General features: G+C 40.9%; 2 protein-coding genes across 2 annotated transcripts; both read left to right on the forward strand.

Annotated features, from left to right (window-relative positions):
• The first annotated feature begins 7998 nt into the window (after positions 1–7998).
• LOC134399732 (gap junction beta-6 protein-like) lies at positions 7999–22980 on the forward strand. The gene is made up of 2 exons (XM_063127821.1): positions 7999–8059; positions 21311–22980. Exon 2 carries the CDS (start codon positions 21330–21332, stop codon positions 22122–22124), a length of 795 nt encoding a protein of 264 aa, XP_062983891.1. The 5' UTR covers positions 7999–8059; positions 21311–21329; the 3' UTR covers positions 22125–22980.
• A 35286-nt stretch (positions 22981–58266) lies between these two features.
• LOC134399733 (gap junction beta-2 protein-like) lies at positions 58267–59026 on the forward strand. Its single transcript, XM_063127822.1, has one exon. The coding sequence runs from the start codon at positions 58267–58269 to the stop codon at positions 58948–58950; it is 684 nt and encodes a 227-aa protein (XP_062983892.1). The 3' UTR covers positions 58951–59026.
• The last annotated feature ends 13063 nt before the right edge of the window (positions 59027–72089 follow it).

A 72089-nucleotide genomic window follows, 5' to 3' on the forward strand; every position in this document is an offset into this window, starting at 1 on the left:
CCCACTTTGAGTCTTAAGAAAGCACTTACATATACTTTCTCTAGCCTCATGTTTTTTTGTTTTTGTTTCTACTCTCATTGATACAAAATTACCTCTGAACCTCTATCGCATAATATGTTTCTTGGAACACACAGAACTCTCAATTATTTGCATGCAGTTGGTGCTGCCAGATTTGCGGGGGGCATGGCCAAGTTAAACTCCAGCTCCTTTCTTGCCCTTCCTTCTGCCCCAAACATAGGTGTGCACTGCACATTTGGTTAGGGTGTGAACCCAGGTAATTTTTTATTTTATTTTTTTAAAGACAAACATTTATTGAATACTCATTCATAAAGGACATTACTTTTATTCATTTATTTATTAAATATTGTAGACACTGATGGCTTACATGTTTGGCTTGCCTGACCACAGGAGGTCTGTTGCAGGCAAAGGGGGAATGAAGAGATGCTCTTTAAGGCGCAGAATTGGTGGGACTTAGTGGTGACATTGACTGGAGGAGGGTCTTAGGAGGTGATATTAGCCTTCAGGGCCCCTCCTCCTGGCCTCTTTGAAGCGTGGCTCCTGGCAGAGCAATTCTTTTTTGCTCCTGCTCCAGGAACAATGGCATGCTGTCAGGGTCGGCAGCAGTGGAGCAGCCGGAGGGCAGCCGGGAGGCAGTCGGAGGACCATTCCCACTGTGTCTAGATCTCCCTCTGGATCCCTATTCCATGCTCCCCTCAATTCTATGTTTATTGCTTGAGACATCAGGGTGTGCCTGGGCACACCTGGCACACCCCTTGCACACGCCTATAGCCCCACTGCCATTCTGGTTGGTCTGTCCTCCACCCTTGCTTATCAGATGGCAGGAAGCAAATATGTTCCTTTGCTTTCAGTTTTGAAACCTTTTACATAGATTGTCAGGTGTACTAGGAAACAATACTCCAGCTCACTTAAAACCCCATAAAAATGTTTGAAAAAAAGAAAGAAAGGAGGGCCCATTTCTAGCCCAGTCTCTTTACCCCTAACTCTTTTCCCTCCTCTGTTAAGGCCAGGTCAAAACTCAGTCCTTGGACAGAGGGTGAGGCAAGTCCACACAACAAGACCAAGATGCACTTCAGAAGTCCAAAAACCTGGGGTCAAAACATGGTGAAGTTATATGTATGACCATAAACCAATGATATTTTGTCATACAGGTGTAATGGATTGGAAACATTTCACCTAACATGTAGATCCTTTCATCTGAAGATATAATTTGAAATACAACAGCTCTCCAAGCAGACTTCTGCTGCATTTTGCCAACACAGATGTTTTGGAATAAAAATTAAATATATTACCTGAACTATAATGGTTAATAAACAAGTATTTCTGAAACTACAAGAAACCTCTATGACACTGCATATTGTTATGTGGTAATTATGTAGAAAAGGAAATGACTCTTTGGGTGTATTTTCTGGGTTCAGTTGGCATTTAACTGCATGGATATATTGTGTTCTAATAGGGAATTCAGGTTGTAAGTGTTACCAGGATTGCAGCCAAAATAATGCCACTGAGAAACAAGAGAAAAGAATCAATATGCATTGGTGGGACTCTGAAGTTTGGAGAAGTACAAAAAGACTCTTTCTAAAGAAATCTGAGGGGACACTTGGGGGTGGGAGTGGAATGCCATGCTTGGAGGGAATGGCTGACTGGAATACTGAACAGGAGCAATTCTTCTAGGGGAGAAGATACACTGCAACACTTTGTTGCAGATCCCACTTGTAGCCTTCTAACCTCAAACTACGGTAAATATGGAACAATATCAGATGCCACATTAATCAACTAGAATTGAATTCCTACTAAAATCTTGTATTTGCTCATCATTAAAACTAGATTTTGTTAAATATCTGCTTGGTTCAAGAAATATTCTTTTGTTTGCAGTTTAATGAATTTTGAATGTAAAGGGCAAGGGGTACATTACATATTTGTTGTTGTTTATTCGTTCAGTCGCTTCCGACTCTTCGTGACTTCATGGACCAGCCCACGCCAGAGCTTTCTGTCAGCTGTCGCCACCCCTAGCTCCCCCAAGGTCAAGTCTGTCACCTCCAGAATATCATCCATCCATCTTGCCCTTGGTCGGCCCCTCTTCCTTTTGCCTTCCACTTTCCCTAGCATCAGCCTCTTCTCCAGGGTATCCTGTCTTCTCATTATGTGGCCAAAGTACTTCAGTTTTGCCTTTAGTATCATTCCCTCAAGTGAGCAGTCTGGCTTTATTTCCTGGAGTATGGACTGGTTTGATCTTCTTGCAGTCCAAGGCACTTTCAAAATTTCCCTCAAACACCACAGTTCAAAAGCATCTATCTTCCTTCGCTCAGCTTTCCTTATGGTCCAGCTCTCGCAGCCATAGGTTACTACGGGGAATACCATTGCTTTAACTATGCGGATCTTTGTTGTCAGTGTGGTGTCTCTGCTCTTAACTATTTTATCAAGATTTGTATTGCTCTCCTCTCAAGAAGTAAACGTCTTCTGATTTCCTGGCTGCAGTCAGCGTCTGCAGTAATCTTTGCTCCCAGAAATACAAAGTCTGTCACTGCCTCCACGTTTTCTCCCTCTATATGGCAGTTATCAATCAGGCTGGTTGCCATAATCTTGGGTTTTTTGAGGTTTAACTGCAACCCAGCTTTTGCACTTTCTTCTTTCACCTTTGTCATAAGGCTCCTCAGCTACTCCTCGCTTTCAGCCATCAAAGTGGTGTCATCTGCATATCTGAGATTCTTAATGTTTCTTCCTGCGATTTTAACTCCAGCCTTGGATTTGTCGAGCCCAGCACATCGCATGATGTGTTCTGCATACAAGTTGAATAGGTAAGGTGAGAGTATACAACCCTGCCATTGTTCGTTATACACTTGTTCGTTATACATATTCCTCAGGAGGCAGAGAAGATGACTTGGTATCCCCATACCACCAAGAACTTGCCACAGTTTGTTATGATCCACACAGTCAAAGGCTTTAGAATAGTCAATAAAACAGAAATAGATGTTTTTCTGGAACTCCCTGGCTTTTTCCATTATCCAGCGGATATTGGCAATTTGGTCTCTAGATCCTCTGCCCTTTCTAAGCCCAGCTTGTACATTATTATTATTATTTATTTATATAGCACCATCAATGTACATGGTGCTGTACAGAGTAAAACAGTAAATAGCAAGACCCTGCCGCATAGGCTTACAATCTAATAAAATCATAATAAAACAATGAGGGGAAGAGAATGCAAACAGGCACAGGGTAGGGTAAACAGGCACTGGGTAGGGTAAAACTAACAGTATAAAGTCAGAACAAAATCAAGTTTTAAAAGCTTTAGGAAAAAGAAAAGTTTTTAGCTGCGCTTTAAAAGCTGCGGTTGAACTTGTGGTTCTCAAATGTTCTGGAAGAGCGTTCCAGGCATAAGGGGCAGCAGAAGAAAATGGACGAAGCCAAGCAAGGGAAGTAGAGACCCTTGGGCAGGCGAGAAACATGACATCTGGCAATTCTCGCTCCATGAATTGCTGGAGTCTATCTTGCAGGATCTTGAGCATTACCTTGCTGGCATGTGAAATAAGTGCCACTATCTGATAGTTTGAACACTGATTCAAATTATCTTAGTCTAGAAAGCTGAACTCTTTAACAAAAAACCGTAACTAGTTCAGGGTTTATTTTTGAAAACTTCTTCCTTAAGAATACTTGTACTTAGAGCATGGCTAGTAATTCTCAAACAAGCTCCTTTCTTGATTTCATTAGTTTGAGATTGATCCCACAGCCATGCATGCATAGCAAATTCGTATTAAGCTAAACACGTGCTCCCAGTATGTGAAGGAGCTCCTGCTATTGGGCGGTATAAAAATGTAATAAATAAATAAATAAATAAACCCATCAAAGGTGCTTCATTCTGCCTACTGACTGTTAAATGTGCACTCACTAGTCTCAAGCCTGGCTTTGGCCACTAAGATGGAAATGAATAAAATGTCACTTACTGAAGCAGATACTTGCTTGTCATTGATATGTCATTGCAATTAAAAACCTTGCTGGCAATGTATTTAAAGTAAATCAATTAATCTGAATTTAGCCCACCCCATCCCAGAAAACACTTCCTCCTCCTTCTCTCTCATTTACATATCAATTTATCTATGTATAGTTCGTTAAACCATGTTTAAAACTACCTGGCTACTAAATCCAGACCATATCTTGACTGGGTTTGCAATATCACCACAGCCCACTGTGGCTTAATAAGTCACAGTGGGTTGTGATGTGTGCCAGCAGCCATTTTGAATATTCAACCCCCAGCAAGGGGTTGCTATGGATTGTCATGTCATCCAAACAGAAGCACCAGGGATTGTTTGAGGGTTAAACAACCCTCAAATAATCCATGGCTTGTTGTATAATTATTTGAGAACTGTTTAACCTTCAAACATGCCCTGCTGCATGGGTTTAGATGACATGACAAACCATGACAACCCCCACTAGACAATGAATATTCAAAATGGCCACCAGCACATGCTGCAACCCACCATGGCTTAAATAAATCACAGTGGGCTGGGGTGATCGTGTGAACCAGCCCATATATTCCCAGATACTACCTGCTTTGGTAAAGAGAGTTCCAAGAAATACTCCTTGCATGCTTGTACAAGGGCATTTTCAGTAAATTAAAAGAATCTAACAATGCACTAGAGTGTGAATTAGCACTGCAGCAAGTAGCACAATATCTGTTTGCCCTGAGAGTATGCTGATTTAGGCCGTAGCTAGACCTAAGGTTTATCCCAGGATCATCCTGGGTTCATCCCTGCCTGAGCGCTGGATGCCCTGTGTGGCACTTAGATGAACAGGTTTGGCCCCAGGACAATCCTTGGATAAACCTTAGGTCTAACTACGGCCTTGGTGTTCTTATCACTTGCAAAAGCCTCATCTGAAAGCAGCTGGGGAAAGGGAGCAATCTAGTTGGACTCCTTTGGCCATCTGCTTTTGCTCTAATTCTAGCAAGTAAAAACACATGTACTTTATCCAGTCAGGGGAACAATAGTGTTGTTGTTCATTACTTTACCATTTGACAAACCTGAATACTAAGGTTGTGTACTTTTAGGAGGAATGGAGATTCCTAAAGTGGTATGATAGTATCCCAGTCAATACATGTGATGGCATAGCATGCAGGAAAGTCAGAATTCAAAAACTTAAAAAACAGCATTTCTTAAAACCAACATTTTTCCTAAAAGCAAACAAGTTTAACAATGATATCTGAAAACTGGATAAGCTAAACTTTTTTCTGGATCTATCAAAAGAGCCACCAAGAAGTATTAATTAGGGTGACCATATGAAAAGGAGGACAGGACTTCTGTATCTTTAACAGTTGCATAGAAAAGAGGATTTCAGCAGGTGTCATTTGTATATATGGAGAACCTGGTGAAATTCCCTCTTCATCTCCAGTTAAAGCTGCAGGAGATATACTAGAGTGACCAGATTTAAAAGAGGGCAGGGCACCTGCATCTTTAACTGTTGTGATGAAGAGGGAATTTCACCAGGTTCTCCATATATACAAATGACACCTGCTGAAATTTCCTTTTCAATACAACTGTTAAAGATACAGGAGCCCTGTCCTCCTTTTCATATGGTCACCCTATATTAATACTACCCTTAAAGTCGTCCATGGGAAAATGTCTGCTGACTCCAGGTTATAAGCTGAGCTTAGTGACTTTCTGTGAAAAATGCCAACTGCAACGTTAAGATTCAAAGGATCAGACAAGTCTGTTATAAAGAGAAGCTGAATCTTCTCTTTATTGAAATATATTTCAGCATCAAATCAAAGTTCGATGTTATATACCAAATCTGTTTTTGTTAGTGTCATATTAAATTTATTCTCTTTTGTACCTGTGCAACATCACTTATAACAGCGAATGGAGAAATGTTGTATGGTGCTTTTGAATGATGGGCTGAGTACTTACTACTTTGGGTTAACATATATTGCAGGTTTTTTTTATAAGATGTTTCAAAAGACTCAGGACAAATATGGATATCAATTTATTTAAAAATCACATTAGCTATGCTGGTGATATAGATTCAGGTAGTAATCACAGTTTATCGTTAAAGTTTTATTTGGCATATGTGATAGCAACACCATATCTTAATGCCTGATAAAGACATATTTTAAATTTTGCCATCTTCTATCAGATTATCTACTTTTAAGGCAGTTCCATGGAACTTCATCTTGGCATCCTTGCACTTAAAAACTTTGGCTCACAATGGACTTTTATTTGAAATTGGATAGCATGTCCTGACTGGAAAAAAACCCTATGAGGCATTTTAATTGCTCCACATTTTGTGAAAGGAGCAAAAGCCTTTCCCCATCTGAATGAAGAAATATGAACTTTGGAACTTAAGCCAGCTTTCTGAAGTGCCTCCAATACACATGCCCTGCTTTCATTCCGACCCTCCAAGAAAGGAGTGCTATGTGTGACCCGCAATTTGTGGGGATACCATTTTTCTTTAATGCTTTAGATCAGGGCAGAACAAAAATTTGAACCTAGTGGTGGATCTGCAATTGTTTAGCAACAAAATGACACACACACACACACACAAATTATAATGACATGAATAAACCTTGGAAGTAATCAGGAGTGGATTTTTGTGTGGAACTGTGAGCTCTGTTCAGTTCTGGTACCCAAGTTCCTCCGCTCAGAATTCTTTAAGTGTATATCTGGCTCTGGATGGTGGATCTCAGAGCTCTAGTAAAAATACAAAGTAGATTCCACAAGTCTGAAGTCTGCCTACTCCTGCTGTGCTGCTGCTTTGGTAAATATTTACCTGTTGACTATTGTCCTACGACTCCCACTATCCCCCAGCCAGTTGTAGGATTCATTTCTGTCTAAACAGGCATAAGATTGCATCCTAAGTGTGTTGGCCAATCAAATGTCTGATTTTTAGGCAATTATTGAAATAATATAATTGAAGTCATGATCCAACCAAACTTTTTTCCCCTTTTCATTTTTTGCTATGGAAAGGAATTATGCATATGCTTCTCTCCTGTTGAAACCAATTTGAGTTAAATGTGTTTGACTCTGGCTTGCACCTACATTTTTATAAACAGTGGATGCTTCCAAATAAAGCTTTTATCTGGCAAATCTCTCTCCCCCCCCTCCCCATTCTCCAAATTTTATGAGGGGTTCAGATGACATCATCTTTCACTTTTAAGCCTCCCAGCTTTCCCCACTGCTTCTTCTGTCTTGGAAAAGATGAGACAGCTGCTCAGTGTCTTTTGAATGATGAGACGTCCATACTGAAAAGCGATTTGTAATGTAGTTGAATGTTTTGTCAGCCCCACTCTTTGTGTAGTTTTCCACTGCACCTGTATTTATTACCTGAAAACATGAAAATTAGCTCAAAATATTTTGTGACTTTAGATTGGCCCTAATAAAGGTATTATGCTACTGTTGCTTGGATATTTCCCCCTTTAACTGGCCCAAAACGGCATAATTAACTATCCACAGTTACACCATGTAGTGGGAGCCCAACGCCCCTTTCATGCATGTCTGACTGGTTTTGCTCCACTAATGGCTAGACTTGAAAGGTGGCGAGTGTATCCTGAGATAGCCTCTTCCTTTGATAGGCGCCTTCTCACCTGCCTATCTTCTCTTAGGATGGGACCAGGCAAGTCCTTCCTCCTCCGTCGCCCTGAGGCGCGCTCCGGACGCTCCTTTTCCTTCCCTCACGTTCTTTTCCCGCCTCCTCCAGACCAGGCCTCTCCTCCTCCTCCTCCTCCTCTAATCACAGTACGTCAAGAGAAGGCGGGCGGCTGGCAGGTAGGGGGGCGCGGTTAAAAACCGCCGCAAATCAGCAGAGAAGAACTTTGAATGCTCCGAGGTGCAGCGAAGGAGACGTACGGTACGCTGCCTTCTGATCCGAAGTGGGGGAAAGCGCCGCCGCCGACAACCCCCTGCCCACCGAAGCGCAACAGGGGGCGCCGGCTGCTTGCCGGGAGAACCGGGAAGCCCGGCTCCGGCCGCCGTCGGAGCCTGACAACTTTCCCCCTCTCGGCCCATGGTGCGCTCGGCTCGGCGGGGCTTTGATTTCCCTCAGAGGCTGACAGGTGAGGTTTCTTCGCGCCTTGTCTTTTTGCCTGCAGTTCGCTTGGCGCCGCGCTGGGAACGGCGTGAGGGCAGTAGCGCTACCCGGCTCGACGCCCTTCGAGCTCCTGAGAGTAGCGAAGGGTCCCTCCTCCACCACCACCCCGGTCCCCCTCGCTGGCTCAGTGGGGCTGAGTGCTTAACGTCACAAGCGCTCGGTGTCGGCCCATGCATTGACTTGTACTGTCTTGTTTTCTTCCCAGCAGCGATGGCACCCTGTAGAGACATGACATTTTCGTTTCTAAAGCGCTGGGAACCAAGTCTGTCTGGAAGACTTCCCTCGTAATCCAAAGGGAAGAGGGCTGGATAGGGAAGCGCCCTCTGCACATGCTCGGAGCCATTCTCTTTTTCTTTCTTTTTTTAATGCTGTTTAACCTACTATTTTGGGAGTGAAACTTTTCAGGGTTAAGCCTTGCTGAGGGATCCTGGCTTCAAACTGAGCACTGCTTTGACAAAAGGGGTAGTAGACCCTGGTTTAGCTTGCCTAGGTGAAAGAGAAAATGGGGGTGAGTGGGTGGAAGGGAAGAAGGCTTGACAAATTGATGCAGGGCTAGCCTGTTAGCCATCATGGCTCCATGGGCAGGTGCTACTGTCTTCACGGCTGTCCTCTTGTGGTCTTCTCAGAGGTATCTAGTCGGCAGGATGCTGGACTAGATGGACTGTTGGGTCTGAACCAGTGTGGGTCTTCATCTATTCTTTATGATTAAAGATCAGGTGCTGGGTACAAAAAACAGGAGTGGGGTGTTGCCTTCATGCTTTGCTTGTAGCTTCCCAGAGGCACCTGGCTGACTACTATAATTGTTGCACCCTTTGGATACTATTAAAAAGTGTGTGTTAGACTAGATGGGACTTGTTGCCATTCAGCAGGATTCTTCTTATGGAGCATTTCCTCCCTTAATGAAAAATTCCAGTGTTGAAGCAAACATAAAAACCAGTCCATGAAACCAGGGCTTTCTCCTGAAAACCTATGCCATGATCAACCTTGTCGTCTTTGAGATGCCACTAGACTTTATTTTTATGTGTGAAACATCTCTTAGAAACATATCTAAACGTTTTGGCAAGGGAAACAATCATTTACATTAGTATTTTTCCAGATTTTTTCCATTTCATAGTAATAGTCCATTTAGTCTTAGTGGGACTTCCCAATTTGTGATTTTCTATTATTTAGTAGCAAAGATTAGGCATAAAAAGTGCAATGTGTCTGGCCTGACTCTACACAAAAAGTTGACTGGTTTGTAATTGAGTTGCACAACAGGTTTGTTAAATATGGAGTTTAGGGAGATGGCATATTGTAGAATCTATTTCTTCAATAGCTCTCTTACCTTTTGTTTCATTTTCCTCTGATCTCTCATCTAGGTAATCATTGATTATAATCTTAGGGATAGGTGACAGGTTTATAAGTAACAGGGGGCTAATTTTTCTTAAGAGAAACCAGAACTTTCTTTTTATCAGGCATGAGAATAAGTAAGAATATGTGTCTTGTTCCTTTCTGCCAAATACAGTGATGAGATCTTGGACAAATCACCTAATCCAGACCATAAAATTGGACTCGTAATGCTTTCTTCAGATGTCCATTGTAAAACTAAAGTTATTACTGTTTGGAAATTGGCCTGCCTAGTCCTCAGATGGTACTTCTATTGACCTTGCCAAGAATGCACTTACACACCTAATAGCACCTTAGATTACTTGAAAACTTGAAAACATCTAATTTACTTTTTCATCACTTAGGAAATACATCAGGCAAGTTGTAACCATGGGTGGGTTTATATTTCTGTTACACTTTCCTCCTATGCCCAGTAGAATCATGGAATTGGAAAATACCTCAAAGATCAGCTACTCCAACTCTCTATTCAATGCAGACAATTACTTCTGATTCTTTTTCCATACAGTGGCCACTACTTCACTTCGGTTTTGTCTTCATTATGTCATTGCCTCACATTTGTAGTCATATATTGCTTCCTTCACTTCATGTAGCTATGTATTCCCACATTCCAATAATGTTGTGTTCTTGTCAAGCTTGAGAGCATGCAATAGATCTAACACATGTAAGATTTAGGGTTTGAGAAGGTATGAGCTCCACAGCCACTATTTCACTGGTTGTCTCTTGGCAGCCCTAATCCAGAGAAGAAGCAAAAAGACCAAGCCTGCCTGACAGGGTTGTTGTGATTTAAAATATTTCCCTGAGCTCATTAGAGGAATGATGAAATGCAAATATAAATAAATCATTTCCCTGTTCCTTCTCAAACTGATGATCATCTCTGTAAACCTGACAGCACTAATGATCTTTTTGAAGGTTTATGTGTGACCCTAATCAAACAAAAACCACTATGAATTGTGACACCATAGGTTGTTTTTTTCTTATTTGACCCTCTGTAGAGTTGGAAAATGTGACCATAAAAGTTTGTTTCTGTACACAAATGTTCACAATATGGTGAGGGAGATATGGCTTTCCATCAGTAATGTTGAAATAATGGCAGTTTATCACAGAATTCTTGTGAGGATAAATGTGATAAGGGCTGTAAATATCTTTCCATGTCACCAGTGCTATAGAAATGATTGATAAAAGGATGCTGTGGTCAGTTATTTCTATTTGGAGCCATGTCCCCTTAACAGTGATCCTACAAGACTTTTGGAAGTCGTATGCAATACTAAGTAAAATTTAATGCCACTAGAGAAGTGTAACCCTGCATTGTTACACTTCTTCAGTGGTGAAGTGGTTATGTGCATGTTTCCCCAAGTTCCTTTGTTGGAATGCAGAAGTTTCAGGGAATGCAAAAGTTTCAGGGAGTTAGTTAAAGTTGTCTACCCAGAAAAAAAGAGCAATTTGGTTTTCTGCAAAACCTTTCTGTATTAGGTGGCTTCCTCTCCCTCTTTCATGTCTTGTCACCAGCCCATCATAAACTATGCCCCAACTCATTACTGACTAGGGATGAAGGAAAAAATAAGTTCAGTTTGTATTTTTCTGTGCTTTTGAGCCAATATACAAACCAAAACTCAGTTATCCTTCAAAATTCACACTCCTCTGAATTTTACAATGGAGTTCTTCAATCAAAGCATGTGTACAAAAATGTTTATAATAGGGGAAAGTGCACACAAAAATGCAGATATTAGTGAGAACAATGTTTCAAAATGCATTATATTAAGGAAATTGTTTGTAAAATGTGTAGGTTCAGCAAGTTTTTTTGTACAAAATGTATGTTAGGAGAAGTGCACAAAAATACATATGAATTTTTATGTGAACTTTTTAGAAAATCTAAAATTTCAGGATGAGCCAAATTTAAAATTAGAAAAATTCTCAAAATTTGAGACAAACCAAACTTAAGACTGGAAAAAAGAGAAATCTAGATTGACAGATTCACCCATCCCTAAAAGTGTTGATGTTTCTTGGTTACTGTGATTAACTGAAGTGATAAAATAATCATGTCCTCAATTATTTCGCTAACCAACACTTTGGTCCTAGGTCTGTGGGAGTTTTCCCTGAGTAAAGTGATGATAGTTGTTGACTTTATATGGCATGCTGTTGAAACAGTTAATAGGATTTAGAAATCTGTGTCGTATCTTCTTTGCATAAAGACTGATTGATATTTGATATTCCATCTTTTAAATACAGGATGCAGCTGCATCAACTTTCACTACTCTCTAATGGTGTAAATATGTGTTGTGGAGAAAATACAGGATAATGCTAATGAGGAGGACATTTACATGGATACCAGGTGGGCTGGGCAGAAAGGGGTGCTTAGTCCTTTTCCTACTCACCAGTTCTCCTCAGAGAATGCCTACTATCCCTTTTCTCTCACTAGGTCCTAAGAATAGAAACAGTCTTGTTGTGAGAAGGAGACAGCTATTTGCAGGGGAGTATTAGCAATATAGAAAGGGTTAAGTACACTTGCCTTCTGCCTACAAATTATCCTGTATAAATGTTCCTGCCCGATGCTGCTTAATGCTAACTCTCCAAAGGTGGAGACACTCACATTTATTTATTTACAAAATTTGCATAACGTTCCATATCTGAAACAGATTCCACAGCAGTGAACATAAGAAGTAAAACAGTAAAAAATACAAAGATTAAATCACCATTAAAATAATATTAAAAATAGAATACCAATAAAAAACTGTGCCTGTCAGTTAAGGAATGTTTCCTGGAATAGAGCTGTTTTCAGAAGGCACCAGAAGCTACACAGTGTTAGTGCCTGCCTGACCTCCAAGGGCAGGGTGTTCCAAACAAAGGGGGCCACCTCGCTGAACGTTTTTCTCCTGGTGGACTGCAGTCGGGCCATGTTTAATCACCAGAAGCAGAGATAATGTTTATTTTTGCCCCAGAAGGCTAGTGCCTTTCCAAACTGTAGACACCCAGATGGTGGACTATACTACAATTCTCATGACCACCAACCAGCATGGTCAGGGTTAATGGGAGTTGTAGTCCAACAACTGGGAAAATCTGAAGTAAAGTAATGCCTTCTATTGGACTAATTTAAGTTTGGCTTCACAGAACTTGGAACAATGAAGACAATGCTAAGTTGGGAATGCTTAAAATATCAGAATTAGAAAAAAAATTCTAAGTAATACACATATTTTTGCACAAACACAGTAACAAAACTTCAGATTTGCTACTTTGTGCATCTTATAGACATTTCTCCATACTATTCCTTCAAATAATAATATTGGTCCCAAGTCTTTCAGTTTAGTCATGAGCAACTACTAATTTATAAATGACTAATTGATGTTGATGGATGGGATGTGCTTCCTATCCAAAACAAGAGACATTGCCTACCAATTAAAAGGAGCCCTAGGTGAGCATTGTTATGTGGATGGGGTATACATCAAGTATACACACAAAGTTATACTCTTGTATATGTCTCTCACTTGCAGGCTTAGGGTGCATGTTCCCCAATCCTATCAATAGTTTTTAAAATTGTTTTATCAATTACATATGTATTACAATAATCTACCAAACTAATGGATTCAATCCAGACCAAATTAGTCCCATTGAGGCCCCATTGAATTCAGTGGAACTTAAGTTAGTCATGACTAAGACAGCAATCCTAAATGCGGTTAGAGAACTTAAACGGTGCACCTACTGATGCTTCCAAAGCCTTGCTGGCTCATGCTAATCAGAGCAGGAAGTGTGGGAGAGCAGATTTGCTGGGCTTTTCAGCTTGGTTGATCTTTGTGGGTTTTTTAATCCCCCCCTTTGAATTTGCTATGCCAGCTCCAAGCTGACATAGTTGAGAGGCCCAATTATGGGGGGCCTTGAGGGATTCACTTGGCATTAGATCCAGTGGATCCAAAGTTACCAATGCTCCAACCTCTACTAGTGCGGACTGAGAAAGTAAACCATATGAATATGTTTTGTAAAATTAACTAATTATGGGCAGTATACAATGGTATCATTCCACAAACTCAAATAGCACTAATGGAGCTCCACTGAATCTTTCTGTTGTGCATTATAGTTAAGCTGGTTGAACAACCATGCTTGGACAAACTTAACTTTAGTTGGATTCTCCTCTTGCGCATAGTTCAGAATCTAGTTTCCACTTACACAATGTAATTTGCACTAGTGGAATAGCATAGCTGGATACTGCCCGTTACTAGAATATAAGAAGAGAGGTAACATATATGTTGTTGTTGTTTATTCGTTCAATCATTTCCGACTCTTCGTGACTTCATGGACCAGCCCACGCCAGAGCTTTCTGTCGGCCGTCGCCACCCCTAGCTCCCCCAAGGTCAAGTCTGTCACCTCCAGAATATCATCCATCCATCTTGCCCTTGGTCGGCCCCTCTTCCTTTTGCCTTCCACTTTCCCTAGCATCCGCCTCTTCTCCAGGGTATCCTGTCTTCTCATTATGTGGCCAAAGTACTTCAGTTTTGCCTTTAATGCCATTCCCTCAAGTGAGCAGTCTGGCTTTATTTCCTGGAGTATGGACTGGTTTGATCTTCTTGCAGTCCAAGGCACTCTCAGCATTTTCCTCCAACGCCACAGTTCAAAAGCATCTATCTTCCTTCGCTCAGCTTTCCTTATGGTCCAGCTCTCGCAGCCATAGGTTACTACGGGGAATACCATTGCTTTAACTATGCGGACCTTTGTTGTCAGTGTGGTGTCTCTGCTCTTAACTATTTTATCAAGATTTGTCATTGCTCTCCTCCCAAGAAGTAAACGTCATATATATATATATATATATATATATATATATATATATATATATATATATATAAAATTGAAACCATTTATTGCTTATAGGCAGAATAAGGAACACTTTTCTATTAATGTATTATTTATTTAGTATGACAAAAAAGACTTTTTGGTAAGTTTTTTTTGAATTTGATATTTATGTTGTTTATCTATAATGGATCTACTTTTAATTAAATACAATAAGTTTTGCAATAATAAATATACATATCCAGTTTGTGCAGGCAGAAAAACATTGTTGACTCTTGCCACATTTTCTCCTACTTTTTCCCCTTTCTCTATTCATCATGCAAAGAAAAGAAAAAGAAATCAAGAGAAGGGAGAAGCCACATTTGGCAGATGAGGGCAGATTAAAGAAGTGAAACACATTCAAGGAATAATATTAAAAATGTTAGACCAGTGTATTTTTATATACACTGTTTGTTCTTTTGCCAGAAAAACTACCATGCCCATGAGCTATGTCTCCATGCCAGGTTCTGTTTTGGTCTTCTATGACTGGAATATTAACCACTTGGCAACTAGCATGGCTTCCTTCACCTAGGCAGCCAAAATAAGGTTGCAGCCTCAGTCCTTACAGGTTGTCTAATTTTACAATTTAACATTGTATGAATTAGTCCAAGTTCCAGACCTAACTCATACAGCATATCTATATCTTCAGTAAATAGAAAACATTGAGCTATTCGTATTTAATGCTAGGGGTGTGCCTAAAAATAAATTTTGTTGTGCAATGCTCAGGAAAACGTTAAGTAACTTTTACCTTTGGTTAGTATGCAACAAGGGTATAAACCTACATAGCATTTCAGAACAACAGTATATGTTAAATACTGAATTAAATTAAAAACTGAATTATAAAAATAAGACACTAGGATTTAAGATGGATGATGAACAGAGAAAACCTCTTTGTTTCTGAGTTGCTGCTTCAGAATCAGGCTTTCTCAGTCTTGACCATGTATCAGTTATTTATTGTGCTTCAGTTTTTATTTGGCAAACCTGACACTATTTGAGATGTGATGAATTTGTAAATATAGCTGCATTTTAGGAACTTGGTTATCTGTAATATATAAGTCCTCCATCTGCCACAACAGCACTTGAATGATAGCATTATTTTATTAGCATTTTATAGACACAGACTTTACCTGTATGAACCATCCCATGGCTTATTACACATGGCTTTCAAAAATAGACATGACTTAGGCTGGTCAGATTTATGACTTTTTGGCAAGGTATAGCTAAGCAGTTTGCTGTGCTTTTTCAATGCTCTGTGTTTAAACAGTCTTGGATTCAACACTGCATGAGTGGAAGTCCACTTGCACAATGGGACTTCCCCATCCTCTCTTACCCCTGAGCCCCCCCCCCCGTGCACCCCACAAAACTGCTCCAGAGGGTTCCCCCAACTTTCCAGAGCAAATTTGGGGGCATACAGGAACTGCAGGGGGGAGCAAAAACTATTCCACCAATGATTTCCCTTCTGCTGGCAGAACAACACCATTGGATCCAAGCCAGAGGGCTTCATTCTTGTGTTGAATTCCCTTAACACATTGTTGCTCAGCCAGAAGGTGGTGAGGAAAGACCTAAATAATCAGCCCTGTGTATATGGGGTGGCTTTTGAACATCACTGCAGTGTCCATGCAGTAATGTTTGAAAGGCCATGGAAAAGTGGCATATCGACCAGTGCAGTAACATGAAGAAGGACCTGAGACACTGCCAAAATGCACATATCTGGAAGCATGAATATCCTATTTGGATTTGCATTAAAAGAGGGAAATGTATTTCTTTTGAAGGAGTTGAATTTCATGGGACTTGTTATTAGGGAGAAATCACCATTTCTAGGTGGAAAGGCATCTTCTAGGATTTCTAATCTAAACACATCAGTTGCATGAATATCATCTCTAAGGTGGCATGTCCTTAGCAGGTTGTTCAAATCCTTTTGAAGTGGTTCTTTGGCAGTAAACATTTAACAATATTAAAGTGCACACAGCTTGTACTTTGTTATAATTTAATTTGGAAAGTAAAACAATTTTCTCTTCCATGTACACTTAGTTAACCAGTAATCCAAAGTCTGGTGTTTTCCAAAGACTCAGGGGTGGGTGAGAGTTTGCCACATATTCCAGCACTTCTAATAGTCTAGCTGAAATATATAATGAATTGACAAGGTAGTTTGTAAAGACTGTATGGTCTTTAATTAACACTGAGCATAATAACAATGTGAATGCCATCTACCATTGCATATTGTGCATCAGGTTTCTCTACTGACTGCCTCTCACATTACTATTCAGAGATGTAGGCACACTCCTGTGACTTACCCAAGCTCTCCAGATGTGTGAAAATGTAATATGAAAACTAGAACACACACATTGGCCTGAGAGAAGACTGCTATATAGCAAACACAAATGGAAAGAACCTCTATTGCCGGTTGCTTAAAAATGCTTGTAACTAGAAATTTAAAATGTGCTGGCATGTTGCTTACGTTGTTGTTTTATTATAATCCTGAAGTCTGGAAATCTGTTTCAGACCTGATGGTAAGACTGAAAATTCATGGGTCTTAAGAATCAGAATACACATTTGTCCAAGTCATGTCGATTTCTAAAGTCTTGTGTATGTGTCTTCTCTCACATGTGTGCATTCTCATTTGTATATATATAAAATATGTAACTTGTTAGAGAATACCCATGTGTCTTAATATTAATGAAAGATCAGGAAGCAGCCATATAATACTCGAAAGCTGTAGGACATTTGTGTGCAGACTTCTGAGCTATTCTGTGGTCTGCAGTTTGAAAAGTGTTGAATAAGAGGTGATCATCTTGTTGAGCTCTCTGATTTTAGGCAGCTATGTGATAGACTGAAACATGCTCAAAGAAAGAGATGAGAGTTAATATTTTACTCATTTGTAAAATCCAGGAAGCAGTAAATCAACAATAGACAATCATGAATCTTGAGTCAGCCATCTCTATTCCTCAACGTTTCAGTTTCACTATGAATCAACTGTAATTAGAGCAGTTGTTGTTCTTTATTTTATTATTTAAACATTTGTATCCCACTCTATATCACTGGGATCTCAGGGCAGTGTACAGATAAAATCATACAAACAGTATAAAACAAAAGCAATGGTATTCCCCGTAGTAACCTATGGCTGCGAGAGCTGGACCATAAGGAAAGCTGAGTGAAGGAAGATAGATGCTTTTGAATGTGGTGTTGGAGGAAAATTCTGAGAGTGCCTTGGACTGCAAGAAGATCAAACCAATCCATACTCCAGGAAATAAAGCCAGACTGCTCACTTGAGGGAATGGTGTTAAAGGCAAAACTGAAGTACATTGGCCACATAATGAGAAGACAGGATACCCTGGAGAAGAGGCTGATGCTAGGGAAAGTGGAAGGCAAAAGGAAGAGGGGCCGACCAAGGGCAAGATGGATGGATGAGATTCTGGAGGTGATAGACTTGACCTTGGGGGAGCTAGGGGTGGCGACGGCCGACAGAAAGCTCTGGCGTGGGCTGGTCCATGAAGTCACGAAGAGTCGGAAATGACTGAACGAATAAACAAACAAAAACAACTTAAACCATTAATCAAGCTAAAACCAGTAAAGAATTTAAATGCAGTAGAAACAAAACAATTAAAACCTTGGTGAATTTAGCCATCAAAGGCTTTGTTAAAAAGCCATGTTTTAACTTGGCACCGAAATAAGGCCAGTGCCGGCGCCAGTTGGACCTCCAAGGAGAGGGCATTCCACAGCTGGGGTGCCACAAAGAGAAAGTCCTCTCCCATGTCCTACCACAGCATATGCCTCACATTGGTTGGACGTGGAGGAGGGCTCCTCAAACAGATCTAAATCTATTGTACTAAGAACCACAATTCCAATTTGCTTGTTTGAGGACCATCACATTTTTTACATTATGGCCACCATGCGACCATGCTTGAAAGACTTCTGAATTAAGCTGAACTACTGTCCTCTGAGCTATATGCGCACATGGAGAGAGCCATGCCCATGACTACAAGTATTGTAGATTTCTGTTGTTTCTGCAGTTCTTCTTCCATCATCTTTTACTGCTGAGGAGGATATTTTCAACTTGAAAATATTACAACTGAAATGGAAAGGTGGCTTGCCTCTTTAGCATGTGAAGAAGCCATCACATCTTCAGGATTTTTTTCTTATTCTTGGTCTTAGGAGTCTATTAGGGATCAGTGGGTAATCCCTGGTCCATAGCTGTACAGCACCAAGTACATTGTTGGTGCTATATAAATAAATAAATAATAATAGTTTTTAAAAACCCTTAAAATGGTTAGACCTCTGTTACTGGGATCAATCTGATTATTTATATTGATGCCATGTTCTGCAAATGTATTCTTTCTGGGTGACTGTGAAAGATTGTTGGGAGGACATTCCTGTGCTAAAGAAGCATTTAGTGTTATAGTCATATCTTTTTGTAAGTGGCATTGATCACATTATATGATTTTAGGAAGAGTTCCTGTTACTGACCTTAGTTGTGTTACTTTTTATGTCACTAAAATTGTTGCAATATCTGAGCCCTTCCCAGGCTTTGCTCCCAATCTGTATACTGACGCAGGGAAAGATGAAGCTTTCCCTGCCTAATGCAAGCTGGAGGACATGTCTCCTCTTTAGCCAGCATGTTGGGACGCAAGCCTAGACACTGTATTTGAGTTGTAGGGTGCAGTGGGGAGCACCTAGTTGGGGAGCACAATTTGGGCTGCTTCACATAACTCAAACTGGGAGTAATCTCTCACATGCTGAGGAAGTGGACCCCTGTATCATTCATGCCTCCTAAGCTGTACTATACATACTGTGTAGGTTTAATAAACAACGGGAAGACAATAATCTGAGCTCAGAAATTCATGAAATCTGGACCCAGGTTCTAAGATAATGCTTTGGTAAAATCCAAAATGTCTTTGTTTTTAATGTGAATTATTGAAGGCATTTTACACTCTGCATCGTTTCATGGGTACACTCTTGTTTGACCAATATTTGTGGTGAAGACAAAAAGCAGGTACCCAAAGATTTGGAGACATGCAGTAGACATGCATTGGGTCATTGTGATTAGCTGTAGCTTCCTGGCTCCTGTCCACTATGTATTCATGAACACACATCTTCTCTTCACACTTTATGTGTTTACTTAGCAAACGTTAGTCAAAACTTGGTGTTCCTGTAGTACTATGTGAAGTGGCTTTAAGCAGAACTCAGAACTAGTTTTGCCCAGGCTACAAAGATCCTGATTATTCTTACAAGCAAACAATATAACATGTTTCTAAAATGTGCATAAAGGAAATAATCCTGGTAAATCCTCTTGATTTACCAGATAATGCTGTATACTTTGTAAGGGGAAAGAGTGCATTTTCACTATGGAGTGACTCCAGAAACAGTCCTGTATTATTTCCTAAAGTTTCAATTTCATTAATCCCTTAAGTAACACTGGTTATCTAAGATTTTGATTTTGCCTAGCAGTTTCTAATTCTAAAAACAGCAGTGCTGCATTATGTTCAGTTAGCAGAGCAGAAAATGTTTTTGGTGCTTTCCTGGGTAAAAGGGTGTGACACGCAGGTTTGACTGCGAGTGGCTAAGCTTGTTTGCTGCCCAACACTTATAACCTGAGTCAGGGTTATGAAAGGTTATACTCATGACACACAACAGGGATCAGAATTAACTGCATCCTGCATATGATGTTACACCACCCTACCTGTAAATAAAATATAACTTTAAACAAAGGAATGTTTCTGCACAAATTAATTGTGCAGGACAGGGAGACCTGTGACCCTAAAGATGTTTCTCCAGGAACTTGTGGACTCTAAAACCCATCAGGTTCAGCCAGCATTGTTAAATTTTATTTTTTACTTTATTTTTTTTATTTTGCTTTTGTTACTTGCTTTGAGCATGTGAAATGGAATAAGCTTGCGGGACTGACCTTAAAGTATAATATGGAAATTATTCACAGCCTATGCGGCAGAGTCTTGCTATTTACTGTTTTACTCTGTACAGCACCATGTACATTGATGGTGCTATATAAATAAATAATAATAATAATAATATTTTATGAAGAAGTGTAGCTATCCACTGGTTTAATACAAGGGAAGGAAGAATGCCATTTTCTTCTGGGGTGAAGGCTGTAGATGTGTCTTTATCATAATTCAAAATCAAATGGTTCACAGCCTCTTTTCTCTCTTGTTTACATAGTAGTTTTACTGATATATAAGATATGTACTCATCCACAATTATTATGGATTCTCATATTTTGGAAGCTTTGCGCTTAACCAGTAGAAAACCTATTATGAATGGAGTTAGTAAATCCTGGCACAGGAATATTTGAACACATCTCTAAAAAGGGACATCTTTTGTGGAAAATCTAAACTGCATGGAAACTTTGGTCTGATTTTCCAATGAGCCTTTGTGCATTGCACTGGGTCAAAGGCTCTTGATGTCCTTTACCCCATTGATGTAATGAGTGTCTGGGCTGTTCATAATTTACCTGGGGAAAGGTGGCAAATTTAATGACTGTAATAAACATCAGCCCCTAATGTAGTGGTTTATTTTGTTTTTGCTTTGTTCCACTGGGAAAAAATGGTTCTCAACAAATAATTCAAAGCAACCTGGAGTGAAATAAGAGGGACAATACAACTATGTGTGTGTGGATAACTTTTGCGAGTGAGTTTCCTCTCATTCCAGTCCTTTGTAAGATAACCTTTGTATACCATGCTTGTACTCCTGTGAAGCTTGCACATTAGACAGGCCCAAACTAGACATGGTGTTAAATTATCTTTTCATTTGTCATGCAGGTTTTCAAAAAATACAAATAGCATCAAAGAAATGATAATTATTAGGATTGCAGCAGGCTTGGGGGGGATTTAACCCTTTCATTCTTTGCTAAACTCTTTTTGGACTCCAAATTTAATGGAAGAATCTGTCTTTTCAATCATTTTTTCAGCTCATAAATACTTCTGATAGTTATAATGTTGGAGCAGCTTGTTATTAATGGATTCTTTCATAACATAATCTTTTTGCCATATTCTTCTTGTCATAATAGGTCCAAAGACTCAAACGATATGATGGACTGGGGAACACTGCAGGCGGTTTTAGGAGGGGTAAACAAACATTCCACCAGTATTGGAAAGATCTGGCTGACTGTCCTATTCATCTTCCGCATTATGATCCTTGTAGTTGCTGCAGAGGAAGTCTGGGGTGATGAGCAAGATGATTTTGTCTGCAATACTCTGCAACCAGGATGCAAAAATGTCTGCTATGATTACTTTTTCCCCATTTCTCACATCAGACTCTGGGCCCTCCAGCTCATTTTTGTTTCTACCCCTGCACTTTTGGTGGCAATGCATGTTGCATACAGAAGGCATGAAAAGAAAAAGAAGTTCCAAAAGGGAGGGAAAAACTGTGAATATAAAGACATAGAAGAAATAAAGAGACAAAGATTTCATATTGAGGGCCCCTTATGGTGGACATACACTGCCAGCATCTTGTTTAGGCTGATCTTTGAAGCTTCTTTCATGTATGTGTTTTACTATATGTACCAGGGGTATCACATGCCCCGGCTACTGAAATGCAGTACTTGGCCTTGTCCCAACGTAGTGGATTGTTTTGTTTCCCGGCCCACTGAAAAGACAGTCTTTACCATTTTCATGATTGCAGTGTCTGGCATTTGCATTATGCTAAATGTAACTGAGTTCTCTTATTTGCTGCTAAAGTTTTGTGTCAGAAGATCTAGGAGAGCAAGAACGCCAAAGAATCACACCAACCATGAGAACAAAGAAGAAAGTAAACAAAATGAAATGAACGAGCTTATATCTGATAGCTGCCAGAATACAGTAACAGGATTTCCAAGCAGCTAAGGTTACTGTAAACCTATCATGCATCTGATACAGAATAAATGAATTGCCACATTCATAGCTGCATATGAAATTGGTTTAGATTTCACTAAGCAATAAATTAAATGGGTAAGCATGAGTTTTACTACATGTTGGAATTAGGCATATTGTTATTTTTTAAAAAAGGTCAATAACTGCATAAGAATGTAAAGAGTAATGAGGATTAAAGAGATTACATCATTTTATGCATATCCTTACCAAGTCAGCTTTGATTTGTTAAAGAGTGATACTTGTTAATATCTTCATACTAAGTTTGACCCTAAAATTAAAGAGAAGGAAATTAGCTGCCTTCCAGACTAGATACTGTTAGTATTACAAGACACCTTACCACTGTGATAACAGTTTTTAATTGTGAGATTGCATCTAAATTAAAGTATTTGATAAGATCTGATATTCCATGTTCCTTTGTATTAACATGTATGAATGAGTAGTGTCTCTTTTTTAGTTAATATTATTATTGTCTTAAAAACAAGCAGACATGCTAATATTTTCATTCTAATACTGTTGGAAGTGAATCATTTTTAAGCATATGTCTCCATGCTGTAAATAATTCTATGAATATCCTACATACTACCAGTTATAAAATTCTATGTATTATAATCCATATAGGATATATTCATTTTTTAACAGGATCAGTTTCATGTACTGTAGAATGTCTCTAAATATTTTTTGCTTTTAATTTTTTAACTGTAGACTGAAAGTAGCAATTGTAGAGAAAGGGAAGGTAGCTAGCTGAAAATAATGTGAAGAAATTTTCTTTCAACCATTATGAGCAAAATTTTAGAACAAAGTGTTCCAAATAAAGGAAAAATACCTTTGACTTAGTTTGTGTGTAATATTTTATGGAGATTATTTTTAAAATATTCAGTGACTAAGCACATTTTAGCTGTGTTCCTGAGAGACTAAAGGACAGAAAATTAAATGTAGATTTAACTATGCATAAGGTGAGCCAGACTTTGGTGCATCCGGTGAATCCCAAGTGACCTATTACATGCCTACAGCACAGTCCTATCACGTGCCTACTCAAAGTCCCACTGAATTCTATGCAACTTATTCCCAAGTAAATGTGATAGGACTACACACTTACTTGGGAATAAGCTGTAGTTGTAGTCTTATACATTCATGCATCTTTACACCTCTCCTTCCCTGCGCACCTGTGAATAGCTATTGCATCCACCCCCGGATCTCCTTCCTACCTCCCCCTACACTTTATTGGGTGGTGGTGGTTGGACAACTCCCTGCCCCCTCGGCACTGACTGTGATGGACATGGGGCACTACTAGGTGTTGCTCTGCTTTTTCCTCGGCAGTAGCTTCTCTTGTTGCTGAATAGATTTGGGAAAAACAAGGACTTCTCTCCACTAAGTAGTTTCGTGGATATCCCCTGTAAGTCATTAAGTGCCCTCCTACACATCTTTACTCGGAAGTAAGTCCCGGTTTGTTCCATTCTGCCCTTTAAATAAATAAATAACCCACTTACCTGAGAGTAATCCCTGCTGAACTCAACGAGGCTTACTTCTGAGTAGACTTGCCTAAGCCTGCCCCCCCCCCAAAAAAAGTAATAAATGAAACTGTCCCTACTAGGATCAGGGCCAGGTTTTAGGGGAAAGAGAAAGAGCACCGATCCCAGGCAGAATTAGGAGCATTGAATGCTGCTTGAGATCGGGGTGGTAGGAAGAAAGAAAGGAAAGGGGTATGTGACGTGCGTGTGTGGAGTGTGCGTGTGGAGAGCGAGAGAGAGAATCCCACTTCAGGAAAGTGCCCACCTGGATGGAAAGAGACACAGGGCTCTCGTTTCCCCGCCGCTTGACTCAAGGTTGCCTCTCCGCCTCCCCTTGATGCAAAACAGAGCCCATCCACCTGGAATAAGAAAAGAAGCCCCTGCTGCAGCCCTCCCAGGATTGGTATCCTCAGCCAACTGCGGAGACAGCTGCTGTCCAAGCCTTGTGGAAAGGGCACCAGGCAAACCCGGTCCCCTCACCCCTGCCTTTGAGGCTTTGGAGCGTGAACTGAGGAGGTGTTGCAGGGTTCCCCTTGCCACGCACTTCCAAGCCCCCAAAAGAGCACTGGTGCGCTTATTTGTGGGTATGCGCTGTACTTTTTAAAGGACTTGTGTGCAGAAAGCTCTCCGGGGAGTTCCCTTTGGAGGGGGGAGAAGAGAAAGCGAGATCTCCCAGGACCTATCAAAGAGACTTGTGGCTCTTCCAGAGGTGCCGCCCCCTTCCTCTCCCCGCCTCGCATGGTGCACCTCTCATATACGCTTCATCTGTCAAATGCACACCCACGCGAGCGCGCTGGACTATGTGTTTACTCAGAAATAAGACTCTCTGTTCAATGGGGTTTACTCAAAGGTAAGCCTGCATGTGATTTTAGCAGTTGAAATCAATGGGCTTTACTTTTGAGAATGAGGATCAGTAGTTTGTGAACTTGAAAACGCACAGCTTCGCATGATCAAAGCAATGGAAGAGATGGATCCTTTGCACTGGTGAACTATGAGGAAAAAGAGTTTACTGTAAATGGGGGAAAATTTTAAAATCATTAAAAAATCAAGGGATGATCCAATCTGAATCAAATTTGATATGCTGAAAGCCATCCTTAAGAGTTATCACTGTGACAATTTTGATCTCTTTATCTTTAAAACATGCAGATGTAAGCATTTGTTTAATTTCCATTTTAAAAATCCCTTAAAATCAAGGGATGATCCAATCGGATTCAAACTGGGCATGCTGAGAGCCCTCCTTAAGAGCTATCACTGTGCCAGTGATAGGCTTATGGGGGAAAGATATTAGGGAGACCTGGCAGAGAAGGGTTTCCCAGAGGATTGTGTGAGGCACTTGTATAGGGGGGATCTACACTACTGCTTTAAAGCGCTTTATAACAGTTTTGACAACTGTTGGGGCCCAGGACACACTGCATATACATGTTTAAAAATGCTTTAAAAGCAGTAGTGTAGATCCCCTCTAAGCCAAGAGCTAGCCAGGATATTGGATCACAATGACACAGAAGGCTGGGAGTGGGAGAACTATAGGGGAAGCTGAGCCAACACACACAGCTTTTCTACACGAGGCTGTTGATTCACAGTCTCTTTTGGTTTTGTCACAGAATTGAGATCTGAGTACTACACTAGTGTATGGCCTGGCCTGCAAAATCATGGCTACCCACAGGGGTTTATGGATGAATGGCTGCTTTTGCATTTAAGCTAGCAAACTGTTATTTTCTGCACTAGTCTGCAACATTCCTTTGGCTATGGGAAAGATGGGTCAAAGAACATATAGTAATTTCATGGAAGTACCAGGTGCCTTATCTACGAGGCCTGGTACCGTATCTGGAGGCTCTAACGAGCTTACATTCCAGCGGTGCCCTATCAAGGGGCCATGTCATAACACCCCATCCATACAATTACTAAGTGCACTTGTGCAAAAGAGATGTGCTTATGTGTGCCAAGGAAATGCCAAGAAGTGCCTTGTTTATCACTTGATGTCAGCTTATGCAATAGAATCTTATGATAAGAAGCTCTGCTTTGCTATTAATTCCAGTAGCCAATCACTCGACAGTGGTGCCAAGTCTAGTTATGCTATAAATTGTTCTTGCGCCCAGGAGTGGTGGACCAGACTGGTCGAAGGGTCATCTTTGCAGGAAGCTTTCGCAGTCTGGTCCACCTTTATTGGGATATGTCTGATGTGCTGTAAGGTATGCCAATAAATATATTCTCCTTGTAAGCAAACCTGTGAGTCTGACTACTTTGTTCCCTTGGCAACCCTGAAAAACCTGAAAGCTCATGGCCGGAGATAAACAACTAGAGTGCTTCTTTTCCTGCTGATCCACTACATAACCTCTGGGAGTCACTATGGTATAAGAACATAAGAAGAGCCATGCTGGATCAGACCAACGGTCTATCTAGTCCAGCATTCTGTTCACACAGTAGCCAACCAGCTGTTGACCAGGGACCCACATGGTGCAACAGCACCCTCCCACCCATGTTCCCCAGCAACTGGTGCACACAGGCTTACTGACTTGAATACTGGAGGTATAGCGGATCAGTGCAAATACACGGGTGAAAAAAGCAGCTCCTTTCACTTTCACAATTAAATGATGGATTTTCCACACTCTAAAAAAACCTCACTGAAAGTGCTCATTAGACACAGAAGTGAAACTGGAGGGTCATGTAAACAACCATGAGTAGAGAATGATGAATGCACAATAAATACATTGTGTAGAAAAGCTCATATACAGAGATCTTCACATCTCATGCACCTGTCCTAATTCACCTGGCCATCTGCCTCTTACAGATCTTTGTTGTTAACCATTACTACTAACTCACCCAAAACCCTCTAGAAGATTTGGTGAGAAAGAGATGTCCATTGGAATGGAAGAAAGGAAGGGAGACTCAAAAAGGGAACCTAGCCACTGTTTCACCAGGGAAAAGGTATATGAAAGTGGCTGAGCTTCCAACTACAAAACTGGTTAAAATACAGAGCTAACCTCTGCAATACTCACATAAGCATGTGCTAGGAAAGTTGGTAAAAGAGGCAGAGGACCTCCAGAAATCAGATAGGGCTCAAAAGATATCTTTCTGAGGATTCTTTTGGATCCTTCCTGATGCTGCTGAGTCAAGAAGCCTTGAAAAAGGATGGGGATAGAGGACTTCGGCAACCAAAACAGGTGCCTGGGTTGAAGTGTTAATGAGGCTCAATTTTTTAGATTTCTAAAAGCAAATGAATAGAATTTGAGGTATACATGAAAAAGAAATAAATGCTGCTTGGACATCACCGAAAGCCCTAGAATACATGATCATAGAATAGTAGAGTTGGAGGGGGCCTATAAGGCCATCGAGTCCAACCCCCTGCTCAATGCAGGAATCCACCTTAAAGCATTCCTGATAGTTGTCCAGCTGCCTCTTGAAGGCCTCTAGTGTGGGAGAGCCCACAACCTCCCTAGGTCATTGGTTCCATTGTCGTACTGCTCTAAGAGTCAGAAAGTTTTTCCTGATGTTCAGCTGGAATCTGCCTTCCTGTAACTTGAGCCCATTATTCTGTGTCCTGCACTCTGGGAGGATCGAGAAGAGGTCCTGGCCCTTCTCTGTGTGACAATCTTTCAACAAACATAAACTGAGTTTGTTTTTAACGGACCCCAGAATAGCTGTTTTTATACTGTTGTTTTTATGCTTTTTATGTTTTTTAAACTTTGTATATTTGTTTGAGCTTCGGCTATGGGGCGTTATGGGGTTGCACACCCCCTGAAGGAGCAGGTTCATAGCTTGGGGTTTCTCCTAGAACCATCTCTGTCACTTGAGGCCCAGGTGGCCTCAATGGCACAGAGTGCCTTCTACCAACTCCGTTTGGTGGCCCAGTTACGCCCCTATCTAGACAGGGATAACCTAGTTTCAGTCGTCCGTGTTCTGGTAATCTCCAAATTAGATTACTGCGATGCCCTCTACGTGGGGCAGCCTTTAAAGACAGTTCAGAAGCTGCAGCTGGTGCAAAATGCAGCAGCCAGATTGATAACTGGAACCAGAAGGTTCGAACATATAACACCGATTCTGGCCCACTTACATTGGCTGCCTATACATTTCCAAGCCCAATTAAGGTGCTGGTTTTAACCTATAAATCATTACATGGCTTGGGACCACAATACCTGATGGAACACCTCTCCCGACATGAACCTACCTGTACACTGCACTCAACATCGAAGGTCCTCCTCCATGTGTCTACTCTGAGGGAAGCTCGGAAGATGGCAACAAGGGAGAGGGCCTCTTCAGTGGTGCCCCCCCTAATTATGGAATGATCTCCCCAATGAGGCTCGCCTGGCACCAACATTGTTATTTTTTCGGCGCCAGGTCAAGACTTTTCGCCCAGGCATTTAACAGCATTTAACAACATATGCTAAGTTTTTTTAAAATGGACCCCAGAACTGTTGTTGTTTAAAATGGATACTGTTGTTTTATACTGTTGTTCTTATATTTTTGATGGTTGTAAATTTTGTATACTTTTTAATGTTCACTGTTTTTAACTTTTGTAAACCGCCCAGAGAGCTTCGGCTATGGGGCGGTATATAAATTTAATAAATAAATAAATAACTGCAATAAATGAATAAAGAGTATTTGAAGAGTGCTATCATGTCTCCCCTCAGTCTTCTCTTCTCAAGGGCTAAACATGCCCAGTTCTTTCAGTCCCTCCTTATAGGGCTTTGTTTCCACATCCCTCATCATCGTTGTTGCCCTCCTCTTGTCTGCATGCTTCTTGAAGTATGGTACTCAGAACTGGACACAATACTCAAGATGAGGCCTAACCAGTGTTTCTGTCTTCCAGTATATTAGCTTTCCCACCCAATTTTGTGTCATCTGCAACTCTGATAAGCATTCCCTGCTTATCATGCTAACATGGCTTACAAACAGACCAGATAATACATTATTATATGGGCCAGTCTGAAGAAACACTCAGCAGGAAGCTGCAGATCCATCCAACTGATGATTTCCTCAGTGGAGAATGTTTGGGCAACTTTTGTATCAATTTTCCCATTTCCCTCTCTTCCTTCCCCTCTGACTGCTTCATGTCGTCGTCCCCCCCCCCCCCCAGGTGCTTGGAATGGTGGCAGTGGCAACTCTAGGAGCGCAAATGCGGGAGCTCGAAGCCTTGCAGCTCCAACGCAGTGCCGTCAAGACAGGGGCCAGGTCATCTCTAAGCCTTTTGTGGAGCTACATTGGTTCTTTCTGTTGTCTTTTATCTTTTTTCCTTGTTGGAATTGTTTGTAATTGTGCCTTTAAAATTTCCTTTTTATTAATTTCCACCCATCTTGGATTCCTTCTCTCATTAGGGCCACTTGCCATGACCTAACTTATTATAGTTCTGAGTTTATTAAAACCGGCTTTCCTAAAATCATAGAATCATAGAATAGTAGAGTACGCATATGGCTACACTCAGCTTTTGCTTCCTTTAAAATCAAGAATTCAAGTATGATGTGGTCACTTTCCCCCACAGTTCTGATAACGCCACTTTATCCACCAAGTCTCAAGTCAAAGATAGCTGATCCTCCAGTTCCTTTCTCCACTTTCTGTAGGAGAAAGTTATCAGCCACACATATCAGGAATTTCTTGGAAGGGCCTTTTTTGGCAGAATTTGTCTCCCAACAGGTATCAGGGTAATTGTAGTCCCCCATCACTACTACATCACACTTCCTTGAAACACTGGCTATTTGCTTTTCGAAAATTTCATCCTCATCTTCTCCTTGGTTGGGTAGTCAGTAGTAGACTCTGACTATCATGCTCCTTTTATTCGTTGCCCCATTTATTTTAATCCAGATTCTCTCGATGGGGCTACCAGGCTCAACCTCCTGTATTTCTGTGCAGGGATAAGTATTTTTAACATATAGTGCGACTCCACCTCACTTTCTATTTCTTATGTTCTTTTTGAACAAGTTATATCCTTCAATTGCTATATTCCAGTCATGGGAGTCGTCCCACAAAGTTTCAGTTATACTTATCAAGTCGTATTTGCCTTCATCTATTAAGAGTTCAAGTTTGTTTTGTTTGTTTGCCATATGGTGATGTGAGCTGCAAGTTAATTCAAAGATGGCCTAGTTCAGACATGCTGTACAAAACAATGCCAAATGAAAATTGCCCAACATATTCTAAAAAGCAAACAAGGATTCTGACTTTTCCCAGTGTAATTTAAAAGATATCTTCCACCAATTTTAAAAGATTGCCCATTTGTTCTTATTTGTAGAAGGAAGGAAACTAAGGTTTTCCAAAGGGTGGGGTAGTACTCATTATGAGTGAATACTGAATAGTACTCCAAAGTGGGAACATTGTTTATGCAATGCAAGACTCACTTAAAATGAGCAGGTTCAAGAGAAAATCCAAGGTTTGTTGGTTTTTCCTTTTTCCATCAGGGAGGTGCAACTTTCCTCAAACTAGATTTTAAAAAAGAGATTTGCCATTGTCTTCAAATTCCCAGATTCCCTTACACCAAGACGAATGAGAGCAAAATGTACTTTGGCCATCTAATATTACCCTAACACACTAAAAGGAACAACTTAAGGTGTTACCTATCACCAGAATAGAAATGGATGTCTGAGCACTTCTATACTTCAACCTCACACTGTTTATATTGGAGGTTGGCAACCTCCAGATCTTTTAGCCTACAACTCCCAACAGCCCTAGCTAGCAGAGCCTATGGTGAAGAATCATGTGAGTTGTAGGCCATCAAATCTAGAGGGCCAAAAGATACCCTCCCCTTATTTCTCCAGTTCAAGTGTCTACTCTTGCTGGGATCTTTTAAAAACTTGCTGGTAATTTTTTACCTGTTTGCAGGAATACTGCCTTATTCTATTCTATGAATACTAAGAGGTATGTGGGCATTTGAAGGAAGGTTCCTTTCTTCTGGGGGAAGAATTATCCATATGAGTCTATGCATGAGCATCAAACTCCCAAAGAGAACAACTGCATCCACTGTGTCATTTACTTTAGTCATATCCCATTTTCCTCCAACAAGCTCAAAGCAGTACATATATTCTGCCTCTTACTCTATCATCTAGTGAGCTTCATGTCTGAATGGGGATTTGAACCTGGGCCTCTGTAGTGCTAGTCAATGCTCTAACCATAATATTACACTAGCGCTCTCTGTTTCTGCCCTGTAAACTTCCTCCCTCCCCTTCCCTTTTTTTTTGCCAATGTCCCTACTGGCAGAATGACCTCAGAGCCAAGCCTGCAAGTGAATTTCCCATTCAGTCATTAGCTTCCACTGAAGGAAAACCAACCAATAATTCCTAAAACAAGCAAGTAACTTAATGAAGGATGATCACTCAGCAGCTCTACTGGAATAATAATGCAGTCACACAGCTGGTTTTCCAGAGATGCCCCATAGCAGGACGTTCCCTGGCATGCATCCAATAGATCCCAGCTGTGCTCCTCAGCTCCAAACTGAAAGTACTAGAAGTTACCACCTGCATATGACGTTAACTGCACTTGGAGCAAATCAACAAATTTCTCCCACATGTCAAGGAAACTCACACAGTAACAAAGTTTGGAAACCTCAGATGTATTTCAAATTTCTTTCTGTCAGGACAGTCAAGGCAAATTGCTTCCACACCCATAAAAATTGCACACAAGCAACTAGGAGCAGGTTTTGCATGTCAAGAATCCCCAAATTGCTGCAACCTTTCGTTTCCACTCCCGACCAAGTCCACCTACAACATGGGAAAGTTGATACAAAGGTTGCCCAAACATTCTTCTCCACTGAGGAAATCACCAGTTGGATGGCTCTGAAGCTTCCTGAGAAATGTTTCTTCAGACTGGCCTATATAATAATGTATTATCTGGTCTGTTTGTAAGCCATCTTAGCATAGATTTGCACAGTTATTTTCAAGGGTTTGACCTGGCTTGGTTAACCACTCGGGATCTCATACCTACCAGGTCTAGATTCTTAAACTGGTAAAGTGTGTGCTTTTCACTGGCAAACTAATTAGGACCACACTGGTGCCCTGTACATATGATGTGCACCCGATTCCATCAGAACACCTAACTGCACCAGTCCAAAGTGTTTGCAGGTCAACCCACTTGACTACATGGCAAATGAAGCTAAAGGTAGGACCACTATCAAAGCTGGCAGACATGAGGTCAACATGGGGTTCTAATGCACCACACTGAACTTCTTGCTATACATATTTATTATTTGGTGCTGTCCTGCTTCCAGCTGCAAATAGGTGTACCTATAACATGGCAGATAGGCTTACTTTATAACCTAAGATTAGATGTGAACAACATGACCTACCAAGCTGAATACAATCCACCCACCAGATATTTTGGGCTCTGGCATGCGTTTTAAAATCCCAATTTTTGTAACCCGAAACAGAAAGACAGCAGAAATAGGCCACAATACTGGTAGGACACAATACCAGTAGGCTGCATTCAGGATGGATCACAAGGTGTGAAAGCCTGCCTAAGAAGAAAAAATCTTGTATCCAAGTAAAGACACAAAAACGTTAAAAAAAATTATTTCAAGAACCTGGCCTGAGGGCTCCAATCCTGCAAAGATGCTAGACTGGCCAACAAGGACTGTCCGTTGCTTTTGCATCATATGTGCAACCCTGTTCAACCAGTCTGCTCTATTCACATTACAGATGGGTGTGATCAATGATGTGACCACTGAGTTGGCATCTGTGCTGTGTTAGGATTGGTGATGATGGTGCTTTGTCACGATACAACAGCCTTCCCTGACCTGGTGCACTCCAGATGTGTTGGACTGCAACTCCAGCCATGCTGGATGGGGATGATGTGGGTTGTTGTCCAATACATCTGAAGGGCACACAAAGTTGGGGAAGGCTGTCTAGATTTAAGAAGCTGAGTCTGTACTACAACTCTGTATACATTTGTTCTGCAGTAGATTCTAGTCCTTATATGCCCTCAATCATGATACCTACCTTGAGCCTTTGGTACAGTATGGGTATAGATTAGGGAATCATAACCTTTTTGGCCCCATGGACCACATTGGATGTGTGTGTTATACACCACCACGTTGGTATCAGATTCCTTCAAAACCCTGCAGCATCGCTGCTGCGAGGCAGAAATGAAAGTTAGATGGCAGGAGAGAGCGGGCTATCAGGCCAGAAAAGCCACAGCGCCAGTGGCCATTCGGCTTATGAAGCCCGCCCCCCTGCCCTAGATCCCTGCACTTACCCGATCTGTCCAGAGCTACACACCCACTTGGATAACCCAAACTGAGGCCACCGCAGATACACAAAGAAACAATGTGGTGACCTTGGAGCAAAGGGAAAATTTGAGGTAAATGGTCACTTTCAAAAAGCACAGGGGTTTTTTTTTTGGGGGGGGGGAGCCCGATGAGGCTGTGAGTTGATAGCTGCATCATCAACTGTCTCTGCAGAGGCCACCAGTGAGGGAGGAAGCAGCAGCCAGGCACCTCTCCACCGTGCCTGGGTCCAGCTCCAGCTGAGAGCACTCGTCCCTCCTGCTGTCACCTGTAACTGCTGAACTTTCCAACAAAGATTGTAGTGCCTGAATTTCCTTTCCTTTCCTTTCCCCCTCCTCCTCCTCCTCCTCCCTCCCAATCCCCTTTCCTTTTGTGTCATGTCTTTTAGATTGTAAGCCTGTGGGCAGGGACTGTCAAGAAATACTTTTGTAAGCTGCCGTGAGAGCCTTTTTTGGCTGAATGGCGGCATAACAATCTTTAAATAAATAAAATAAATAAATAAATTTAAACAACACAGTGCCACTGCGCAGCCATGATGGAGGTAAGTAGGATGTATAAACACCCCTGGTATCTCTGCTGGGTGGTGAGGGCCATACATCCCTGTGTGCACACATTCACATACAACTCACATATAACACACACACACACACACCTCATTTAATTTCAACTCCTGCCTAGAGGGTTTCAGAGGTCTGGCACCTACTTTGATCAGAAAACAACAACGCTTCTCCCAGAAACCTCAGTTCTCAACCCAGTCCTGGCTCCTAGGTCTCTTTCCTCCTCTAATCTATGCTCTCAATGAAAGATCCACACCTGGCACTATGTTAACTGAAACATTTCTTTTTTTTGGGGGGGGGGGGATGACAAGGAATAAAGATAGGGGTGGGGGAACATTCTATAACAGACTTTATGGTATTTGCCATAGAAGCCCTGTTCCTAGAGCATCCTAGGAAACAGGCAGGAGTCTTCAAGTGTTGTTTCCTAGGATGCTCCGTTGCTGTGCTAGGCTGGTGATGCAGGCTGCAGAGGCTGTGCCATGATGAGTGGGAAGGACGCTGTGGTAGGCCTTAAAACTGAGAGCCCCATCACATCTAGGGCAAAATGCGCAGCTCCCATCGCTTCTCTGTCATCGCTCCAAAGTCACTTCCGGAAAACAGGAAGTAGTTAGGCCCATTCAGTCCGGTAGGAAAGAACAGCAACTGGACTTTTTCTGGGGGGGCTTGCAGCGCAACAAAGGCCAAAAGGGGCAGAAGTCGCGAGAGAGGCAGACGACGTCACACGAGCAATCCGTGAGTGCCCAGTAACAAATTATATATTGTTTTAACTTGGTTCATGGTTTAATTTGTTTTTAGCTGTGTATATTTATTGTTTTATACTGTATGCTTTTATCTGTACACCGCCCTGAGATCCTAGTGATATAGGGCGGGATACAAATGTTTTAAATAAATAACAAGCATGCAGTAAAATGCTCGTCGGATGGAGCTTCTAGTGCGTGGGCCAAAGAGGAGCCGCTGCAGGTGCAGATCTTGGAATGAGGATCCTACAGCAGAAATCATAGAGCGGGTACATTTCCCTGCCCTTTTTTTAAACCTGCTTTTTTAACCCTAGGGATTTGGGAGTCCACGCAACAGGGCTTGGGTGGTCCACCTGTAGCCCATGAGCCACACATTTTGCACTCCTGGTATACTTCTTATAAAACTGTAATTAATTAAATCAACAAAGGGTCTTGTAGCACCTTAAAGTCTAACAATGTTATCATTTATTATAAACTAACATGGCTATCCCTCTGGAAATCAAATAAATATCCCTTTCTTTTAAGAACATAAGAAGAGCCATGCTGGATCAGACCAAGAGTCCAACTAGTCCAGCATTCTGTTCTCACAGAGGCCAACCAGTTGTCCGTGGGAAACTCACAAGGCAGGACATGAGTGCAACAGTACCCGTTTTCTCTTCTCTTCTTTTCTTTTTGGATTCAGACACCTTACACAGCTTCCATATGAACTGTGACTCTCTGTCCCATATTGCCTCACCCAGTTTTCATCCTTGACTATTGCCAAACTATGTAGTCATGCAAGTGAACTCCCTTTTATGCAGGTGGAATGGCATCATCAGACCTCCTGGCTGTTCCAGTTGCCTCCGGGACCTCATCGTAACAGAATATAAGCATAATTCTCTCAATGGAAGTCTTTCTGCTGCCATCTAGTGTTATGGTATGGAACTACAAGCCATGCTAATGGCTTGGCTCGAACAGTATGGTTATTTTATTAAGCAATAAGTGGTGTCAAAACAACAGACCTATGTCTTCAAAAAAAAACCCACGTTGCGGGCAAACACCTGGAAGGCAATTTCAAGTTGGAATGTTAGCAGCTGGAAGAGGTGTAGAACCAACCTGCTGCACTTTCCTCTGCAAGGTCTCACCCTATCTGGGAAAAACACAATGAGGGGAGTAAGGATTCAGCATCCCTTTCTCTCCCCCTTACCTCCTAATTTGAGCACTGATGTAGTATTTAGGAAGGCCTTTAGATGTTGCTAGTTCTGTGAAAATAAGGTTGGCTGATGCACTCATGTCCTGCTTGCGGGCTTCCCATGGGCAGCTGCTTCACCACTGTTTGAACAGAGTGCTGGACTAGATGGACCTTTGGCCTGTTCCAGCATGGCTCTTATAATCTATTTATTTAATTATTTTATGTATTTATTTATTACTTTTCTAATATACCAAATAACCAATGTCCTCTGTGTGGGTTATAAACAGTTAAAAGGCTAAAAGGATAGTCATTTGTTATTACTAGGCAAGAATTGGCTGCTACGCACGGCAGTAGTTTTGCAGCAATACCAAACATAAGACCATTTCCCTTGCACTAACAATGTCAAAGGGGAAAGAAGACTAGAGGGCCTGATACTATAGTGCAGCTATGTGGGTCCCCAACTGATGTTGTTTCTAAGGGTCTCTAGCTCAGTAGTAGAGCACATGGTTTGCAACAACAACAAAACCCAACAACTTTATGTTGCTCCACATTATCATGCTTTAAGGCTAGACAACAGATTAAAACGTTAATATATGGTGACCATATGAAAAGGAGGACAGGGCTCTTGTCTCTTTAACAGTTGCGTAGAAATGGTAATTTCAGCAGGTGTCATTTGTATGCACGCAGCACCTGGTGACATTCCCTTTTCATCACAACAGTTAAAGCTGCAGGAGCCCTGCCCTCTTTTGTATCTGGTCACTCTAATTTAGCTCCTGCAGCTTTAACTGTTGTGATGAAGAGGGAATGTCACCAGTGCACTATGCATACAAATGACACCTGCTGAAATTACATTTTCTATACAACTGTTAAAGATACAGGAGCCCTGTCCTCCTTTTCATATGGTCGCCCTAATTAATAAATCATAGCTAGTCCCTGGTTCAATCCCTAGTTTCTCCATGTAGGGCTTGGAAAGAAACCTGCCTGAAACCCTAGAGTGTCGCTGTCAGTTGGTGTGGACAATACTGAGCTAGATGGACCGAAGTATAAGACAGCTTTCTATGCTGTGTTGGCCTGCAACTTCTATCAGCTGCAACTGACCACGGTGTTGTATGTGAGCATACAGCTTGTGGTTACTGCTAACCACATAGCCCTCAGTGTCGTCTGAATGGGCCCAGAGGGAGAGAGAAAGAAGTCCCTGCCACTATTCTACAGTGAAATTTAAAGTAAAAGGAACTTCCAGGAGGAAGAAGGGAACATTTACAGTGCTGTCAATACATTTGAGTTACACAGAGTGTGTCATCAAGCAGAATAAAAAGGTGGCATTAATCATATTCCATCTGTTCAAGTCTGAACAGGGTACTGGGTTTTGCCTCATCAGTTTTGTTATATTTTACAGAGGTAAAACCAACTGTCAACACAGAACTGCCTCTATGAAATGAATACTCAGAACTGTTTCCATGTGTAGAGGAACCCTGGAAATGTGGGCCACCTCTAAATAGGGATCGCTGAGTGGCGGTCAAAGACACAAGACACAATTTCTCTCGCTTTAGAAAAGTTTATTATGAGCAGCCTGCAGTGTTGCAAGGTGGCAGAGGATCCAAGGAACTGCCCACTATTTTCAGGAAAGGCTATAGGGTCAGTTTCCCTTAGAAACTAAGCACAACTTCCCCATACAATACACCAATCATAATACAGCAATAGGTAAGCTTTTCAACCAATGATAGGCAAGGCTTTTACACATGTGCAGAGTGCAATGCTTCTAAGGCCAGAAAAACAACACGTACATGGGTATTGAGAAACCTGACCATCTGTTCATTTTGCGGTCACACACCCTTCCTGTCCTTGGTGGGAGGCTCACAGTCTGGTGACTGGTATTTCAACTCTTCTGTTTGAGCAAGTGATGCATTCTTAATATATTGTAGTTACTGCTCGAAGGTTTGATTAAATTGCTACAGAAGCTTTAATTTATAATAGAAGGGGCTTAAAGCCACTATTTCAAAACAGGGTGGGCACAGGTGAAAGGCCACACACCTTGATTTCCTCAACATATGCAACTTTATATGGGTTTGATTTAAAAGGAATTAAGGCTTGACCTGAAGGCCTCAGCATAATGCTATAGTAGGCACTTAAGGTAAATTAAGAGTTTACCTGTTCTTGGAATTATTAAATAAAACAAAACAAAATATTCATTTGCCATAGCAACACCCCCCCAAACTCCGGGCCCAAGCCCCCCGCTATCCCAAGGATGGCAAAATTGCTGCCCCCATCACCTTCATGGGCATGGAGCCACCCCATGCAGCTCTGTGTCCATTTGAGGACCCGGGAGGCCATGCCACAACCACTGTGGTTCTTGGGGTTGTCCCGGGAAAGCGGAAAAAACAGGACAATCCCGGTTTCAGTTATCCCGGGGAAAGTCTGTGGTCATCCCTGGTTGACCCTGGGATGCCCTGTGCGTCATTTGGATGCACAGGAATGATCTAATGACAACACCAGGATAACTGCCTGGTGTAGACATGCCTTTAGAGTCATAAGCAAAAAACATACCACGGTTTATGACTCTGGCTTGTTTGGGGAAAGACAAGTTAGAGTTCTCAGTTCTTCACAATAGATGAAGGGTGAGCAACTTGTGGCCCTCCAAATGTTTTGGCCTACAACTCCCATCAGCCCTACTCAGTATAGCCAATGGTAAGGGATCATGGGAGCTGTAGGCCAAAGCAACTGGATGGCCACAAGCTGCCGAGCCCTGCAATAGACAAGCCACAGATGGTGGGTCCATCATTTATTTAGCTGCTCCTGCTTGGAGGAGGAGCCATGTGGGAGTGATTGGGCAGTGTGTACATGCATACTGCTCATAAATGAAAAGTCACGATCAATGATAAACCATTGACTTATCATTGCCTCTCAACATGGCCACATACCTCCATGATCAATAAGACTCAGTTTCCCAATTGCATCAAGGATATTTGTTAGGTGACCATAAGCTTTCCTTTTAATAACTGATTGTGCTTTAAATTAAACATGCATTTTGAAGATAAGATAATGAAATGTCTTCATTCCTATGATGTAGCAAATTAGTCAAGAGTTTGATTTGATTTATTACATTTATATACCGCCCCATAGCTGAAGCTCTCTGGGCATTTTGCAACATACGGAAAGGAGGACAGGGCTCCTGTATCTTTAACAATTGTGCAGAAAAGGAAATTTCAGCAAGTGCTATTTGTATGCATGCAGCACCTGGTGAAATTCCCTCTTTATCATTACAGTTAAAGCTGCAGTAGCCCTGCCCTCTTTTGTATCTGGTCAAGAGGGCAGGGCTCCTACAGCTTTAACTGCTGTAATGAAGAGGGAATTTCATAGCACCTGCTGAAATTTTCTTTTTTGTGCAACAGTTAAAGATACAGGAGCCCTGTCCTCCTTCCCATATGTTGCAAACGCTGACGAATTTGCTTCATCATAGGAATGAAGACATTTCATTATCTTATCTTCAAAATGCATGTTTAATTTGAAGCAGTCATTTATTAAAAGGAAAGCTTAGGTTAACGGGAAACGGCTCTTTGCTGACTTTAATGTGGGCTATAATTTAAATAAGCTGTTTGCCAGAGAGTGAGCGCACATGTTGCAGCTTAGATTTATATCTCTTTCAAGGAACAACCTCATATCCTAGAGTTAGCCAACTGGTAGTCCCAGAGTTCAATCCAGGCCCCAAGCTGCTCTTTTCCACTACACAGCCAGTGATCACCTTGATCATGCATTGGAGGCTGGGCTGGTTCAGACATTTTGCTGACCGAGGCAGAGCAGCAAATGACGCTCCCCCTGTCCAGAAGTCAAGATGCATCATATCAAAGGCCAGTCAAATTACTTCGACACCTCAGGCAGGGAATCCCACAATCCCCCTCCCTGGCAGTAAAAATACAACAATAATAGATTAAATAATGAACGCTTCCTGCATACTTTTATACACCTCTATAATTCTCTCATTCTCTCACTCCCCCCACCCCTAAGCTAAACATCTCCAAATGACTTTTCCTCATATGGGAGTTGCTTCAGCCCCTTGATCATTTTGGTTGCCTTTTTCTCCAGCCTCTGTACTACATAGGGTGACCATATGAAAAGGAGGACAGGGCTCCTGTATCTTTAACAGTTGAATAGAAAAGGGAATTTCAGTAGGTGTCATTTGTATGCATGCAGCACCTGGTGAAATTCCCTCCTCATCACAACAGTTAAAGCTGCAGGAGCTATACTAGCGTAATCAGATACAAAAGAAGGCAGGGCTCCTGCAGCTTTAACTGTTGTGATGAAGAGGAAATTTCACCAGGTGCTACATGCATAGAAATGACCCCTCCTGAAATTCCCCCTTCAATACAGCTTTGGCTATTGGGCGTTATAAAAATGCAATAAATAAATAACATAGGAGCTCTGTCCTCCTTTTCACATGTATTACACTAAATACACATGTAGTACTTTTCACCCTAGTACTACAATATCTTTTTTGAGATAGTATAGTATTCCAAGTGTGCTCAAACCATAGATTTATATAATGGCATTATGTTAATGAAAGTTTTGTTTTTGATTCTTTGCCTAATATTACCTCTGAATTTTATTCAATGGGTCTTCTGAATATGGTGAATGCAGCATACAACACAGGAGGCAATAATTTAGATAAAATGGTGGCTCCTAGAAATAAATTGAAATGATCTTTTGGGCAAGTGTTAGCCTGTTATACCCCCACACTATCAACTAAGGCCTTAGTTAGACCTAAGGTTTATCCCGGAATTCTCCCGGGGTCATCCCTGTTCATGTAAATGACACACAGGATATCCCGGGAGCAGGCAGGGATGACCCTGGGACGATCCCAGGATAAACCTTAGGTCTAGCTAATTGCCATACTCCCCCTACACTTTCAATTAAACATGCAGTGTTGGTCAGATTTGGAGGTAATTAGACAATTGGTAGGATGCCTTATGACATCTTTTATATTGTTGCATAAAGCATTCAGTGGAAGATGGTACGCTGCATGACCTGACATTCTAGTCTAGGTGCTGCACACCCATTGTTAATGTTGCTAAGCTTTTAAAGTCAGAATTTTCCAGATGTAGTATGCACAACTTGACCTAATCCTTGATGTTTCAGATAAATAAGCCACAGATCAGACAACCATGAAGAAATGCTGTTTATTTAGATATTGTATTTAAGGATCGAACACTGCCATCAAATGCTGAATGTGGACCAAAAGTTGGAACATCTCTTCAATGGGCCTGACCAGTTTTGCAATAGAAATGTTACTCAACTTTCACCTGTGACTCACCAGTTCCTAATTCACATGTCAGCATTTTAGGTTTGCCAGGGATTACTTTAAAGAAAAAAGCATACAGCAATTATGAACAGTTAAGAGCACCATCAAGTGCAAATTTTAATCCTGGTTCTTTCACCAGAAAGACAAAGAGAAACAGAAAAGAGGTCTAAGAATGAAGATCTCTGTAGAAAGCCTTCCCCCCACCATTAATTGAATGTGCATTATTTATTTATTTATTTATTTATTTATTTCATTTATATACCTCCCCATAGCTGAAGCTTAGGGCTCCTGTATCTTTATCAGTTGTATAGAAAAGGGAATTTCAGCAGGTGTTATTTGTATATATGGAGAACCTGGTGAAATTTCCTCTTCATCACAACAGTGAAGTTTTCAATTCCAAATCACTTGCTCACCATCTAAAGGAGCACTTTGTAAACCCGGAAAGACTCTGGAAGAAGAAAGTCTTGTCCCCTCATAAGGAGCTTGCACATCTGTAGACAGGAGGTTAGGTGGATGCACAAGTTGAATTTGGGGCATTACAAATATGCATGGGAAGTAAGAATGAAAATAACATTATCCAAGAGATGTATCAGAGTTTCTTGCAATGCCCTGAGGGGACACTGGGGTGCATCTTCCCAGAGTCCCCCCAAACCTGGAACTGACAGTACATAAGGTGAAGGTGGGTGAGAGGCTTTAACAGCTCACTTTATATGTGAATCGGGAAGACATGTGAAAAGAAACACATGCGTTGCTTTGATGTCTAGTTTGGCCCTTAGAACACCTTATTTGAACATTAGAAGATATTTTTATAATGAAAACTTCTAATTGAAAATTGCTGCAGTGCACTGATGGAAGTCTATTTTCATATATGCTATAGTTTAGAAGGAAGTAAAGAGTGTTAGAATTATGGCAATCTCAAAAGTCTACTAAAATTCTCTGGGTTGGATCCATGTTTAGTTATGTGCAACTGGACTAGCAGAAGCGGACCTTCCTGCCCCCTCCTCCCCACAGCAGTCCCTCCAGCTCCCTGAAAACGTTACAAGAAAGTCAGGAGATCCTGCTGAATGGGATGAGGTGTGGTATGGTGTGGGAAGGGGGAATCCCCCAAAGAGGCCAGAAGCGTTTTCCGGGAGCACATCCTTTCCATGGAAAGCAGATCCTGGAACCAACTCTTCATCAGTTGCCGTGACTGAATAATCCTAGAGGTGATGTGAGTCAAGGAAGGATGCTGGTTGAACATAAAGAAAACCTATGCCCTATAGTGACTCAATGCCCTAAGTAAGTAATACACCCTGCCAGATCAACCCACATCCAGTGAGAATTCAAATCAATTAGTTATGATGAAATGGGCCCCAATAGTTTACACCCTATATCTCACATAGCCATTCATTCACATGCAAGGGACAGAATCTGAAGGATTCCTGACCTAAGACTGAATTTTCATTTTTATCTTAGTACTGACAGAGTCCGTATTAACATTTGTCAATACCACAATGTGTCTTACTTCTTCTAACATAGGTATTGGAAAAAATGTGTAAAATGCAACATTTGGGTGTGCATGTATTTCCCTCCTAAAACATGTGCTTAGAAGCTGATATTTTGGCTTGCCTATATATATTAAAAAGGACATTGACCATTTGTGAACATTTAACATTGCTTTTTACACTTACTTGCGTTGAAAAAAGTAATGTGTCCCCATGTTTACTATGCAAACAAATATGAGTTTGAGTTGTAGGGGGAACTTTCATCGCCAGCTGAAGACCTTTTTATTCTCCCAGTATTTTAACACTTAATTTTAACTTAAATTTAAATTTTACTGTTTTAACTCTGTATTTTAATTTTATATCAGTTTTGCTGCGTGGTTTTTATTCTGGTTGTGCTTTTTATATTGTATTGTGTATTTGTGCTTTTAACCTGTTGATTGTCTTAGTATGATTTTAATTTTTGTGAACCGCCCAGAGAGCTTCGGCTATTGGGCGGTATAGAAATGTAATAAATAAATAAATAAATAAATAAATAAATAAATAAGTATCACTATAGCCAGCATAAGAGGAAGGCTGTGGAGTTAATTGAGAGCAACATTGCAAGTCTCACAGCACCCTTCTTGTAGCAGGCTTTGTGAGACCAAAAAACTTGCATTCCCTTCATCATTAGAAGTTGCTTCAGTAAAAAGCATTATCTTGACTGAGAGAGCAGTGCGATATAGTGGTTTAGAGTGTTGGCCTGGGATTGGGGAGATCTGCAGCTTCTTTACACAATTTATTGCATGCTCGTGTTTGGTCACTCATGGAAATTTGTGGGTCCTTTGAACAATGTCATCAACTTCCAGGAAGTCTCCCATGCTTTCCCCCCTTTATCCCGCTTTCAAAAAGATCAGAGATAAGCTGCAATAAAAATTAACACAGCATATTGGATTCCACTGTTTCATTGAACATATAGAGCATTGCTGAGAAAGGAAGTTTTCAATTCCAAATCACTTGTTCACTGTCTAAAGGAGTGCTTTGTAAACCCGGAAAGACTCTGGAAGACAAAGTCTGGTAACAGTGTTGGATTTTTGCTTAATGTAGAGAAACTCCTGGGTTCAAGCCCTAACTTGGCCATGAATCTCACTAGATGACTTTGGGCCAGTCACAGACTTTCAGCTTCACAGGGTTGTTTTGAAGATCAAATGCAGAGGAGGAGGATCATGACTGCCACTTTGGCCTCCTTGGAAGAAAAGATGGGATATCAATGGAACAAATAAATAAATAAATGTCCTCAATTAGGAGTTTTGGGTCAAGAACACATTATGAAAGCCTGCCAAACCTGGAAAGTGAAGAGCAAAATAAACAACTTGGGATTGTATTTCCCATGCTCTGTTCCACCCAACCCCTATTATTTGACCAATAATTTCCTATTAGATGAACACAAAATATGAAGCATGAGTAGACAAATTTAACATTGGATGACTTATAGTCAGCTTAGATGCCCTTTTATTCAGTAGGGGCACCTTATTTGGTATCACTATAGGCAATGGTTCACACTAACCAATAGTCCTCTAACACATGACATCTCTGGATATTGTAGGACCACCACAGAGCTCATAGCTAGGAGTCACTCATGCAGAGACACTGTTGATTGAATTGGTACCTCAGTGTGAAGCCCATCCACACAATTTGTGTTATTGTGGCAACTCAAATGAAAACCCTGCCATCATTGTACAAATCATGCTGGGACCATTTATTTATCACATTTCTGTACCTCCCAAGAGCTGACCATGCTGGGATTCACTCTTACTGGGTGCAGTGAGGCAGGCTGAGAAAGACTAGGTGAAGTCTTTACTACTGTAGGTAAAGACAGTACCGTGGATAGCTGTTTGCAAAATGGTCATCACATGCATCCCCAAGTTCAGGGTAATTTAAAGAGGCTGGGAATAAAAGAAAGGGAAGAGAGTGCTGGCATTAGTAGCTATGTACCAAACTATCTCTCTCCTCTGAATTGAAGCACTGAGGCCTAGAAAGGTATGGATGAAGCACTGGTTTAAACCAGGAAAACTTTTCATTTGAAGGATTTACTAGACATTATATTTGCATAATAAAGCAACGTAGGTGTGGTATGTACACAGCAAACTGACTCACAGACATCCTTCAACAAATGTCTTAAGTTCTTGCATTATTCTTTGGGAGAATGCACAATATGTAGCCATATGTACTTGAACACCTTGATGAATCAGAGCCATAATCCCACACAAAGAATGTATAATTGTGCTAGAATTTTGCAAGAGAATACAATATGTCATCAGGTACAAGGAAGAATTATGATCTGGGAATCAAAGTAAAGTATTCTACTAAAATAGTTTACGCACTGCAAATACCATTTCCTAAGACTAAAACATTTTGTGCTGGGAGGTGTACTATTCAGGATCTGTTGAAACCTGAGATCTTTTTGCTCAATCCTCTTTTTTCCCCCCACAAGTAGCAAATTTATTTTGTAAGATCATATTTACAAATCCTCAAGAGCTATGTGATTAAGTCAGCCTGGCTAGGTGATAAACCCACCTAAATCTTGTGGAATTGCAAATATGAATTTGACACCTCAGTTCTATATCCCTGCCTCCTTTAAACTTTAGCAAGAGAAACCACTACTGCTTATATCTGAACACAAGAAACAACCAGGCAGAGATAATGAACAAATAGGTGGAATAACCGAATTATGTGAATCACTTTCACCATCCTTTTTTAATCAGAGTGTCAGCATTTGCTGTTTTCCTATTGGCATGTCTCACAAGATTACTCAGGGATTATCTACACCAAGCAGGATATTGCACTATGAAAGTGGTATATAAAAGGCAGGAGCCACACTACTGCTTTATAGCGGTATTGAAGTGCACTGACAACTGTTGGGGCCTATGACACATACCATATACCACTTTCATAGTGTTATATCCTGCTTGGGCTGTAGCTAGACTTAAGGTTTATCCCAGGATCATCCTGGGTTTGTCCCTGCCTGAGCGCTGGATGCCCTGTGTGGCACTTAGATGAACAGGTTTGACCCCAGGACAATCCTGGGATAAACCTTAGGTCTAGCTACGGCCTTGGTATAGATGTGTCATGGGCCCCAATAGTTGTCAGTGCACTTTATTACCACTATAAAGCAGTAGTGAAGATCCTGTAGTGCACTTTAATACCGCTATAAAGCAGTAGTGTGGCTCCTGCCTTTTATATGCCACTTTCATAGTGGAATATCCAGGGGGGAATCCGCACGTCGTACCGAGATCGCTTCTAAGCGACCCCAGTGCGGCGTGAAAGCGATCGTGTAACTTGCCTTTGGAAGAGCCGACGAAGAGACGTCTTTCCCGCCGCCGCCGCCACCCAACTCCCTCCTCGCCAGCTGGGACAGAGAGCTCAGGGGAAGAAGGCGGGGTGGAGAGCTTCTTCCACTCTCAACCCCGCCTTCTTTAGCCGAGCTCTCCTCGCCGGGCGGCGAGGAGGTCTGTGGGCGGCAGCGGCGGCAAAGTCGTCTCTTCGTCATCTCTTCCAAAGGCAAGTTACACGATCGCTTTCACGCCACACTGGGGTCGCTTAGAAGTGATCTTGGTACGACGTGCGGATTCCCCCCTGCTTGGTGTAGATGAGCCCTTACTTCCCAAAGGTTGTCTAGGTTTGCTTATTCTGAAAATGAGGACAACGGGAAGGTGGCACTCAGCCAAATTAGTAGAATCAATAGGTGAAAATTGGGATTTAATCCAACATAGTTTGAGCTATAGCCTTCAACAGGGTGCATTTTAATCAGAAAAGGTCCAAAAATATACCTGAATAATTCCTACAAAGGCTCTTTGAGACTTTTTTCAGCATCAGAAAGTGAAGATGCAAACTGGATACCACTGAGGTGCATCTGTTACTCCTGTTTTTGCATTTTTCTATAAACACTGGAGGCATGGGAGAATAGGAGCTGGAGACTTACATCAGTGGCCCAGGTGGTAGAGCTTCCTTTTTCCTGGCAAGGGCGCCTCCTAGAGGGCTTCTTTGCCAGTGAATAACAGAATGGATCCCTAAATCAATTTCTTACTGAAGAAAGAAGCCCCTTCTTTTCTGGAGCTTGCTAGGAATCTTTCGGTTTTTAGAGAAGCTTGAAGGTCTCACTTCAGGCAAGTGTTCTTGTGGTGGTAGTGTAGCATCCTTATTGTTTTAGCTACAGAGAGCAGCACTGGAAGGATACAAATGACTATTGCTTGTTTCTGTGCATTAGCTGGGTTTTTTGTTCACTTATTTCCTGAGAGATATCAGGACTGTGTCAGTAGAATGCCTCATTGCTTGGCACAGCAAAATATTGAACAGAACACAATGTGAGGAATGCCACATTAAGAATAGAGACAACTACTGCCTTTTAACCAGCAAGTTTGGTTTAACATTGAAAGAGAAGTGCGTGCTTCCGGGGCTTAATTTGTATCAGGGCTCACCAGAGCTTATCCCTGGAACCATTCTTCCACCCAAGAATATCAAGACAGGAGCGTCCAACTCTACTGCCACCAAGTATATTGGAGAGAAAAGCCATGAAACAGAGATGCTATCAACTTTCATAAGTTAGGCTATTAGAATCCCTGATCAATAATAACTCATATGCAGATTTGTACTTTTATGTGAAAGACATTTTAGTCAAGAGTATGACTCATGGAGTGCAGAAGGGAACTGGCTCTGCCCGGCCATTTTGCATCTGCCTGCACTTCTCCCCAGCCACAATTTGGCATCTGGCTCTGATTGGTGGACTTTTGGAAGTAAACAAAGAACTAAGTTGACCCTGCATGCTCATATCTGAGTTAGGATAATTTCGCATGTAACATTTTATTTATTTATTGCATTTCATACCACCCAATAGCCAAAGCTCTCTGGGCGGTTTACAAAAATCAAAACCATGGAAACCATTCAAAATATAAAACAAACAGTATAAAAGCATAATATAAAATACAACATAAAAACACAACCAGGATAAAATCGGGCAACAATGCAGAATTTAATACAGATTTAAAATACAAATTTAAAACAGCAAAGTTAAAATTAAGTTAATAGACCGTTAAAATGCTGAGAAAATAAAAAAGTCTTCACCTGGCATCCAAAAGAGTATAGTGTAGGTGCCAGGTGAACCTCTTTAGGGAGCTCATTCCACAGCTGGGGTGCCACAGCAGAGAAGGCCCTCCTCCTGGTAGCCACCTGCCTCACTTCCTTTGGCAGGGGCTCATGGAGAAGGATCCCTGAGGATGACCTTAGGGTTTGGGCAGGTACATATGGGAGGAGGCGTTCCTTCAGATAACCTGGCCCCAAGCTGTTTAGAGGTTTTAGTGTTAATACAAGCACTTTGAATCGGGCCCAGACCTGGACTGGCAGCCAATGAAGCTGGAAAAGGACTGGTGTGATGTGGTCTTGTTGGCCAGTCCCTGTTAGTAAACGTGCTGCCCTGTTTTGTACCAGCTGAAATTTTCTCATACTACCCCACCCACAACTGTGCATTACAGTCAACATAAATTTTCATACTATGTTCCAATTTAAGCCAAAACTTATGCATGTAAACATCCTTAGTCACTTTGGTACCAGTTCACTGTTAGCATTTCCCTCTCTGCACAACAGACTGTGCTCATCTTGACTCACCAGCTACCATCCTGTCCTTGTTTAAAATCTTCCAAAAGTTTACAAACAAAAAACAAACTAAATGCCCCCCCTTCCGGGTCTGGTTTAAAAGCTTCTCACAAGGGATAGGCAGATATTGATTTTATGTAGCTATATTTCATTCCACAGTGGTGAGAATAATGGGATGAACTCAAATATCAGGGTCAGCAAAACCTATGCAGAAGCAAGTGAGTAGCTGGTAGTAAAATAAACTATTGCCCTGAAAAGAGCAACATAATTTATTTATTTATTTCTCTACCACTCAATAGCCCATGCTTTCTCGGTGGTTCACAAAAAGTAAATCCTTTTTCAGAAGAGAGGTGCCCTGCATCATGTCTGTCTGGGGTTTGTCACATCAAGGAGCAAGTGAGATTTCTTAGAGTAATAGCGTTAAAAACAGCAGAATAGAAGGGATGACATTTGCACAGAACCTTCTAAATATATCTATTAATTTAAGATGTTTATAACCTGCCTTTGCCTGAATGCAGACCCCTAAGGCTGACAATAAGTGAAAAGGAATACATAACAACGTGTTATAAGATTCTCTAACATGGAATTCTGCCTTAAGAATGGTTGGGGAGTTGTGGGGAGGATGATAATAGAAAACATCCACCCCACAAACCTATGATGTTGCTGCTGTTGTTGTGGCCATTTCAACTGCTGCAACTCGATGGGATGGACCATGAAGTAGATGGACTGTTCGCTGTCCTCCCCTGGCCTGTAACATAGGACTGCCAACATTTTTATTAACAGGGCTTTGGTGCCACTATTATTATTTATTTCAATTTTTTAGCATGCCCTTCCTCCAAACAGCTCAGGGGAGCACATATGTTTGCTCCTTCCTCCCCTTTAATTCTCTCAGCAAACCTTGTGAAATGGGTTTGTTTGGCTGAGAGATAACAACTGGCCCAAGGTCACCTAGGGATTTTCATGGCTGAGTGGGGATTTGAGCCTACATCTTCCCAGGCCTAGTCACACATTCTAACTGAAGGTAGATCTGGATCTACTGGTAGAACACCAGTTGCTGGGAATATGGGTGGGGTGGTGGTGCTGTTGCACTTATCTCCTACTTATGGTTTTTCTGTGGTCAGCTGGTTGGTAACTGTGTAAACAAGTTGGATTGGATGAAGCCTTGGTATGATTGGGACTTATGTTCACATAATTTGTTCAACAGTGGTGTAGATAGGTAATATTAGAACCTGGACTTAATGGTCTTACGAGGGTGGGGGAAGGCCTTTAAATGACCATGTGTATTACTTCAGTTGTGAAACATCCAGATAGCATTTCTTCTCTCCACCACACGCACACACCGTCATTCCATGACCAGATTTATACCTTGTGTCAAAACATTACAATTCCATCATGATAATGCTACATCCCTCTTGTGCATTTATACCTCGTAAATAAAATGACATTTCTTGCAGTATTTTGGATAATGTGGAATAAAAAGCAGGAAATAACACTATGAAAGCGGTATATGGAACGTATAGGGCTCCATCACACCCTTTGATCATTTTGGCTGCTCTTTTCTTCACTTTTTCCAGCTCTACAATATCTTTTTTTAGGTATGGTGACCAGAACTGGTCACAATATTCTAAATGTGGTCGCACCATAAATTTGTATAAAGGCAGTATGATACTGGCAGTTTTATTTCCAATTTCTTTTCCAATTATGCCTAACATGGAGTTTGCCGTTTTTACAATGGCTGTACAGTTATTATTATTATTATTATTATTATTATTATTATTATTATTATTTATTTATATAGCACCATCAATGTACATGGTGCTGTACAGAGTAAAACAGTAAATAGCAAGACTCTGCCGCATAGGCTTACAATCTAATAAAATCATAGTAAAACAATAAGGAGGGGAAGAGAAGGCAAACAGGCACAGGGTAGGGTAAGCAGGCACAGGGTAGGGTAAAACTAACAGTATAAAGTCTGCACAACATCAAGTTTTAAAAGCTTTAGGAAAAAGAAAAGTTTTTAGTTGAGCTTTAAAAGCTGCGATTGAACTTGTAGTTCTCAAATGTTCTGGAAGAGCGTTCCAGGCGTAAGGGGCAGCAGAAGAAAATGGACGGAGCCGAGCAAGGGAAGTAGAGGCCATTGGGCAGGCGAGAAACATGGCATCAGAGGAGCGAAGAGCACGAGCGGGGCAATAGTGTGAGATGAGAGAGGAGAGATAGGAAGGAGCTAGACCGTGAAAAGCTTTGAAGGTTAACAGGAGAAGTTTATATTGGATTCTGAAGTGAATTGGAAGCCAATGAAGAGATTTCAGAAGCGGAGTAACATGGTCAGAGCGGCAAGCCAAGAAGATGATCTTTGCGGCAGAGTGGTGAACAGAAACCAACGGACTGATGTGAGAAGAAGGAAGGCCAGAGAGAAGAAGGTTGCAGTAGTCCAACCGTGAAATAACCAGTGCATGAACAAGCGTCTTGGCGGTAGGATGACATTTTTATTGAGCTGTCTACCACAACTCCAAGATTTCTTTCTTGGTTGATTATCGCTAGCTCAGATCACATTAGGTTATACTTGAAACAGAGCTCATGCAGTTTTTCATTTTAAACTCATTTAAATCATAAGACCATCAGGAACACAGGAATAAAATGATATCTGCTGCTCTGATACTAAACACATTTCCTGGGAAACACATTATTTTGTTGTAGAAAAGGATACATTTTTATAAGTAAAATAATAAAATCTGTAGCCATGAACATGCCTGGCCAGGTGGCCCCAGCTTTAAACAAGCAAGCTTCACCTGTTACTCTTTGGGTGGTCAGTGTGTGTGTGTGTGTGCAGGTCCCAGAATTCTGACCCAAGGACCAGCCCTACCTGCACCCGTTCTTCGAAAGTGATACATGGGTCTGGTATGCATGATTCCTGCGGGTTGAACAAGGCATGTTGGCTTGATTAAACCATGCCACATCATGCCAAGTACCATTTGTCTAATCACCCACCCAGTGCTTGTCTAGGGTGACCATATGAAAAGGAGGACAGGGCTCCTGTACCTTTAACAGCTGAATAGAGAAGGGAATATCAGCAGGTGTCATTTGTATGCCTGCAGCACCCGGTGAAATCCCCTCTTCATCACGACAGTTAACACTGCAGGAGCTATACTAACGTGATCAGATACAAAAGAAGGCAGGGCTCCTGCAGCTTTAACTGTTGTGATGAAGAGGGAATTTCATCAGGTGCTACATGCATAGAAATTCCCCCTCCTGAAATTCCCCTTTCAATACAGCTGTTAGAGACACAGGAGCCCTGTCCTCCTTTTCATATGGTCACCCTAGGCTTGTCCTATCCTCCAAACCCAGGCAACATGGCTTGTTTGAAGAGAAAACAACCCTCAAATAACCCCAAAACAGTCCATGGGTTTTTTGAGGGTTGTTTCCTCTTCCAACAGTCAGTCCAGTATGGGGATTACAGCCTCTCATATAGCACCTCATAAGGAATCTCGGCCTCAGGAAGCCTGGAGAAGAGCACCCTCCCGAGGGCTTCAGAGGCACCCTTCGCTTCCTCGCGGGCTCTTCCCGCCTCTTGTTCCAGCAGCGCCTAGTGGAGGCGTCGCCAAAGGGCCGCTGCAGGTGAACAGGGAGGAGCTTACCTTAAAGCTGCCGGGACAGCGAGGGAAGGAGCCAGGCAAGCTGGGACCGGTCGGTCGCCACAGCTGGACTACGCAAGAGGCCACCCAGAGCCCAGCAGAAGAAGCCAGCCTCCCCGGGACGCAGCTCTTTTGAGACCGCCGACAGGGTTCCCGCCCGCACAGAGCTGAGAGCGGTAATAGTGGCTGCTGTTGCTACTACTGAGGAGATGCGCACTCTGTCCCTCGGCTAGAATGAAGGAGAGATTGCATTTATCTTTTTTTAAAAAAAAATACAGGAAAAAGAGGTGATGGTGATGGAGGAATGCGAAGACTCCAGAGAATGTGAACCACAATATGTGCACCTGGTTGTTAAAAGGGTGTGGGAAGGGATTCATAGTCAAATCTTTTGTGTGCGCCTTCAATAGAAACGAGGGGAATCGGCATGGGTTGCGCCGAGCTTCTTAAGCTCACCCCAGGAGAGCCGTTGTTTTAGTGTATGCCGGTATGTTTTTACTGGAGAAGCAGATTGATTTGGATCCATAAAAGCGGTTTTTCCTTGCTTTTCCTATTGAAGGAATCTGGATTGCTGTGAGGAAGCAATGGGGTGCGACAGAGATTGTCTGAGAAGGGGGGCGTGAAAAGGGAGGGAGAGAGAGAGAATGGGCAGAAATGCTCACACATTTTTCGGGGAATAAGTCTCAAGTCATTTCTCTTTTTTTTTCCTATCAGTCATATGCACTTCTGCTTTTGGATGTGCTGGTTCTTCTTTTGCCAGAATGATGGCTGTAATCCAGTTTCTTATTGTTCTGTTAGGGAAAAGGGAATCTTGTCCCTTGGTGTGTTTCCTCTAGTCTACCCGCTTCCTTACTCTTTTTTTGCAGGGCTCCTTTGTGTTCCGGATAAGGCTCCCTTGCCTAATAATCTGCGATTTGCTTCACCCATTCAAATTCTGCTTAGAACTGTTGGCAGAGTTATAAAGATTAAGTAAATGTTGGCGATACATACTTTAATTAGCCCTCGTCAAAGCTATTAGTGCTCCTTCAGTGAATAAAATGTTAACATGCTTCAACAACAACCCCCCTAATAGTAAGTCATGACAAGTAACTTTCTTTTTGCCTGCAAAAATTCCATGGAAAAGGGAACACCCATTATCTTTCTCCAAGGCAAGAAGGTGGTCATTGAAATCAAAACATATCAAATCTCTCCTGTTTTTAAAAAAACCCTCACAGTTGTGTTTAAAATTTTAATTAGAATTTCATATGCTGTTCTATACTTGTATTTAAATGTTTTGCCTTTATTCTTTTCCTCCAAATTATTTCAGTGGAAATAATATCATTGGAGATAAATAGAAGCAGGAAGAGGTGTTAAAGACAAATGCATTTCTGTGATTTATGAATGTTATTCATAACATTCATACAGTGATAGTTGAACTATGGAATTTACTCCCACAAGATGTAGTGATGGCCAACAATTTGGATGGCTTTAAAAGCGGGATGGATAAATTCCTGGAGGAGGAGGCTATAAATGCTAATGGCTATGTGCTACCTTCAGTATCAGAGGCAGTAAGCCTATATACACCAGCTGCTGGGTAATATGGGCAGGAAGTTTCTGGACCCTTGGTCTGATCCAGCATGGTTATTATGTTCTAATGTTAACCATTTGTGCTTTGTCTATAAAAGCGGTGATATTTAAAATTATAGTAGTTTATTCAAATGAACAGCACCCTTAATACCTCCAGTTTAACTCTCTATACAGTGAATGAAGCAATGGATCTGAAGTGGATCCAGAATAACCAATTGCCCTCATGCATTAGTATTGATCCATATAGATGCACAATTCCTGCCTGTGAATCTGCTATAGCAGAAGTACAGCAGGCTCTTGAATGAACATGGAAGCATCCAGAATGGAGCACTGCATGCACACATCTCCTATGGAGTATCTTTGTTCTGAGTGATGACCACAACTAATGCACAGCTTTCTGCTTGTGGTTTCCTGGATTAAGACAGCTGCCCCTCAGCATTAATTCTCATTCTGGAGAATCCAAATAATGGCTTGCCTGACGATGTGGTTTTACAAAAACCAAACAAAAAACATTCAACATATCATTTCACACATATACTTTATTTCCCCTCAAAAGTATATATTTTGTGACATCCAAAAGGCAATATGAGTATATCCCCCATTCTGTCATGGGTTCACAGTTGGGGAAGAAATTGCTAATTGCTGTAGCATCATAATTAGCATACCTTAAAAAGCATTTGTTCTGTCAGTCAGTCATATCTGTAATTGCAGTATCTGGAAAAAGTAATATGAGAAGCAGTCCTGAGAAAAGGACTGTAAAATAGTTCTCACATTTAAAATATTACAGTCTTCATTACAGTAATAGTAATATGAGTGTATAGCCCTAACCCTATACCAGAAAGCTTCAAAAATAGTAGATGAGATGAGAAAATGAACATCCCTGTCTTAAAATGTGTACTCAGTTAACTTCATTTCAGTTAAACTTCCATATTAAGACTACTGTCTTCCTTCATAGCTAAGGGTACAATCCTATAGGCATACATGGGTAGCTGGGGAATGCAGGGAACTGTAGGATTTTTTAGGTCTAAACATGCATAGGAGTGCACCCTAAGACACTACACTAATTGTATCAATAGGCTTACATGTATGCACAGAACTTATTTGTCTGTTCACATTCTGCAGTATTGGCAAAAATTAACTGAATTATTGAATGATGGAAGTGCAAAACTCTTGAAATTTTAGCTGTTTTCCAGGTTGAATTATGTATTTTTCACCTTTCACAATGGGTTGATGGTTAGCAGAAGTGTATTTGATTTGTGGTCATAAATTACTCTGTGCTTTCTTATTGTTAGCCACCTTGAGAACCTAGTTACAGGGAGGCATGTAAATACTTTACCTTACACATCTGTATCATTTCTAAAACAGGGAGGTGTGATTAAAAGGAAGTTAAAGAATTTTAATTATCTTTTCAAGATTCCTTTTCATCTTTATCCTGAAGCTCTTCTTTACCTTATAAAAATATTGTGCCTTATGAAATTACTGTACATCTGAGACACAACCTCCATATACTTTAAGGTTAGCATGTGTAATCACAAGTACGACATCAAGGACTCATGTTGTAACATGCTGGAGATTTGTATTTGCTGCAAGGCAGCCTGACCTTGCCAATTTCGGCTTAACTAAACCATATTATTTGTTTTCAGTACTATGGCTTTAGCTAGACCTAAGGTTTATCCCGGGATCGTCCCAGGGTTGTCCCTGCCTGCTCCCGGGATATTCTGTGTGTCATTTACATGAACAGGGATGACCCTGGGAAAATCCCGGGATAAACCTTAGGTCTAGCTAAGGCCTATATCAACATTGTGTGTGGTTAAACTTTACAAGAGGCAAAGTAATTGGACTAATTTCTATTGGTGAGTTGCTGTTAACACCACCATTCAAGCAACCCCAATGAAAATGAAAAGATTAAGGATGAGCCTGCCCTTAATTACAAAATAAGATGAGAATATTAGCATATAACGTATTTTAATTATGTAGTGTTACCAAAAACAAGGCTTGAGACAGGCATTCAAAGTTGACTGTAGACAAATCTATATTACATACCTATATCAGTTTGATATTATGTTGGTTTACTTAAAGCATTTTATCCCATTCTTCGGCTGAAAAGACTTCCAGAACATCTCACAGATTAATAAAAATAGTGGCTGCCCAAAAGTTGAGGAGAAGGTTCGAGGAGGCCAATATGATGAACTGTAATGATGTAATTTAACTTGAAAGTTTTAATCTAACTGTAGTTTTTATTATTTTATACTTATGGGAATCTTTTAATATAAAGCTTTTTAATGGCTTTTTTACCATTTTAAATTTTGCAAATATGAAATTTGTTTATGTCTGTAGTGTAGATATGCTCCAATTTCAGACAGCAGAGAACGGCAATAATTGGTAGTGATGATACAGCATCCATATTACACTTATAACTAGAAACTCTTTATGTTCCTTTAGAATGTAGTATCTTGAAACAGGTTTTTGTCTATCATCTGATCAGATGTCTCCTACTATGGAACTTTTCCATAAATGATAGGAAGTATTAACATTAACTTTCAATGCAAAGTGGCTGAGTCTTTTAGTGCTGTCCTCCTTTTCTGAACCAGTTCAGATGTAATGCTAAACCATGGTTTAGCGTTACGAGAATGAGCTGTGCTGAGCCTCACTCTTATATACTGCCTCTCCTCCTCCTTTGTATACAAGGGGGAAAAGACTGAAATCTTCCAATTTAGTTTTGAAAAAAGACACTTATGGCAGGAGCCACACTACTGCTTTATAGTGGTAATGAAGTGCACTGACAACTGTTGGGGCCCATGCCACATCTACACCAAGCAGGATATAACACTATGAAAGTGGTATGAAAGCAGTATATGGTATGTGTCAGTATATGGTATGTACCACTATGAAGCGGTAGTGTGGTTCCTGCCTTTTATATACCACTTTCATACCGATTTCATAGTGGAATACCCTGCTTGGTATAGATGAGCCCTATGTCTGAACTCAGAATAAAGCAGTTTCCCAACTGAAGTTAATCAACAAAGCAGGATCTGAAACCATGATTTGATCCTGGTTTGTCTGAAGGAATCACAGTTAGAATAAACTACAGTTTCCTGTATTTGGATATAACAGGAAGCTGAAGTTTATTCACAACTCAATCTCCTCCCCTGTGTATAAAAGAGGAGGAGAGAGGAGTAGGCACATAAACCTGAGTCTCAGCACATTTCATTCTTGTAATGCTAAACCATGGTTTAGTTAGTATATCTGAAGTGTGTGTGTGTGCCTGTCTACAGCCATTTTGAGATGTAACACTGAGGCCTTTGCTAGACCTACCTTCAAATCCATGCGGGAGGAGGGGCGAGCCCACGGTACAAGTATCACGGGCTGTCGCCCCAGTCTATATGACAGATGTGACGGGCTGAAGGAAAGCCCTGTCGCGTCTGCCTTTTTTTTTTCAACTTAAAGGGCCGGTTGCTCAGGAGTACACGAACGACCCCAGGTAAGTGTGTGTGTTTTTTAAAAAATTGATGTCCCCGCTCCCCCCACCCTGTCCCTGATCGCTCCTGGCTACGTGAGAGTAAGCGCGCGTAGCCAGGAAAAGCCGCGGAATGGGCCACACACTCACAGTCTTGGGCTCAGCCCGAGACCGCGGGAAATACCGGGCTACAAGTGGAGCCCATTACCCCGGGGCAAGGGAGGGTTGACCCCTGCCTGAGCCCAGGATCCCCTGTGCGTCATCTGGACGCACAGGGGCGATTCCGGGTATCAGCCCAGGCTAACCCGTCGTCTAGCTAAAGCCTGAATCATGGTTAAGCACTAAATGCACAAGCTTCACATAATCCCTCTGGTGCAGTTTTGATATTGATTTGCTTTGATTTATTATTACATTTATATACCGCCCCATACCCAAAGCTCTCTGGGCGGTTTCATTTCCACTTTTTCACTAACGAAATTTTCCATTGCATCCAAACTTGGGGGAATTCTAGTTCATTTAAACTATTGTTAGTTCAGACAAACCAGAATCAAATAGTGGTTTCTGATCGTGGCTTGTTCACCAACCATATTTTAAACTAATAGGAGTTCCCTAAGTTGGATGTTATAGGACATCTGGTTAGTTTAAAAGCAGAAGTTGGTATTTCCAATCTCCTCATAGTTTTGCCAGAGGAGGGGAGAAGGGAGAGGACTTCAGTTTGAGACTTGTGCAAGCTAATGTACTTAATGCTAAACCATAGTTTAGTGAAGTCTTCCCCAACCTGGTGCCTTCCAGATGTTTTAGACTACAACTCTGGGGTTCTAAACCACTGGCCATTCTGATTGTGGCTGATGGGAACTGAAATCCAAAATATCTGGAGGGCACCAGGTTGGAGAAGGCTGGTTTAGCATTATGTCTAAACCAGGTCAACCTCTCTCCAGTTTGCAGAGGGGAGAAAAATCTGCTGAAACTTCCTGTGAGGCAGATCCAATTTTTAGCCAATAAAATTTGATGCTTACTACACCATGCAAAGACATACATGTAAGTAGCAAGTGACACATTAGAATTGCTAATCCTTTCCTTTTTTGAGGGGCTTTAACTTGGTGATAGAACACATGTTTTGCATGCCAAAGATATCAGGTTTAATCCCAGGCATCTCCAAACAGGATTGGGAAATATCTCTGTCTGAAACACCCAAGAGCTGCTGCCAAGTCAGTGCAGAAATGCTGAGCTAGGTGGAACAATAAACTGACTCAGTATAAGGCAGTTTCCTATGTTTCTTTAAGCAGAGCAAGCCAGAAAGTTATAAAAATAACCAATTCTGCAGTGGTATTGTAAGTAAATACATCATAATTCATCCTGTAAAATAACAGCTGCTGTCTTAGGTTGGCACTTGGGGAAAGGTATGGAGAAGAAACAGAGTAGAAATTACCAGTGGTTTTTCAATTTGATAATACCCTAACCAGCCTTTAGCAACAATAGTACCACACATTCTTTAAAAATTATTTTGGTAGAAGCAGAACAGAAGAATATGCTGGGGCTAAAATCATGGCTTCAGTATAACACATAATTTTGAGTTCTATAAACTCACTGTGTGCCTTCCACATGTTAAAACAACCCTCTCTTTATGTACACCTCTTGGTATCGAAGCATTTTAATATCACTTAGGTCATTAGAATAAATTCAATTGTAATACTCATATCAAGTTTTAACATTCATTTTCCAGAATGGGTGGGGAAGAAAGATGGAAAAAATCAAAACATAATAATTTTCCTGTTACTCTGCTTACACATTTTTCTGTACTAGTGTCTGATTCATGAAACATTCATTATGGATTAGAATAACTGATCTTTGGCATATTCTTTTTGTCTTAATAGGCTAAAGGAACTATGGACTGGGGAGCGCTCCACGCCATTTTAGGAGGTGTAAACAAACACTCTACCAGTATTGGGAAGATCTGGCTCACTGTCCTCTTCATTTTCCGAATCATGATTCTTGTGGTTGCTGCAGAAAAGGTCTGGGGAGACGAACAGCAAGATTTTACTTGTAACACTCTACAGCCTGGATGCAAAAATGTCTGTTATGATGAATATTTCCCAATTTCTCACATTAGACTTTGGGCTCTCCAACTTATCTTTGTCTCCACTCCTGCACTTTTGGTGGCAATGCATGTTGCCTACCGAAGGCAAGGGAAGAAACGGAAGCAGAGACATGGAGAGAAAATTGACATTGAAGATCTGAAGACGCAAAGGTTTCATATTGAGGGCTCCCTATGGTGGACATACACCAGCAGCATATTTTGCCGAATTATCTTTGAAGCGATCTTCATGTATACATTTTATTTCATGTACAGAGGGTACAAAATGCCTCGTGTAGTGAAATGTACTGACTTTCCTTGCCCAAATACAGTAGATTGTTTTATTTCACGACCCACTGAGAAAACTGTATTTACTATTTTCATGCTAGCTGTGTCAGGCATCTGTATGCTCTTAAATGTACTTGAGTTGTCTTATTTGATGCTAAAGCTTTGCATGAAGAAACCTAAGACTTTAAAATCACTGCCTAATCATTAGACCAGGGGTGGGAATCTCAGGTTCAGGGTTCTAATCCAGCTCCTCCTGGGGTCCCAATCTGGTCCTCTAGGGTACCCCAGAGGGCTTTGACCCCACCCCTTTCCCTGAGAAACCACCAATTGTTTGGTGGTTTCTCAGCTTTTGTGCAGTTCCCCCCCCCCCGCCCCATCCTGAAAGGTTGAAATGCTTCTACTAAAGGCTTAGTTACTGGTAGTATGAGCTTTAAACTACAATATCCTGGTATTTTTTGCCCTATCAATTCTTCCTTTGTCCCAGCTGCTTCACCTTTGGTCCCACCCACCACTGGAATGCACCCCCTTCCCATGACAGCTTCTCCAAAACTGAATTTGGCTATCGAACTGAAAGAGGTTCCCCCTCCACCACCACCACCTTTTATATGCCCATGTAACTAATTTTGCCTTGGTAATTGAGAATGGTCGGCAATATTTCCAAGCTCCATGAAAACGATATGATGCACTTTTAAAACAGTTATTGTTTTGTTCAATAGATGCAGAAAAGCAGGGCATAATTCTGCCATTTGAAATTACTCTTAAATTTATTCTGCTTCTGAAACACTCAGCAGTTTATTTAATGAAAAATAGTAGACTGTGCACTTTTAAAATAAGTGGATATTGTCCATCTTCCTAAGTGAAACCACACAGTACAGACATTTTCCAGTCCGTACAGATCCATGATCCTAATATGTATGATATGGGCTTGGATTTTGCAATTTTAAATTTGTGCAACAGAGTAGTATATAGGCCTTGTTTTGTTCTTTCAGTATTATGGAAAGTGACCCCATGGCTCACAACAACATTATAACTTATCAACTGTTTTATTTCTATGACCCACAATAGGTAAAAATATTTCCTTATCTTCTTTATCCCCTCAATTAACGTCAGTTAGTATATAACTAACTATGGTATATAATCCTGGCTTGTTTAAATAAACCACAGTTTGAAGTTGGACAAACAATATGTAAAAATAGCTACAGTTTATCCTAACTGAGACATAACAATAAACTGTAGGTAGTTGAAAACAGGAGTAAATGCTTCCAAGCTTCTCCTTGTGGCTGCACCGGAGGTGGACAAGGGAAGGGCAGTGCACAGACCTGAAGCTCATTAACATAATTTAGGGTTACATCTGAACACAGCTAACTGCCTCTATTCAAGAATACTTCTTTCTACTCTTTATAGTTCTTGTTTCCACCCTATTTTTGAAGAGTATACAAAACTACAATTCTACCATATTCACAATAAGAATGTGAGCCAGTCTGTGATCTTTTCGTTAACATTGGAGGAATTAAAGTTTCACAAGAGTGTGAGCTTTAAAATATTTACCAGAGACTTTCCTGGATTAGATACTATAACTCTATCTTTATTTCCCATTGTTAAGATATAAAATGTCAACCAAATTGCACTGGAATAGTTTTGTTCTCCACATAGTCTCACACAAAATAGTATTCCGTGAAATATTAAAGTTTATTTTCTAAAAAGAGGATTTCTTTATTTGTTAATTGCCTTCTAAGTCTTTGCATTAAATTCATATGTTCATGGTCTCTCTAATACTCTAGAACAGTTGTCCCTAACCTGGTACTGTCAAGGTGTCTTGTACTACAACTCTCATCATCCCCTATTATAATGACTGAGGATTATGAGAGTTGTAGTCCAACACATCTGGAGGGCACAGATTTGGGAAGGGTGCTCTACAGCTACATAGACTAAACCAGGGATGATCAATTTGTGTATCTTTACCCCCTCACAAATGATTAGGCTCAAGGAACATCTAGCAATAAGGGCTTTATAGTTACAGTCCAGCCTTCTTCAATCCCATGGCTGCTGGGGGTAATGGGAGTTGTTGTCTAACACATCTGGAGGGCATCAGGTTAGGAAAGACTTATAGACCAAATGCACTCACAGAATTCTAAAAGAATATAAATGCAACTCATAAGCTTCCAGCTGGCTGGAATAAACTATTTTAAAATTATAGTATTGTACTTAGCAATGCAACTGAGCATACCCTATAAAAGCATGCCTAAGTGACTAAATCGTAAAGGAGATGCTATATTGAGTTGGGATTTGTCACTACTTGCTACTCTTTCTAAAAAGCTGTTTATAGAGAGAGTTAACACAGAGGAGTCTCCTTAAAAACCTGCCCCTCCTTGTGCTCTGAATATCTGTGTTAGAAACTGGACACCATTTGGGAAGAAATAATCATAGTGGTATTATTTTAAGGAAAGTTTAAGGAAAACAGAAGTGTAAATAAGGATTAGCAAATAAGTAATTCTGTCTCTGTGAGAACATTGTTAATCCAGCTATGACAAAGAAGAACTTTTGTGTTTTTCATGCTTCTACTTGTTGCATGTGTAATTGCATGTTTGATACTGCCAAGAGAACACTCTGCTATTTAGTGACCAATACTCCAGCATTAATAAATATTTGCTTTGTATTAGTGTTGCTTTTTTACATTCTTTACTCATAGCTAAGTCACATCTCCCACGCCTACACTTTCATTATTTGAAAGGTTAGGGAGTATGCATGTTGACTATAATGAAAAATCTAGTGCTAATTTAACAATTGAAAAACTACCATAAATATGGGCATTTAAAATTTATAAATAGGTACTAGTTTTCTAGATCAGTTAACAACTGGCTTAAATGCTATTATTTTTATGAATAGACAAAGGTGCCTAAATAAAGCAACTTGGCTGTAGCAAATAGACACTGTACTATAAACCAAAACTGATAACAGTAATACCTTTGAAGAGAATAGTTATCTTTTTCAATTGTGCTGGACAGAATACTTTATCTGGGACATTTTTATGACAAGGGAATTGGAAATAAAAGACAAATGATAACTGATAAAAATCTGAGATTATTATTTTAAATAATAATCAGATATTAGTGTCTAAAAATAGATAGACTAAGGGTGCAATCACATGTGTGTTTAGGCAGAAAGAAGTCCTACAACTCCCAGCATTCCCCAGCCAACCATGCTGAGAATTGTATGACTTTTCTGTCTAAGCATGCATAGGATTATTATTATTATTATTATTATTTATTTATTTATTTATTTAGCCCCATCAATGTACATGGTGCTGTACAGAGTAAAACAATAAAGAGCGAGACCCTGCCACATAGGCTTACATTCTAATAAAATCATAATAAAGCAATAAGGAGGGTAAGAGAATGCACCAAACAGGCAGTATAAAAGTCAGAGCAATTCAAGTTTTAAAAGCTTTAGGAAAAAGAAAACTTTTTAGCTGAGCTTTAAAAGCTGCGATTGAACTTGTAGTTCTCAAATGTTCTGGAAGAGCGTTCCAGGCGTAAGGGGCAGCCGAAGAAAATGGACGAAGCCGAGCAAGGGAAGTGGAGACCCTTGGGCAGGTGAGAAACATGGCATCAGAGGAGCAAAGAGCACAAGCAGGGCAATAGTGTGAGATGAGAGAGGAGAGATAGGAAGGAGCTAGACAGTGAAAAGCTTTGTAGGTCAACAGGAGAAGTTTATATTGGATTCTGAAGTGAATTGGAAGCCAATGAAGAGATTTCAGAAGTGGAGTAACATGGTCAGAGCGGCGAGCCAAGAAGATGATCTTAGCAGCAGAGTGGTGAACAGAAACCAAAGGACTGATGTGAGAAGAAGGAAGGCCAGTGAGAAGGAGGTTGCAATAGTCCAACCGAGAAATAACCAATGCATGAACAAGAGTCTTGGCAGAAGAGACAGACAAAATGTCTACACACAAATCTACACAATTGATAACTAAAATATAATTCTTTGACAAATTCCTCTGTATGTTTGGTCCTTTCTGAGATATTTCATGTACTTCCAGATTTCAAGTATAACCTTTGGTGAGTTAAGATGGTAAAACTGAACAAAGAGGCCAAATGTTAGTTGCCATTGTCCTGAACAAATGGTTATTACAGGAGCCTTGTCTACATTCATTGCCTTGTCTACATTCTTGCACTACAACTTGAAAAGATGACAGAAATATGCATTCATGTGTAAAATTATATAATGTATTTCAATTGCAAAATGTAATTAAAATGTAGAATCCTTCCCTGAATAAGACAGATTTATGCAAGAAATGAGGTAACAGAAGAGGAGTGCCAGGATCATCTTTCCCGGACCTACGATAGTTCCTTGATGCAAAGATAGTTTATATTCTGATCTAAAATGTATTTACTAGAAAATGAATTTATTTATTTCAAAGAGGATTAAAAAAAAAAGTCCCACAACTCCCACCATTCCCCAGCCAGCAATTGTGGCCAGGGAATGATGTGGGTTCATTACTTTTTTCTGTCTAAACATGCATAGATAGGACTGCACCTGTCTCAACAAGCACAATGATTCAATGCCACATAAACACTGTCCAAAGAAATGTGTATCTTTGGGGTTTACTCCACCCTCACCATTCGTATTACAGGCACTAGGAGTGCAATCCTATCCAGAAAAAAGTCCTACAACATCCATAGGTTTGCACCCTTAGTTAAATGCTGAGGAAATGTGGATTAACAGGCTGACAAGGACGTGTTCAGGCTCTCTCACTAGTTATAAACAACCCAAATTCCTCTGTCATGCTGAAGTGCTACCTTAAGCAATAAAATTACAACCCTGTTACTATAATGTTCTAATTTCTGAGTTAATTTCATTCAGCATATTTCAGAGAAACTTGCATTACAGTTCTAGGGTGGGGAGAAGGATGCTTTCTGGAGCTTTTTCATTCATGCACGTAATAACTCTTAACATAAAAAACACTTCTTCCTGCAGGGACAGCCCCATTAATTTCTCTGGCAAAAGCATATCTTCTCTTTGAATTAAGTCCCCTCAACCAATATGATCTGAACATAATGTGTGAACACTCTGGTGTGGAATTTCCATTGAAACCAATTGGGCTTACTTCCAAAGAAGTGGGTATTTAGTTTAAATCTTAAAGCAAATACTCAAATAGGTTTGGATTAGTCTAAACATGTGTACTTACATAACTTATTTATCTTTTAGAAGACACTAGTGATGTTGCCAGAATTTGTATTTATTTGATTTGGAACACAAATGTGTCCTAATACTCAGCTGCATTAGAAACAGAGTGCAATCCTTTTCAAAAATTCTTCTCTGGCTAAGATTGTAATCCTCTCCCACATGCCCAGCAGCATCCCAGGTGCCAGGAAACCTGGGAAATATAGGTCTACGGCAGGGTGGAGAACGTCTTTCAGCCCAAGGGCCGAGTTCCGTTTTGGAGAAGCTCTTGTGGGCAGCATTCCGGTGGTGGGAAAGGCCAAAGGCAAAACAGGTGAGCCAAAACATAAAAAAACACCATCATAAAGCTCTTACTGTCAGTAACTAAACCTTAGGAGAGGCAGTTCAGCCTTTGAGAATGGGGAAAAACTGCACAAACCCCAGGAAACCACCAACCAACAGGTGTGGGGGGAGGAGTGTGACCATATGGGGGACCCAAGAAGACCAGATTTGGCCCCCATGCCAGAGGTTCTGCACCCCTGGTCTACAGTGTGCTTGAGTTCATATTATGGATGTTAACCACCCTGGAAACTACATATCCAGGGCTGCTTGCATCTTGGATGCAGCTGAATGTGGAACATGAAATCTGGAATCAAGCGCCCTAGATAACTACACTTCCCTGGCACCTAAAACGTTGTCATAGAAGGATTCTAGATGCCAGAGAGGGAAGGACATCTTATAGCAAGGTCTCACACATGACTCCCCAGTTGCCACCCCCAGGTAAAATTGAGGGAAGGGAAAGGAGCAGCAAAGCAGGGTTTGAGGCTCATGAGGAACTTCAGGGAGGCACTGTGCCATCATCAATGGCACAACAGAGCCTGAATTCGGAACTGGGCTCAAAAAAAGGATGAGGCATTTTTAATTATTATTTTTTAAAAATTAAATTAATTTGCCCATCTCTCTATTTTTATTTATTTATTTATTTATTACACTTATATTCCGCCCTCATATCCAGGGCTCTCTGGGCGGTTTACAGAAATTCTAAAATTGAGATAAAAACGAGTATATAAAATTTAAAATTCTAAACACAGAACATACACACATAAAGCAGTAAAACAGTGAAAAAACTAAACATGTGGGTGATTAAGATGTGCTGCCATATACCTGGGCAAAGAGGAAAGTACCATCTCTAGATGGTACACTGGGTTTTGATAGTAATTTGCCCATCCCTCTAGGTGGTACCTAGGGTAAGTGTATTGCTGGGAAAATGCTTGGGAACAAAGGTGTAATCTAATACTTCTCAGATACATAAGAACGGGTTTATGGGCAGAATCCAACAGAGTGCTTACGTCGCCACTGATTCCTTTCCACCCCATTATTTCCCATCCACAAGCAGTGGGTCCCATCAATTCCACTGCACAAGCGGGACCCACAGCTTAGACAAGGGAGATTTAGCGCTTCCTATGGGAAGCTCTGAAATGAGTGGACACGCTAATTTCTGGAAGGAGGCAGTTTGGCACAGCTCCCTTATGTGAGCTCTGGCGATCTGCCACCTTCCAGAAACGTTTTGGGTTGCCCCAGGAGGACTAAATTGCCATTGCACAAGTGGTAGGGCCCGCTTACACAATGAAATTGGCAGGAAGAGAATCGGTGGGGATGGAAGCACCCCATTGGGTTCTGCTCTGTGTCTCATTATGAACCTGCCAAGGTATGAAGATCTGCAGAGCAGGCCCTTCTCCTATGTCTTACCGACCTGTGGAATGCTCTATCTCCAGAACTATGATCGGGGCCCTCTCCCTTGGCTTTTAGAAAGCGTAGGAAGACCCATCTTTTTAAATTAGGCTTTCAAATTATGTAGTTAATGTTTTAATGTTTCATTGTTTTTAATTACTCTTATTTTTATCGTTAAGGGTTTATTGTTTTAAATTGTTGTACACTGCCTGGATGACCTTTTAGGAAATAAAGCTATATATAAATGTGAATGAATGAATGAATGAATGAATGAATGAATGAATGAGCATAAAAACCAAACCTGTGGAAATTGTCTTACTGTGAGAAAGGCACTCCAGAAAGTACATTATAGTATAAATGTTAGTATTGCAATAGCTATCGTGTACAATTAATGGCCTGTTGAATTTAATGATGTTCTGCACATTTTAATTATTGTGAATTGCACTTTCAGTATGAGAGCAATTATGGCATTTAACATGCCCAAACTGAGGTCCAGCTGTGAATTGTTTTGAGAATTATTGCCTTGGGTGCAGACAAGTAAAAAACTTCCATCATAACTGTCATCTGCACAACATTTACTGAAATTAACCCTTAAGCTTGTTTTAACAGATATTCAAGATCACATTCATCATGGGATAATCTTTGAAGAAGAAGTTATCAGACTTTATGTGTTATTTTGCAGTGGACAGAATTTTAAGCAAATTAACAAAAATAGCTCTGTTTTCAATTTGACATGTCAAATGATGGACAAAATATAGCATTTTAAAGTTATATATTAAAAGTAATTGTTTCTTGTCCAATGTCTGCAATATTAAAAAGATCAACAGGCAGTATTCTATGCTACTGCTGCTATGCCTCTGCTGTTTGCATTGTGCCAGTGGCAGAATAGGAAGCTAACACTTTGTAGAGTAACCCCAAAAATGAGCCAAAATGCTCATTTCTTTTAGAACAGTGAATGTTTTGTAAAATGCTTGTTTGAGGGATGGAGAGAGTTGTGGATGCACAGACATTCTTAGCAAAGGTCAGTCACTGCAATATAGTACCCTAGCAACAAAAAATAAGTAAAATTAATTGTGCTGGCCACAATATCTACAACTACATTTGTTCATGATGAGCATATAATAAGACATAGAATGTATGAAGTTTTAAAACAGAAATATGGGTTCATCCCCCCCCCCCCATGATATTTGATCCTTTCAAATAAGCACTCATAAATAATACTTTGTTGCCACATCTATGAGGGCTAGAAACTTTCTGGTAATTAAACCTCAAGATTCCCATGGAGTTGCCATTCTAAAGGTGCCATTCTGATAGTGGTAAAGCTTCTACTGCTTTTGGAAAGTCTGTTTTTATCTTCGTGTGTGTCAAATCCAATAGATTCTGCTTGTGCAAGCTGTTGTACAGCCACTGTGCAAGCTGTTGCACTACACATTGTTGCACAGGCCATTGTGTGAGATATTGGACATGTTCTGCAAACTGTTGCACAAGGGTATTGCTTGCACTACTTGTGCTAGTTCTGGGTTATAGCCACAATATGCTAACTAGAACAAGCAACCCCTAATCTAATAAGCCATAATGAGTTTTGCAATGTTTTATGCAACAATTTTCAGAAAAACTTGTTCGATGCCTTGTGCAATGTTTTGTGAAACAGCTGACACAACGGCTTGTTCAATGGATTATGCAACAGTTTGTACAACACCTTGCACAGGCAGAATCAAAATACAGGATTTAACACTTTCTGCAAGGATAAAAGTAAGGTTTCTACAAGTGGTAGAAGCTTTGCATTAGCAGATTGATACCACTAGATAAAACCCAAGTCTATGCTTGTTGTACTGACCTAACTTGTGACCTTTTTATAATATGTTATAATATGTTAGCTCATTCTGTACAAACATCTTATGCAATTTTTGAAAAACAACCCAAAATGCTATGCCTGTGTGTCTTGATTTCTTTTTCCCGCCTCAAAGTGTTTATCTACATAATCCTGCAAAGGGTGCCTCAAATAATTATTGTCTTCACACAATCCTTTTACAAATCCCTCATATCACTATGTACATTTTAATCATTAATAACTAAGGGTGACCATGTGAAAAGGACAGGGCTCCTGCATCTTTAACAGTTGTATTGAAAAGGGAATTTCAGCAGGTGTCATTTGCATGCAAGAAGCACCTGGCAGAATTCCCTCTTCATCACAACAGTTACAGCTGCAGGAGCCCTGCCCTCTTTTGTATCTAGTCAAGAGGACAGAGCTCCTGAAGCTTTAACTGTTGTGATGAAGAGGGAATTTCACCAGGTGCTGCATGCATGCAAATGACTCCTGCTGAAATTCCCTTTTCTATGCAACTGTTCAAGATACAGGAGCTCTGTCCTCCATAATTATGACTATATCCAGTTCAACATAGGATGGGTAATAAATGAGGGGAGGGGGGTGTAATGGATGGTTGAAAGGAATTGGGGCTGGTCTGTCTTTTAACGTGTTAATTTTATTGTTATGGTTCATAGGAAGAGGGAGATAAGCAGCCCAGCTGCATGGGGGAGAATGGTGTGCCAGGAACCGCCTGAGGCATGTCCGCTTGGCCTTGAGAGACATTAACATCTCAGGCGGAGGTGTGAAAGATCTACGTATGAAAAGCCAAGGGGAGGGGGGAAGGAGTTGGAGAAAAGAAACTATAAAGTATACTTGGTGGGGGGAGTTCAGTGCGGCTGGCTGACTCCAAGGCTGGATGATGTATGAACTGTAGTTTTTAGGCTTGCTTTTTCTGGGTTCTTATATATATGCATGTTTTAATAGTTTTAGTTGCTAATCCCATGTAACCTACCCATTTCCTGAAATAAATGGTCCTAAACCTCCAAAATTGTGAGCTGTGAGCGTTCTTTCCGGGAATCTGTGCTAAATCCAGTTCAAGGGCCAGCTTTTGCTGGGGTGTACATCCTTTACAGGGGGTATCTTGATGGGGGTGAGACAGCTTTGCTTCAGGAGAATAGCTATGTTAGTTGCATCACATGTCATCCTGCCCAAATGGAAGTTTTGTCAAGCTTTATCAACAGCAAGGAAGTAAAACCAAAAGTGTTTTTTTTAAAAAAAATCTGGAGACATTGGCTTTGCAGCAATGCAAAGGGGGAGCATGCTGCCCATAAAACTACTTTTTTTAAAAAAAGTTCCATGTTTGCTTGCAGGAAGAAAGAACTAGTGTTCCTGATGGCTATCTACATTTTGTTGTTTGTTTAAAGACTGGATCAGCCTTCCCCAACCTGGTGCTCTTCAGACTCTAACCCCCATCAGCTCCAGCCAGTCATGGCCATGCTTGTTGGGAGAGACAGGGTTTTTAGTTTTAGTCCAACACATTTGGAGGGCATCAGGTTGAGGAAGGCTGGACTAGCTGCTTGAGTAATGCTGGTTGGGGATGCTGGGAGTTGTAGTCCAACACATCTGGAGGGCACTCTTCATCTTAAGATTTGAATTATGACAGCCAGTATGACGTAATGATTAAAGTGTTGAATTGGGACTCAGGAGATCCAGGTTCTATTTCCTACTTGGCCATGAATCTCACTGGATGATTTTGGGCCAGTCACTCAGCTTAGCCTACCTCACAGGGTTGTTGTGAGGATAAAATGTAGAGGAGGACTGCCTTGGGTTCCTTGCAAGAAGAAAAAGGGCAGGATATACATTTCATAATAAATGAACAAACATTTTTTTAAAAAATAAAATGGTTGTGTTCCTTAGTGCTCATAATGTCACTAGTGAGAAATGGTGTATTGTAGTGGCTAAAACACTGAGCAATGAATCAGGAAATATCTGGTGCAGATTTTATCTCCATTACGATCTCACCTTAGGCAAGCCACCCGCACTCTCTGTCTCCCCCTTGCAATATGTGGGGTAAATATCTAACATACACTACAGGCTTGTTCTAAGAATAGATAATGTATGGCCACAGCTAGACCTAAGGTTTATCCTGGGATCATCCAGGGTTCGCCCCTGCCTGAGCACTGGATCCCCTGTGTGTCACCTAGATGAACAGGTTTGACCCCTGGATGATCCAGGGATAAACCTTAGGTCTAGCTATGGCCTATGTGAAGCGCTTTGAACACTTAAAAGTGCTATACAAATGTTCATTCTTTTTCACTATTAATAGCCAAAAGGTGCTTATAAGACTCACCCAGCAACATTTCACACAGTTCTGACACTTGCAACAGCTTCTCATGCTTGGGGAAAGTGGATTTTCCCTATGACAAAATAGTACTCAATCCAACTGAGGCACAGGTGACCTGATGTACCTGCAAAAGTCACTAAAGGGGGAACAACCCGTATCCCACACAACTGAGTAAAAAGTGCACAGTTACTGCATTAAAAGAATAATCTTAAAAGGCCCTTATTTCCCACCTCTATGCCATTCTCATCACTTGGACTTTGCGTTTGCAAACCAGTCGTGAGGGACATTTCTTTGCCAAAGTGTTTAGTTCAATGGAGTACAAAACTGTAGGTGTGGCAGTTTGAAAACCCAGAACAATAATAGCTGTCACTTACTGTAATTTAAATGCATTGTCACAGATTACCACCTGCAGTTTAGAATTTTTTACCCTATTTCAAAGATATAATGTCACTCTTCTTGGGAGGGGGAAATACGTGGCTATATTTTTCTTTCAACTGTTTGCTTCTGATTCTGTCAGGATTTTCCCCACATAGTTCTAATTATTAAATCATCATACTGCCACCTGCTGTTTACTACAGGCCATATTATATCGAAAACATGTAGTAGTGGTTTATGCAAGACTGCAACCCTAAACATATTTCTAGGGAACAAGCCCCATTAAACACAGTAGCACTTATTACTAAGTAAGCAGACATAGGATTGCATCATACGATACAACATTAATCTGCTACATATAAACTTGCCAATTTATCATGTTTAGGACTGCAGTTAATTGACACTGGAGATGCAATTGAATTAATATTTTAAAGGCACAATATACATGTTTAGATAGAAAAAAGGCCTGCAACTCCCAGCATTCCCTAGCCAGCATAGGATTGCATTTTAACACAGTGTAATCCTATGATTATCTACTTGGAAGTAAGTCCTTTTGAGTTCAATGCAACTTACTCCCAGGTAAGTGTGCATTGGAGTACACTCTAAAAGTTGAAATTTATGCTTAATGTGCCAAATAAGTTTCAATTTGCATTATAAACACAGGCCCACTCCCAGATATGTGGGTTGTCTGCAGTAGAGAGACATCATAAACATCTCTCAAACTCTAGAGATATGACCATGTTAATTTCTTGCAGGAAAAACAACCAAGAGTTTATAGCACATTAGAGACAAACAGATTTATTGTGGCATAAGCTTTTGTGGACTAATATATTTGGGGAAGTGGAAGCTGAAACATTTAACTAAATAAATGTTTAGGGCCCGATTCAAAGTGCTGGTATTGACATTTAAAGCCCTAAACGGTTTGGGGCCAGGTTATTTGAAGGAACGCCTCCTCCCATATGTACCTACCCGGACCTTAAGATCATCTACAGGGGCCCTTCTCCGTGAGCCCCTGCCAAAGGAAGTGAGGCAGGTGGCTACTAGGAGGAGGGCTTTCTCCGCTGTGGCACCCCGGTTGTGGAATGAGCTCCCCAGAGAGGTCCGCCTGGCGCCTACACTGTACTCCTTTCGTCGCCAGCTGAAGACCTTTTTATTCACTCAGTATTTTAACACTTAATTTTAACTTAAATTTAAATTATACTGTTTTAACTCTGTATTTTAACCTTATATCAATTTTGCTGCGTGGTTTTATCCTGGTTGTGCTTTTTATATTGTATTTTGTATTTGTATTTTTAACTTGTTGGTTGTTTTATGATGATTTTAATTTTTGTGAACCGCCCAGAGAGCTTCGGCTGTTGGGCGGTATAAAAATCTAATAAATAAATAAATAAATAAATAAATAAATAGTGGCAAACCTCTCTGGTCATTGTTTTATTTATTTATTTTTATTATTATTATTTATTTATATAGCACCATCAATGTACATGGTGCTGTACATAGTAAAAGAATAAAACCAGCAACACCCTGCCACATAGGCTTACATTCTAATAATTTATTTATTATTGCATTTCTATACCACCCAATAGCTGAAGCTCTCTGGGTGGTTCACAAAAATTAAAACCATGAAGTACAATTCAAAGTATAAAACAAACAACAATATAAAAACACAACATAAAAGTACAATATAAAAGCACAACCAGCATAGAACTTCATAGAATCATAGAATAGTAGAGTTGGAAGGGTACTATAAGGCCATCAAGTCCAACCCCCTGCTCAATGCAGGAATCCACCCTAAAGCATACCTGATACGTGGCTGTCCAGCTGCTTCCTGAATGCCTCTAATGTGGGAGAGCCCACGACTTCCCTAGTTCATTGGTTCGATTGTCGTAGTGCTCTAACAGTCAGGAAGTTTTTCTTGATGTCCAGCTGG

This window comes from Elgaria multicarinata, chromosome 5 (genome assembly GCF_023053635.1).
Source record: "Elgaria multicarinata webbii isolate HBS135686 ecotype San Diego chromosome 5, rElgMul1.1.pri, whole genome shotgun sequence".
Lineage (NCBI taxonomy): Eukaryota > Metazoa > Chordata > Lepidosauria > Squamata > Anguidae > Elgaria > Elgaria multicarinata.

Excerpts from the sequence above, each read along its gene's own strand:
- LOC134399733 (XM_063127822.1), top strand. The coding sequence starts at position 58,267 with ATGGACTGGGGAGCGCTCCACGCCATTTTAGGAGGTGTAAACAAACAC.
- LOC134399732 (XM_063127821.1), top strand. The coding sequence starts at position 21,330 with ATGATGGACTGGGGAACACTGCAGGCGGTTTTAGGAGGGGTAAACAAA.